At 38.3% G+C, this 72,089-nt stretch overlaps 4 protein-coding genes across 11 annotated transcripts in view; 3 read left to right on the forward strand and 1 right to left on the reverse strand.

Moving 5' to 3' along the window:
• Positions 1-5,874: 5,874 nt before the first annotated feature.
• On the forward strand, positions 5,875-42,036 carry LOC141438894 (uncharacterized). 6 transcript variants are annotated; one of them, XM_074102944.1, is made up of 4 exons: positions 5,875-9,372; positions 12,154-12,298; positions 12,419-12,592; positions 40,184-41,174. In XM_074102944.1, the coding sequence occupies exon 1, from the start codon at positions 6,760-6,762 to the stop codon at positions 7,150-7,152; it is 393 nt and encodes a 130-aa protein (XP_073959045.1). In that variant the 5' UTR covers positions 5,875-6,759; the 3' UTR covers positions 7,153-9,372; positions 12,154-12,298; positions 12,419-12,592; positions 40,184-41,174. The 6 variants fall into 6 exon arrangements, 2 of the variants coding, with proteins under 2 accessions (XP_073959045.1, XP_073959044.1); XM_074102943.1 differs by having other exon boundaries at positions 5,875-7,148; positions 7,286-12,298; XR_012452526.1 differs by having other exon boundaries at positions 5,879-9,372; positions 9,708-12,298.
• On the forward strand, positions 13,218-16,428 carry LOC141439086 (activity-regulated cytoskeleton associated protein 1-like). 2 transcript variants are annotated; one of them, XM_074103220.1, is made up of 3 exons: positions 13,218-14,096; positions 14,409-14,617; positions 15,160-16,428. In XM_074103220.1, exons 2-3 carry the CDS (start codon positions 14,426-14,428, stop codon positions 15,931-15,933), a joined length of 966 nt encoding a protein of 321 aa, XP_073959321.1. In that variant the 5' UTR covers positions 13,218-14,096; positions 14,409-14,425; the 3' UTR covers positions 15,934-16,428. The 2 variants fall into 2 exon arrangements, with proteins under 2 accessions (XP_073959321.1, XP_073959320.1); XM_074103219.1 differs by having other exon boundaries at positions 13,218-14,617.
• Positions 42,037-42,124: 88 nt separating the features above from the next.
• Positions 42,125-46,005, reverse strand: LOC141438892 (MYG1 exonuclease-like). 2 transcript variants are annotated; one of them, XM_074102942.1, is made up of 4 exons: positions 45,799-46,005; positions 45,103-45,353; positions 43,683-44,249; positions 42,125-42,399 (listed from the first exon to the last, which is right to left on the reverse strand). In XM_074102942.1, exons 2-4 carry the CDS (start codon positions 45,300-45,302, stop codon positions 42,237-42,239), a joined length of 930 nt encoding a protein of 309 aa, XP_073959043.1. In that variant the 5' UTR covers positions 45,303-45,353; positions 45,799-46,005; the 3' UTR covers positions 42,125-42,236. The 2 variants fall into 2 exon arrangements, with proteins under 2 accessions (XP_073959043.1, XP_073959042.1); XM_074102941.1 differs by having other exon boundaries at positions 45,636-46,005.
• A 12,244-nt stretch (positions 46,006-58,249) lies between these two features.
• The window catches only part of bnl (fibroblast growth factor branchless), a gene marked incomplete in the record, with an annotated part of 222,663 nt that continues 208,823 nt past the window's right edge, over positions 58,250-72,089 (forward strand). The window contains 2 exon segments of the mRNA XM_074103358.1: positions 58,250-58,325; positions 58,758-58,973.

Consider the following 72,089-nt stretch of genomic DNA (forward strand, 5'->3'; position numbering starts at 1 on the left):
AGCTATTTTATGTGGTTTTTTTCTGTACGGGACAAATGATGTTGGTGATTTCAAAATAAATACTCGCTAATTCTTGTATTTGTTTTGTTGACAAAATCTTGCTTAAATTTGGTATGCCTGCTGTACTTATGTGATATTATTATTATTAGATGCGGAGGACAGGAACAGCACTGGCAGCGCTGGCTGCCAATCATGTGCTGTTTCTGGCCAAAGTAAGTACCTATGGAATACCCAGTAAATTATTTAGTGGTTATTTAGGTATACTTTATTCCCATGTTATTACAATATCTCAAAACTTAAAGGCGTATTTGTTCGCCATTGTCATTAATAATAAACATAAAGAGAGATGGTATTATCAATGTCTGTTAGATATATAATTAATTATGTCTGTTATATTAAAAAATAAATAATTAAATATCATGGTAAGCTTTTAGACGACCAAATGGCCGTTGTCAGAGAACCTGACTACGAAGCTTGAGGTCCCGGGTTCAATTCCCGTGTCGGGGCAGATATTTGTATGACTAAACAATGAATGTTCTCTGGTCTTGGGTGTTTAATATGTATTTAAGTATGTATCTATATCTATATACTTATATTTATCCGTTGCTTAGTACCCTGGTCATTTGGTGTGAATTGTCCCGTGATATTTATTTATTATTTAAGCTTGACACCAATGCGGGTTTTCATGGAGCCAAAATATCGTTAGATGGCATTAGTATCAAGAGGTGCATTTGGCGTTTGCTTGCGATTGACTCATTTAGCTTTATAACCAATCGCAAGCAAACTTCAAATGGACCTTACAATACTAACGACATCTAGCGGTATGTCGCCTCTGTGAAAACCCTCATTGACCTAGCCTAGTTCAAAAGTAAGCAAAGCTTGTGTTATGGGTACACTATCCAGCCGCGTAGTTTCCGCTTTTCCCGTGGGAACAAGTCATTTTAAGTGAGTACCGGTTACTAGCCTTTCTATAATTTATTTATACCTTAATGTATTTATTTTACAGATTGATTCCACAGCAAGTACAAGTCCAGCAGCAGAACATGTAGTCATTTTAGCTCAAGGTATGGACGGTGAAATTTATACAGTGATTGAAAATTCACCGGATACAGCAAATTTCTACTTCGCAAGTATCATATGTCAATGATCAAACTACTATATCAAATGAGTTGCTTCTTGTAGTTTTGCAAAATCAAGATTAAATTATGAAAAAACTTGCAGAAGTTTCAGTCCAATTGGAGGAAATAAAGGAAAATAGGAAAACATTTGTTACCACACTTGGGGAAGCTACAGGATCACAAAAAGAAAAATTTACAATAGAACCTATTAAAAATGTGAACGAACTGGAACGATTTAATAATCAACTATCAAACTTTGACACGTTTGAAAGCTTATTACAAAAATATTATATTTTGTGCTCAGCTTCTAAAGGGAGTGGGGTTTTAATTGTGCATACAGATTATTAGATGCTTTATTTTCAAAAGATTTTTTTATGTAAGTGCTCATGGACAGGAGGAAGTCGTAGATCTGATGTTAAAATAGGATTTAAGGCCTACAAAAATGTTTTTTTTTTTTGAGATGGTTAATTTATGGGATTCTAGTTACACAGTTGAAAATAATGAAGAATTTCTGAAGTCAGTATTGAGAAACGCGTTAAAAAAAAAGGAACAAAAAACATTAGAAAATCAAGCAAGAAAAGCAAGAAGACTATAAAAGCAAAGCAAATTTCTTCAGTTTAAATCGAAAATTATTGATTTAAGTTACCACGATAGGTGTATAAGGTATTATTTTCTACCCCTTGATTTGAGAAGAAAGATAAATGATATTGTTTATCTTACAAAAATCTTATCAGGATCCGTTGATAGTCCAGAGTTATTAAACAATATCAATTTTCGTGTTCCCAGAGCATCAATTAGAAATAACTATCGACCTTTGGCGTTACCACATGCGAAAACAAATTATCGTAAAAATTCATAATTTTATCGAGCTGCGAGGTCGATGAACGAACTGTGTCAGCGTTATGAGGATCTAGATCTGTACCGATTAAAACCTGCTGTAGTAAGAAACCGTATAGCATCAAATTTCTTTGCTCCTCATCCCGGGGCTCAGTCGCCTCTTTGATTTTCTGTTTTTATTCAAAAATTTTCTTTTTTGTTTTCCATTTAGTTCATTTTTTGTGTTTAATTTGTTTTCCATTTCTTTGTGAATGTGTTCATATCTTCGTATTATCTGTGGAAACCTTTAATTGGCTCTATTGTTACATGTTCTGTATTCCACCTGTATTAGTTAATTTAAGCTGTTGGTTTTCCGAATACAATAAAAAAATAAATAATAATAAGAATGTGAATCTTGAAACCGACAAAACTGAGACACAAAATAATAACAAAACTAACGTAGACGAGACACAAAGTAATAACAACGCTTGCAAAGACGAGATACAAAATGATAACGAAATCAAGGAAGTCGAGCCAAAAAGTAATAATAACGAAGCCGACGAAGACGAGATACAAAATAACAACAACGCCAACCCAAGCAATGTAAAGGTAGGCGAATTGAAAACAAATAATCAACACGACAATTATGGGGATCACCCGAATAATGTTTCCGCGAACTTTATACAGAATTTAAGAAGCTTACAACATTATTTTAATTTAAGAACTCTCTTATTCAAAATTTTCTCTCTTATTCTACCATTAGGTAATATAAAAACTGACATTTGTTTTGTTTGGAGTTTAAGAGAACCCTTATACAGGGTGGATTTCGACGAGGGACCTTTGCGGAACTGGCAGATAGTTCAACCTTAGCACTATATTTCCCCCATAGAAACTATGGAAATATATGTTACCGTTTTCAAGTTATAGCCTTTTAAACATTCATACCAAAAACTACTTTGTGCCAACCCTAGTGGCTGGGTCAATGTTCTTACTTGTAAACAATCTTTAGACGTCAGGATATTACGTTAATATGTTGCCATTTGTCCATTTTTAGGTCTTCGTGCAACGCTAAAAAAATCGTTGCAGGATTTGCAGAGGTGATTGTCTCTGGAGTATTTATGTAATTTCTTAGTTAATAATTCTAACCACAACAAATAACTCACATGACATATCTCTTAGTAGTCTGTGCATGACATGACATGACACTGACATTCACTCGAATGTACTCAATCGTCATAAACAATTAAAGAAGATAGTAACCTCTTTCATCATAAATAAAATGTCTCTGTTTACCTATCTAAACTGATAAAAAGGTTTTAGATCGTTAACTCGCTTCATCAAATTATTTTCGAATGAATTGAAATTGTTCCCTGGTTGATCAGCAATTCATACAATTGGCTGTCCTTGTTTTTTTTTTTTTATTTTATTTTGGTTATCGCCAAAAAATTTAATACTTAACAATATTTGACGGATATTGCACTAGTTGTAGTAATAGGTTGTCATAGGACTCTTCATTCGCCGACTAGCTACATATTAGTAATCTGTGTTCGCCGAGCCGAGATAGAACCAACGCATTTTCTACAACTATCGAAACTCTTTGCATGATTGAAAAATCGATCATAAACATATCATAAATATGATGTTTGAAATGAAATTGACATTTAAGTTCATTTCATTTGCTTCCTATACATGAAAATGCCTTTGTTAGATGCACGTGGATATTTAATTTGCTTATGTTATACGCGAGCTACAATCATAATGCGGTTGAAGCTTTACGACGTTACAGTGAAACATATCCACCACCACACCCAACAGGTCGTAGGACAATTTTACGTGCTTGTGATCGTGTCACCAACAATCAGCCCATTGTACCAAGAACAGCTCAGAACGATCAACGTGGAGAACCTGTTATTCGTCTTGCGGCTAGACTTGAAGAAAGAATACTGCGGTATTTTGAGCGGAATCCAAGAAAAAGTTCGAGATCAGCTGGTCGACATTTCGAAATAAGTCATACCGCAGTACTAAAAGTTGTTAAACGTGCCCGCGCCTTCACCCTTACAAAATACATACTCGGGCACGGGCTGCAGCGTGTATTATTAGACACGGAGGAACATTTGAACACCGTATGTAAAAATTGTAATAAAGTAATTGATATTCGTATTTTTGCATTTTATTTGATTTATTTGACTTTTATGTGTCATTTTTACATCAGTACGATGACAACAACTCTCGGAAATAAACGTAATATCCCGAGTTTTTCCGACGGCGATTCCTTAATCTAGCCATCTTGCCGTTATGTGCAGATGCAATATAGGGTTATCACCACAGTTAAAAATGAGTGAATTTTGTATTTTTTTTTTTTACTTTGTTTAAGTTTCTAAACATTATAAATCGACTGTGTATCACTTAAACAATGCAATATTTCAGCAAAGGTCCCTCGTCGAAATCCACCCTGTATAACAGATCAAATGAAAATGAGGAAGAAGAGGCGCATCTGCTGGACGAGCAGCAGCTGCACGATCGGCTGCTGCACGTCCAGCAATTGGACGAGCGCCGACAGCTGCGCGAGTCGCAGCTTCGGCTGTAGCGCGCTGGTGCTGCCGGAAGAGCCGCGCCGCCAGCTTAGCCGCGAAGAGTTGCAGGCGGCGCGAGCGCGGTGGGCGGCAGCAGTCGCGGGGGCGCGGCATATCTCGGTTACTGCGGCTCGCGCAATACCGCGCCGAAACAGGGAGCCTATACGCTATTAATTGGACGAGGAGCGCCGACAGCTGCGCGAGTCGCAGCTTCGGCTGTACCGCGCCCTGGTGCTGCCGGAAGAGCCGCGCCGCCAGCTCAGCCGCGAAGACTTGCAGGCAGCGCGAGCGCGGTGGGCGGCAGCAGTCGCGGGGCCCGGGTGCGCGGCATATCTCGGTTACTGCGGCTCGCGCAATACCGCGCCGAAACAGTGAGCCTATACGCTAATAATTGGACGAGGAGCGCCGACAGCTGCGCGAGTCGCAGCTTCGGCTGTACCGCGTCCTGGTGCTGCCAGAAGAGCCGCGCCGCCAGCTTAGCCGCGAAGAGGTGCAGGCGGCGCGAGCGCGGTGGGCGGCAGCAGTCGCGGGGGCGCGGCTGATGGCTTTCACTGCGGCTCGCGCAATACCGCGCCGCAACAGGGAGCCCATACGCAATTAATTGGACGAGGAGGAGATTGTGTCCAAGAATTCGGCCAGAAGTAAGGTGTACAGTGACCTGGATACGATGTCTTGTGTTGTGGAAGGTTGTAAAGCCCAAAGTTCGAGAAAAGAAAATGTAAACGAATTATTAACATTTAATCGGTAAGTATGAGATTTATTTTTCAATACCTACTGGAAATAAAAAAGTGATAGATAGTCAGAAAAAATAGTGCCGTATGTCTGTCTACTAAAATAATACACGCATTAGCTTTATTTTAAGTCTTTTCTGAAAAATAAAATTGTATGACTTGTAAAAACGGTAGTTGGGAAAAATTGGTTACACTACACACACTATTTTAGTGTTGTCATTTAAATAACAAAAAATACTACTAAAGTTATCCTTAAAATTTGACATCACTTTTAGCCTATTTGATCATATTGCTGTTTGAAATTCTTTGCATCTAATCAAAATTTGGTTTATTCAGCATGTACCTGGTGGAAAATTGTATGTGAAAAATCTAGTACTACTATTTATTTTTCAATAAATTTGTTTTCAATGTGAATGTTATTAAATTGAAAACATTTCTGACCAATGCTGTAAATCAGTCACTCAGAATTGGGATCATTCATGCCTCGGAACAATAACTAGCATGGAAGCCGGGCTAAAATAATAACCGAGTAACATATAGTTTATTCATTATTGTCAATTATCATAACATAAGTGTGAGTGAAACAAAACACCGCTGTTTGTTTGTATTACTTTTGTACGTGTCACTAATAAAAAACAGACAAATGTCAAATGGTTTCCTTTGGTCATCTTACAATACTGACAAACAAAAAGTTACAACTTTACGTCAAAATACTTAAGTCGTCATGTCATCTTAATTTTGTACCATAATGTTTCATTGTTACCGGTCGAGAGTTTCGTGTGGTTTGGAGTGAAAATAGCAAAATTTTATTAACTTGTGTCCAAGAATTCGGCCAGAAGTAAGGTGTACAGTGACCTGGATACGATGTCTTGTGTTGTGGAAGGTTGTAAAGCCCAAAGTTCGAGAAAAGAAAATGTAAACGAATTATTTACATTTAATCGGTAAGTATGAGATTTATTTTTCAATACCTACTGGAAATAAAAAAGTGATAGATAGTCAGAAAAAATAGTGCCGTATGTCTGTCTACTAAAATAATACACGCATTAGCTTTATTTTAAGTCTTTTCTGAAAAATAAAATTGTATGACTTGTAGGTTACTAGTGATGTAAAAATGGTTGTCGATAATTTTTTTAATCCTGTTGCAGGTTTCCTAACGATGATGAAATGAAAATAAAATGGAGCCGTTGCATTAATAGGTCCAATTGGACTCCAAAAAAGCACAGCAGAATTTGTTCTCGCCATTTTACGGAAGACTCATTTGTGCCAAATGACAATAAAAAATGGAGACGTTTGAAATCCGACGCTGTTTCTACCTTAAATATACCAAGTGAAACATCTAGCTTTGTCGTGGTATGTAGTATTTTAACCATCCAACCGACCGACCAACCAACGAACTAGAGGGTAGGTAGATCGCACCAAAAAAATAAAATACCCACTAGATACAAAATATGAAAACGACTTTAAAAAGCCGAGCGCAAGCGATGACAAGCCATTACGCGTTGATAAGACCTACACAGAAAAATGGAACAAAAGCCGACAATAACACATATAGTCACGGGAAGAGCCCGTGACATAATTATAACAGCATCCAGACAGGTTTATCACATAGACGACCAGCTCATGGATGACGTTAAGGACGTCCTCCCGGAACCCGGTGCGGACCTCCAGGAGGCATGGGACGACCTCTTACGAGCTGTATCTCCAAGACCGGACCTCCTGGAACTCGACGTGGAGGAAACGGAGTACGCCGCGTTCATAAAGGATGTCGAGGACACCACACCGTCTGAGGCGACCCCACCACCACCGCGCAGACGTCCGAGGCGTAGACGGACCGGAAGGAAGCGCAACGGCGGTTCCCGTATGGGGATAATACGCCTTCCGCACTATAAGCGGCACCCGAGCAACAACCCGTAAGAAGGAAAAAAAATAATAATAACAAAACGGAACAAAAACCATACAGATAATCAACAAACCCGACCCCGATCCTGCCCCGTGCCTAAAGGTAAAATTATATTATACTATATTTAACATTATGATTTTTACGCAGGTAAAAATCCTCATACCGAGGGGGGGAATGTGACGCCGTGACGTCACAGACCACGTGCGACGACAGCACCGCGCAGCCAGCCGCCGACCGCTGCGCGCCCGCCGCCCCGCGTCGCACCCCGCGCTCGCCGCCGCATCAAATATAACCGCCGCGCGCCCGGACCGCCAGTCACTTGTCGGGGACCGCTCCGAGAGGAAGAACGCCAGGCGGCTCGAGGGTTATTCGTACCGCCCGTTCCTACTCTCTCAAGCCCTCTTCGATAGGTGCCTCCGCCCCCCTCCTCGCCCCTTCCTGATTATCCAGAGCCTGACTGGTCGATGTGGTGGTAGTCTGTCATGTCACGGGGGCTCTGGAGTAATACCTACCGTAGGGCAACTAAACTAACTCTCTTATCCTCCGTTCCTTGCATGTAATTCGGGACCCGTCTGGTCGATGTGGCGGTGGTCCGTCATTCCCACGGGATCCCTGATTAACAACCACCGTAACGTAGCCTAACCGCTATCCCCCCGATATTGTTCAACGTAAGCTTCCTCCTAGGGATTCGCACCCACCGTAGGCCGTAACCGCCGCCGCCACCATAACGTAAAGACCGTCCTTTGACGTTAGAAGGCCCCGCGTGACCTTTCCCGCCGTACGCGTAGAATTAGACGTAGTTAATAAGAATATATGTTTTATGAATAAATTGGTGTTGGATTTTGGGTAAACACTGTTTCCTTCATCTCCCCTCGAGCGAGACCTCCGAGCTAGCTTAAATAAGCGAGTCCTGGTCCTAACCCAACCAGGATTCGCTAATGTGCATGGGCCCCCGCGCCCAACATCACAAGGTATTAGCAAAAGTGTTCCCCCTGTTCCACGCCTTCACAGGGTGTGACAATGTCTCCTTTTTTAACGGGAAAGTCAAAAAAGTGCAATAGAGACATGGAACGCATTTCCTAATGCTACAGAAGGGTTTCTGGCAGCATATGAGGGAAGGACTAGCGAGGCTTTTGCGATTATTGAAAAGTTTGTCGTCATTTTACATGACAGGTAATAATGTGCATTTCAATAAAACTAATAAAACATATTTAGTACTTAGTTGATATTTTTTCGTTATGTTTTAGATCCAGTTCATTTTCTACTGTAAATGAAGCCCGAAAGCATCTGCGTTTTCAAAAAAAAAAAACCCGCCAACTGGAAACTACCATGAACGAAAGCCTCTCTGTATCAGCATTTCCTGCGAGCAGTTCCAAGCTGTCTATGTATGGGGTCAGATTTCACCGACACAAAATCTTCCTGATCCATCTAATTGGGGATGGACCAAAGCCGGTGACCGCTGGCGACCTACTTGGACAGACTTACCAGTAGCTGCCGATGTATGCTTGGAAATGATTCGATGCAGATGCAAAAAGTTTTTTTTATTATTACCGTACCTACCTTGTTGTTAAAGTTGACACTCCAGCATTTAATATTATTATAATAGTGATATTTCTTCTCATTTCCCCTTTTCTTTTGAACTTTAGCTTAACATCTTCTATTTAATCTGGATAAACAAATTTTTAAGCATTTCAAGATCCAATTCCAGATATTTGTATGAAAATACGAATGTTTGTTCTCGGGTCTTGGGTGTTTACTATGTATTTAAGTATGTATCTATCTATATAATTATATTTATCCGTTGCTTAGTACCCATAACACAAGCTTTGCTAAGCTTACTTTGGGACTAGGTCAATTGGTGTGAATTGTCCCGTGATATTTATTTATCTATTTATTTATTTCCAAATTTCCACATAATTATCGCGAACCTGTCATTTTCCCTTCTATTAGCTATTTTATGTGTTACCAACCTATCTCCCGTCTGTAAATCTGTTCGAGACACCTTAAATCACGCCTATTTTGTTAAGATTTCCCTTCAATGAAATCACCTTGTCTTTTCTGTGGTAACCTTTTAAATGTCAAATCGTAAGTTTGGCAGCTTTATTGACGCACCTTTACTGACATTAACGCTAAGCTTCTAAATTTGTGCACTAATTACTAAGGAGCTATCTTGCGTGCTCAGCATCACCATTTCCCTCCATCTCAACTACTGACGCTTACTTCAGGCATTCTTGGTGAGCAACGCGACACTCAACAAACCGTTCCCCTTTCTCTTCCACAATGTCCGTTCCGTCTTTTGATTCCCTAATTGAACAGTTCCCCTGCCTATACAACCCTGACGATTTTAACTTCTCCGATAAAACCGTAAAATCCCGCGTTAAAACCCAACTACTCCAATTACGCAAAAAATCATATTCCATCCCTCTGACATCCGCCGATATCGACCGGAAAATTAAGGCTTACCGACGCAAAGTGAATATCGTAACATTTCCCCTATTACCTCTTATTACCGGACTACTCGTTAGTGTTCAACCTAGTGCCAATATTAATTATTGATATTTCCTAACAGATCCAACGCAGAAAAATGAAAACCCAAAAACCCACAACACCGTCTACTACACATACATCACTACATCTACATCACTTAACGTGTACGTGTACGGATACGTTAAGTGAAAAAATATTTCTCCACAATCTTTTACTGGCGTTTTACTCTTTTTAACCTCCTAGCTCATAGATTTAAATTTCCTTTATTATCACTTCTTACTGCGCACTTAACAATTGATAATTAACCTGGGACCCAAATCTAAGTTAAGTATTCTATTCAATTTTAATAAGGATAGCGAACAACGATCCTTTTCATTCAATGTGGCTGGTGTATACATATATAAATATATGAGTTTCTTATTGCACGATATTAGTAACCAACTATAATTTCCGAACAGTGAAATCTACATTTAAGGGTGGACCTTTTCCTGATTGTAACCCCTCCCTTAACTACCCGTAATCAAGTTTACATACATACAAGATGTATTAGTGGGTATTTATTACTAATCCACATTACTCCTTTCTTTTAACATACTTCTTCCTTTCTTTCCCTATGACCCCTTCTCGTAACTGGAATCTTATTTTACTTTATTAGTGGCATTTTTATTTTCAGAACCCTGAACAACCCTCACTACCAGCTCTACCTAACCCCAATCCTTCTGCTGCCCCAACTGTGCTTCGCGACTCTCCGGCTTCTCTTTCACCCAGCAATCCTCCGATCTCCGCGCACCACCTCCTTGATCCCTGGACCCCAATTCCAGACTCAGAAGTAATATACATCTCCTTTTCCTATCCTTTCTGTTTTGTTTCCTCTCGTGTTTTATTTATTTATTTATGGCCGTTTTTTTCTTTTCAGTTTGACGCCTACCTCGACACCCTGGCTTCGCGATCCCCCTCCCCTTCTTCCATCTTGCCGCTACCATAAACCCCTTTTTTTCTAATATATTTTCCTTTTTTTTTTCAATGTCTGTGTTTCACTTTCCTTTTAGTTAGCCTATTTTGATTTTTTTTCAGATGATCAATTTCCTTCTCTCCGCTATCGACTTCTCCTTCCTTCACGTTTCTGCTACTGCTATTAACTTGACACCGCCGCAACCGCGTTCCAGTCGCCGCAGGATGTTATCGCTATCTTAATTACCCTTCTTAGTTTAATGAAGTTAGCTAATTTCTTTTTAAAGAGCCGCCACCACCCCGACGTTTATAAGCATTACATCTCGGTGACCTATTTTTGACAGTGACAGTTGAAATTAAAGAACTGCAATTTTGCTATCACTTTTGATGAATGGACCTGTGTTCATGCAGTTCCTCCACCTCCACACTGTAAGAACACACACAAATCACACAAACCCATCTATCACCACCACCACACTACACTGACGCGTTTCGAACTCAACCAGAGCTCATCTTCAGAGTGACACAACCGTACACCATGCTACCAGTTGTTAGACTAACAGATGAGCTCTGGTTGAGTTTGAAACGCGTCAGTGTAGTGTGGTGGTGGTGATAGATGGGTTTGTGTGATTTGTGTGTGTTCTTACAGTGCGGAGGTGGAGGAACTGCATGCACACGCATATTTTGCATAAGCTTAGCTATAGTAAGGTCGCAGGTGAGCAAGGAAATTCTTTTAGTTCATTGATATGGACCTCCGCAAAGTAACGCCTGATTCAATAAATTATTTGAAATGTCTATCCTTGAGAACTTGCACTCGTCTCTAGATATTATTAAGGCGACTGTTGAAGTTATATGCCGCAGAGACGCAAACTCTTCTGACAGCTGATACGACCCTCAAGCTTATGATTAAGACTTCCCAGATCCCATCAATAAAAAAGTTTACTGCTGCTTTAAAGAGACGTATTTCAGAACGACGTCTTCACAGCGTGACTGGGGCACTTCAATACTTAAATAATGCTCAGCGTTACCTGAATGAAGATAACGATAGCGATTTTACTTTTAACGTCTTTGAGAAGGCTTCATTCCATGAGATCAAAGACCTAATATACAATATAGCTTTAATTGAAAGGTCTGATTTCTCCAAGAGTTCTACGACAGAGTCGGAAACACGTGTTGATGTTGAAACCGAGCCTCAATCCGTTGAGCAATGTCAACAAGTTCATAAACCACTAACCTACAAGGAGGAATTGAACCGACAGATAGCCTTACTAACAGAACCGGAACAGCACCCCCATGCCACAGCCACACACAGTCAACCAGCTCAACCCGATGTGGCAACATTAATACATGTTGAGATGGCTATGTTTGATAACGGAGCAAGTCGAGGTGCTATATTAACATCAGTTTTCAATAATTTGCTTGCGATTCCACCAACAAGCGTAGAGTCCGAAAGGGCATTTTCCGCAGCCGGTGTTTTGTGCAATCGGCTAAGAACACGGCTTAACGATGACACGCTGGATGCCTTCATGTTTTTGCGAAGCTGATGGTGACCGTAATAATATAGTTATTGTCAGCAGCTCTTGGCTGACACCTAAGAAACAAGAAGCGTTTTGGCCAACATTGAAAAAAACTTCTCAATACAATAAGTCATTGATGAAACACGAAAGACCCGACGATCAAACATGGCAGCTAATAACGTTGAAGAGAAAATTTTATGAACCGGTAAGCAAACTAGTCTATTCTTTTTTTGGGAGGATCCAAATCGTGTCTTTTTATTAATTTTATATCTTTAAGCCAATGTTTCAACCTTTTCACCCTAATAAGTGCTGTTTGTCTTTGCAGAGGATTTAATGACTGCCCGTAAAAAGGCAAAACAAGCAGAGTCAACAAGTGATATCAATGATTACGACGATGACAGTAAAAAACGAAAGACGAAGAAGCCTGCTCGAGTAATGGACTCAGACTCTTCATTATCTTCTGAATCTGAAGAAAGTGCCCTGGACATGTTTATGATTGGTGAGTAATTTTGTTTTCTTTGACAGTTAATATATTATCAGAAACAAAAGACAATCTAAATAAGTTCCTATATGCTACCAAAAACAAAAAAGTAAAAGCATTTCCTCGCTATATAGCAATACTCTAATGCGTTGTGCAAGGCAGCTAGCAAGGTAGCTCTTCGGTCACCAGTCGTTTTGGTTAGTGACCGAGTGTGAGTTATATATATATTAGGTAAGGTGGGGTAAGACCTACATAGTTTATTTGACGGGGTATTTTGTAGTATAAATTAAAGTCATGTGATGTCAATTAGTATGAAGCATTTTGGCTGCCGCCAGCGAGGTCAATTTTTGAATCATATTTTTTCCTCATCAAATTAATTTCCTCATGCATGCTTGCCGGTTTACTACTTATAATACAAAATTTACCTTTTTAGGGTTCCTTCCATACCCTAAGTGTTTGGGGGGGGGGGGGGGGAAGTAAGGCAGGACGGGAGGTTGTGGCCGGTTTTTGGACTTAGAAAATTTCTCAGTTTTTTTAAGGGTGGCTGGTATTTGGACAAAACTTGTTTTTTTTTTAATTTTAATTTTTGTTTAATTTTCTTTTTCCTATTATAAAAAATGCGTAAAGATAAGCATGTTTTATTCTTTTTCTCTTAGATCGGTATTTACCGAGATAAGAAAAATGTTCGAAAGTCAGTCATTTTAAACGGTTCTAGGACTTGGAAAATATCGGTATTGGGAAATTGATGTCAATATAACACCTCATTTTTATTAATGTATTATATAGAACATCTTACAACAAGCATAAAATGTCAAATGAACTATTCTCTGTGACCATCCGTTTTGGAAATAAATCTTGGTAATTATCAAGTTTAGAGAAAAGTTGCCCATACAAAACATGTTTATTTTAGCGCCTTCTATACACTTTGTTTGTTGAAGTTGCAATCGGAAACTACATATTTGTGTCTGCACTTTATAAAATACTTGTGTGTCACTCTCAGTGGTCCCAATTAGTGGGATTATGGCTTTGTTACATTTTATTTTCAGGTAATGAAAGCTGTGAAAAAAAGAAAAATAAGTTAAATGACCAAAACATTGAAGGTATAGATAAAATATTTACCCTTATAAAACATTCCATGTAATAACCCTCCTCTCCTTCGGCAGTCGGGCTAAAAAGAGGCCAAGTATCGAAACTCTTCCACCATAAAAAGTTGTGATATTTCGTAGTACCAAGTCTCAGGCATTCTTGTTCTGGGATGTGTTATTTATTGGACTGGTCCAAAGCTATGTTTTTTATGCATTTTTCTGGGAGTTTGATATTTACTTATCATATTACTTACTTGTTGGTAATTAGAATCTTTCGCTTTTAGCTATACCCTGTTACAATAAACTGCAATCCAATGAAATTCCGGAAAAGGAAGTTTCTAAGCCTGTAGATGGGCAGTCATCATCAACATCCGCAGATCATCGTAGCCGGAAGGATTCTACTGACACAGACATTACATTCACACCAAAGTCTACAGGTATGTTTGTATACTGCCCATTATTGGATCTTTTGTTCGCTGCGTAGGGATCTTAGACGCATAAAGCTGCAAACGCACAGAGAACGGTGGCGGAGCGGCGCGGCGCGGAGGCGGTGCCGGTTGTAATGTTCGAGCTAAATACGAACGGGTCCGCACAGGATACCGCTGTCAGTGCGTTTCGGCCTTAAATGGGTTTACTTTACTACCTATCTAATATATATATGTGTTTGAGACATCCATGTATTTATGCGATATGAATTGAAGTTTGGTTCTTTTTTTTGTATCTCAACTACATTCAATTCATGTTTGTAGGTCATCAGCATAAGGTTATGCAATTGTTGACAACTCTGGTAGAACAGAACAACCAAATATTAACCTGGATTAGAAGCCAAAATGAAACTGATGAAATTAAGAGAAAACAAGAGCCTATAAAGCTTCCCGTACAGCTACCTATTTGTGATGAAAATGAATTATCAACACTGGAAGAATATCTCAATAATGATGTAAATTTCGGAGAAATGGTAAGTGTCCTATCTACTACTTTGTAGTAAGTCATCGTCATAATATAAGGTAACATCCAAAGTGATCAAATTGTTCATTACATCAGAATACAATTAAATTGGTGTACCTAACTATTTGAGCACTTTGGCTGTTACCTTAGATGTAACCGAAACCGACTGTATGTACGGTCAGGGAAATGTATTCACGTACCTTTTTAGCTCTTGTCACTATGACCATAAGGCATAAAACTGTACATGAATACATTTCCCTGACTTACCTTCAAACTCAAAATTACATTTGAATCACCTTTTGAAGTCGGTGCCAAACCTCAATTAAACTTCTTTATTTGACTAAAATAGTCGTTTCTATAACCGACCGCCGCAGGCGGCGGTATGCCGCGGCATGCCCCGGAGAAGTGCTCCCAGGTATCACGGTATCGCGGGGGACGCTCCGCCGGTTTGCGCAGGCCTTTAGCGTATATTTTGTGCGGAACCCTCGGTGCTACTAATAAAACTAATAACTTGCTAGTTTGCTCAGTTTTTGATTTTGTAAGAACTTTCAGATTGACCCTCGTACTATATTAAAGGGTGAAGCTGGAGTTTGGTGGTTGGGAGTCAAGAACGATGTGACTTCGTGGTCTGACTTCGAAATAAGACTGCGAGAAAATTTTGCGCCTGTTCGCGAAGCATACTTGATATTTATCGATATCACGCAAGAGAAGCAACTTCCTGGCATTTCCACTGAAGAATTTATACGACGAAAGCGGCTGTTGTTTTCTCAGCTACCTAAATCGCAGTCGGAGACTAACCAGCTGGACATGGTCTTTGGACTGCTTCGTCTAGAAATTAGAGAAAAGGTTACTCGTGCGGAAGTGAAGAACTTTAAGGATCTTCTAAAAGCGGCTCAAGCAGCGGAGCATGTACTAAAAGAAAAAGATCGTGTTGTGTCAACCGAAACGAACGAGTATAAACCGCTTCCAGGTTCAAGGCCAGCGCCAACGAGGAAAACCCGCTGTAGGTACTGTAAAAACTACGGCCACACCGTTGAGACTTGCAAGAAGCTGTCCTCGCGCATGGATAATTCTCAAAAAGGCGTCAAACCTAATAGAGTTGAAGAAATAACTCAGTTCCCGTCCGCGTCTGTTCCAAAATTTAGATGCTATGGCTGCGGCACACCAGGTGTAGTAAGAAGCAACTGCTCAACGTGCAACGCAAATAAGGCTCAGCGGCCCGCGGTGGACATCGGATGTTGTTCGATTGCGGTCTCGACCGATTCTAGAGACAGGCCCGTCGTCTATATTGATATTGGAGGAGTAGCCACACCGACTACAGAATAGTTGCGCCAAATCAAGTATTGCCTCATACTCACTATATTGTGAGTTATGGAAGAAAGGTTTCACATTTAGGGAATTAGGAGTGAGCATTACTATGGCTGATGGCATTCAGAGGCCACAAGCCGTACTGGTAACCCAGGCTCCAGTAAAGATCAATGACCATACGGTTCATACCACGTTCTTGGTTCTGCCAGAGTCGCGCCACAACCGAACCCTACTCGGGGTCGGCTTCCTTCAAGATACTCACATTGTCCTTAATTTGCCGCAATATACCTGGTTTTTCATTGATGATCTATTTAATGAGTTTGAACTCAATAAGGAGAGCTTCGCCAAGTTTGAAGAAGGAGTAGCCTTCATGGCAACAGAAAGTGCGTACTCCTTATCGCAACTAGCTCTCTTGCTTGAAACGTATTCATACGTACTTACGAAATACACAAGGTCAACAGAGACTCACAGAGCTATCTTTGATTTCCATAGAAAAAGAGCTTTTAACTAACATCAAACGGTCACCAACTTTCTATGACGATGTCTTACAACGCTACTTAAAAAAAGACAGGCGCGTAGATTTAATATATAAATAATTTTAAACTTCTTCGTTTTAAATTTTATGAATGTACTTACTGGACCTAATCTGTCGTCTCTCGCATAAAAAATATTTTCTCGTAACGGCTTTTCTTAAGGCCACTTCGGATATCTTCTGAGTGACCTGTTCAAATAATATCAATCACTCAGTTAGATAGTCGTGGTGGTCAAAACCATTCGTCGAAATATGTAATAAATTCTACAGCTACACCACAGACTCGCTTGGCGGAATAACATTGGTAAGTGCTTAAACTACTGATTTCATTTCTTTTTTCGGCTCCTCGACATGTTTCCAAATATCTCTATAGGCTAGCACCACAATGGCAAACCGTTTGTTTTGCGGGTGTCCATGGGTAGTGGTGCTTACTTCCTATCTACTTGCTTGTTTCCCACCCTATTAAAAAAACCTGCTGAATTTAGTTATGTTCTTCAGCCAGTCTTACGTTCAGGAGCACTGCACGCCACTGTTCAGAACCCTGAACCACCTCTATCAACAGTTTCCTTCAACCCCAATCCTCCTACCGCTCCGCCTGTTTCCTGTGACGTTCCGACTCTCCAACCAACTAACAACTCCGATGTCATCGAGATCCACTCCATAGACCCCTGGATCCCGATTCCAGACTCTGAAGTAATATATATCTCCTTTTCCTTCCCTTTCTATTTTCTCTCCTTTTATTTTCACATGGTTCTATTTTTTTTTCTTTTTGACGCCTACCTCGATATCCTAGCTCCGCGCTCTCCCTCCCGTCCTTTCATTTTGTCCCCTTAATATATATATTGTCATAGCCAGTTTTGAAACGCCTAGTGACAATGACAAGGCAATGTCATGACGTCACTATCTTGGTTGGAAACTCATCGTCGTATTTCGAGCACAGCGTAACTAGCTGGATGGCGCAGGGGCAGCAAAGGGCGCCTAGAGAACACACTGTTCACGGTTCAAATCTCACGTGGTGAGATCAATCTTTTTCTATTTACAAGTGAAATCATTAATAGTAAGGTAAATTGGGTAGCCGAAAATAATTATTAAGATAATAATGAAACTAGTTTAAAAACAGGCATTGCGTTTCTCGTCTGAGGCTAAAGGCGGACGCGGGTCGCACGGTGTACCTTGTATTGGAAATGTACCCGACATATTAAATAAACACATTAATTCCAGTTATTAAGTTAATTTAAATTTAATAAGTTTTATCGTTTTTGGTGTTTGTGACAAAGGGGTAAGTTATACGCTTTTACAATCTTTGGTCTCAATTGCCTTTAATCCAATAGACATTTGTGAGTCACCAACGCTCGTTTGTTTTAGCGTTAAGACATGCCCTTTGGAATTCGGACATAGTTTGCTTGGCTCTGAGTGGATGTAAAACGCTAGCCGTGGTGCTTGGATAGGCAGGGATCCCTGACACGATCAAAACCCCTCCTGGCGCTCAACTGCTTTAGCGATAAGTACCTAGGTTAAGTTAGTGTTAAGATTTAAATAATTGTAACCGTAAATATAGGGTGTCTTTTAACTAAAGTATATTTGTTTTCTTGGATCCGTAGGTCAACCCATAACAAATGACGCCCAACGTCAAAAATTAATTGGGTTGGCAAACGGTTATTGTTTAAATTAATTAGTCTCATTTTGAAGATTTAATTTAATTTACTAGATATTAGTATTACTGATGAGATGCTATAAGGTAAAAGGGTTTAGTAATGTTTTCTTTTTAGTTTGTTTTGTTAAATAAGGAACAGTGAAACATCCCACTGTTGGGCTCATATTAGTCGTTGTTCAAATCAGTGAACAATTATTATTAATATTATTGCTGTGCATAAGAATATATATATATATACACAGGTGTACAGGGTGTCTGAATTTTTCTATATATTTTTTGTGTTATTTCCGCCTCCTAAAAAAAAAATCTGTTCAAAAGTTTAACGCAGGAATGTACCGGGCGGTTACCTTCTAAGGTTTATGTTGTATTAACGCTTCAGCACATTTGATGATACAATTCTCTATCTTATTTAAATATTAAGTTCTTCTAATTATTAAGTATTTGTAGGTAATAGCTTTATTTCCAATTAGTGGGCGCACACTATAATTGCTAAAATTGTTGCTATTCTTTGGAGTCTACCTCTGGTGCGTGGGTTTAGTCACTCTTGAATAAGTGAGTTATCTAAAGCTACCTACCCACAATTTTTTTTTATCTTTAATATTTGTTTAACAACTACTTACAAACACTGATAGTAACCATGGATCCCAATCTTTTGCTTAAAGATGAATTAGAATACGAGCTGGAATGTCGAGGTATTAAGATTAAGAGCACAGCACCGATTATGAAAAAATTGTTAAAGGAGTTAATGTCAAGTGAGCAGTCGGGGGATTCTCATATGACATTAAAATACCGCAGCACAGGGCACAAAAACTTGATTTTGAATTTGAGATTTGTTCGGCAAAGCTAAACACGTTGTCGAATTATGTTTCGGAGATAGTAGGTAAACCAGATAAAGCATTATTTAAAAGATTAATTTCCAGACTGCATCATGTTGAAAATAGGTTGGATTTAATTAAGCATGACACAGAAGACCAGGATATCAGGAAAAATGGTTTAATACAACAATGTCAACTGCTATTAGATAAGCTTGTAGAACAGGATGATTTAGAGGAGGATGAGCATTTAACTGCGGATGACAAGCAATTACTACATGAAACTTTAGGTAATTTAGGAGATAAGATTATTAGTAGATTAGAGTCTAAAGAGGCTACACCGGGACCGTCAAATGAGGGGCAACACACTTTAAAAGGTTCAAAAACACAGAACGTTGAGGGAAATAGAGGTGTCAGCTTTATGACAGGACAGTGGGAAGGCGAAAGGGAAAGCCGGGGTAAGTTACTAAGGACTTCAACTGTCGAAGAGGACCTTATGAGACGGAAGTTAGTTCCAATTTATCAATGGGGTATAAGGTTTTCTGGAAGTAACAATTTGAGTGTAAATGCATTTTTAGAACGTGTGTCTGAACTCAAAGATGCTAGAAACGCTACGGATTATGATCTATGGCGTTATGCCATAGATTTCTTTGAAGGCGAAGCTCTAATCTGGTATAGAGCAAATAAAGAATACGCCAATAATTGGGACGAGTTAGTAATTTTGCTTAGACGAACCTTCCAGAAGCCTTTCTATCAAGAAGAACTATTAGCAGAGATTAACGCAAGGACTCAGGGTAGTGATGAGTCTGTCATAATTTACATAGCAGTCATGCAAAATATGTTCAATAGGCTTCCGGTTAAGGTAACTGAAAGGGAAAAATTAACAATAATTTTAAAAAATTTGCAACCTTATTATCAAAGAGCGGTGTGCAGAGACGAGTTTTGCTCAGTCCCAGATTTGATAAATGTACTCAGGCTTATTGAAAGAACCAAGGTCAATTGTGACAACTTTCAGAAACCAAGAGCATGTAGGAATTCCTTAGAACTCGATTTAGCGTATAATGTTGCCTTCAGTAACGCTGGTAATCAGGACATTGAAAATATTGATGAGGTCCAGGTCCTCACAAACAAAGTAAAGCGATGTTGGAATTGCCGTGAAAGAGGACATTTATTCAGAGAGTGTAATACACCTAAACAACGGCTCTTTTGTTTTAAATGTGGGCGATTTGGGGTCACATCTAGAGACTGCGAGTGTGCGGGAAACCAGCAAGGGAGGAGCGACAACCCTGCCAATTAGACTTCTCCCTAAATAATAATAGTGATGAGTGGCAGGAATGGCTAGGTGTAATCTCAAGATATTTTTCTCACACAGATGCAGAGATCTGTCCAGTATTAATTAATAAGTTTAATGACAATAGGTCTTATATAAGGATTAGTATTTTAGACAACCATGTGGTTGGTCTTCTTGATTCGGGGGCTAATCGTACAGTAATTAATACAGAGTTTGCCAAACTTTTAACCTCCATAGGCTTACGAGGTATGAAAATCAAACGATTTCAAGTGGCAACAGCAGACGGGGCGTCTCATGATATAAACGAAATTTTTGATATGCCAGTGGCGATGGATGGTCAATTTAAGGTTATTCCGGCCATCGTTATGCCAAAGTTGAATCAGCAGTTGATCTTAGGGAAGGATTTTTTTGATGATTTTGGTATATCTTTGCATTTTAAGCGTCAAGCTAGTAATAATTTTCAGTTGAATCAGTTGTCAGTTAGGGAACCGGCTATAGTGTCAAGGGATGATTTAACCGAGGAACAAACTAGTCAACTTACAGACCTAATCGGGAAAATTAGGACCAGCATCGGTAATGGGTTAGGTAGAACAGACATATTAAGGCATAACATAGATACTGGAGAAAATAAACCTGTTCACCAAAAGCAATACAACTTTTCTCCGGTGATTAAATCTGAAATTACTAAGGAGCTTGATAAAATGTTACTGAATGATGTAGTAGAACCTTCACATAGTGCTTGGTGTTCCCCAGTGTTATTGGTTAAAAAGCCGAATGGAGACAATCGACTGTGTTTGGACAGCAGACAACTTAACAGGGTTACCAAGAGGGATACCTATCCTCTACCCAGAGTTTCTACGGTTATTGATAATCTTCGTAATGCCAGATTCTTAACTACAGTCGATCTGAATTCGGCTTTTTGGCAAATCCCACTGGAAGATAGTAGTAAAGAGAAGACAGCATTTGCTGTACCGGGAAGGGGACTTTTCCATTTTAAAGTAATGCCATTCGGATTAGTAAATGCTTCTCAAACTCAGCAGAGATTGATGGACCTTTTGTTCCGTTCAGATGAAGATAAAGTCTGGGCATATTTGGACGACATAGTGATCTGCTCTTCGACTTTTGAGGAACACATCACCTTAATAGAGAAAGTCATGATCATTTTGAAAGAAGCAAAGCTAACTATAAATGTGGATAAGTGCAAATTCGCCAGGGCAAGTTTAAAATATTTGGGTTACATTATTGACAAAAACGGCCTAAGAACAGATTCAGAGAAAGTAGCGGCAATTATTAACTTTCCTAGGCCACGAAATTACACTGAATTGAAAAGATTTATTGGTCTGGCCAGCTGGTACCGAAGATTCGTAAAAAACTTTTCCTTAATTGCAGCTCCACTTCATGACCTCACCAAAGGAAAGAAAAAGAAAAGATTAATCTGGACCAGCGAAGCTGATTTGGCATTTGTGAAGTTAAAGACACTACTAACATCAACCCCAGTGATCGCATGTCCTGATTATTCTAGGCCATTCATTATTCAGTGTGATGCATCGAATAATGGAATAGGTGCAGTTCTGTGTCAGAAAAATGAGGAGGGGGAGCAGCCCATTGCATATTTAAGTAGGAAGTTAAATGATAGAGAACGGAGATATTCAACGTCCGAAAGAGAGTTACTGAGCATCGTTCATGCTATAGAAAAGTTTAGGCCATATATCGACGGTGTACACTTCACAGTAGTGACAGATCATAGTGCGCTGCAGTGGTTGCATAAAACAAAAGACCCACACGGACGATTGGCCAGATGGGCAATGAAACTGCAATCATTCAGTTATGACATTGTTCATAGGCCAGGAAAGTTGCACACGGTACCAGATGCGCTATCCCGAGGCGTGGAAAACGAGGCCAGTCTAGAAATATATATGATAGATGTTTTGGAAAAATACAAGGATGAATGGTATAAAAACAAAGTTAAGGAGGTATTGGAACAGAATAAGGAGTCCGAGTGGAAGGTTGCAAATAATTTACTGTACAAAAAGTCTTTACTCCGCCAATTCCCCAATATTGAAGACAACTGGAAGCTTTATGTGCCAGAAACATTAAGACTCAAGGTTCTAAAAGAATGCCATGATGACATTACAGGAGGCCATTTGGGCGTTCGAAAAACCTTCTTTAAAATTAAACAGAGATACTTTTGGCCCAACTTGCTTCCGGACGTGAAGCAGTACGTACAGAAATGTGAATGTTGTGCCAAGTATAAGGTACCACAACAGGCACGTATTGGATTTATGGGACAACACAGAGAAGTACAGTATCCATGGCAGATAGTATCTTTAGACTTAATGGGACCTTTTCCGAAAAGTAAAAATTGCAACACCATGCTATTAGTTATAACATGTTGGTTCAGCAAATTTGTATTACTGTTTCCGTTAAGAACAGGAAAAGCTGATAAAATATGTGATATTGTCGAAAAACAATTCCTACTGTTTGGTGCTCCTCAGGCAATTATTTGTGATAACGGCAAACAATTTAATTCACAGCTCTTTAAGGACATAGCTTGGAAATACAATTGCAAACTGTGGTTCACTCCCAACTATCATCCTCAAGGAAATCCGACAGAGCGCGTAAATCGTGTTATAGGTACAATGATTGCAACGTACATGAAGCCAGGAAAACACAATACGTGGGATACCCATTTGCCAGAGATAGGGAACGCCATTAGAACAGCTGTACATGAAACGACGGGTTATACGCCGTCTTACTTATTTTTTGGTAGGGAAACCACAGTGCCGAACTTGTCACGACCAGGGGCTGTACAAACAGCACATAGCCCCACCGATAAATACCAAGTAAATGTCACGGAGTATATTAAGCAGGTAGAATCAAGAAAAAATAATTATAGTAAGGTACAGGAACGCTTACGAGCTGCTCATGTACAAAGTAGTAAGTACTACAACAATAAACGTAGGTTAGGTAACAACTTTAGGGTAGGAGATACAGTCTGGAAAAGAACTAAGTTTCTCTCTAGTGCTCCTAACAAGTTCATGGCGAAACTAGCTCCGAAATATGAGAAGGCAATAATTATTGGTAAAGTTTCGAATAATATCTTTCGTTTAAACAACGCTTGTGGCAAATTGTTAGGTAATTGGCATGTCAAAGATCTGAAACCATTCGTGTAAAAAAAAAAAAAAAAAAAAATTTTTTTTTCTTGAGGGAGGAGGTATATGTCATAGCCAGTTTTGAAACGCCTAGTGACAATGACAAGGCAATGTCATGACGTCACTATCTTGGTTGGAAACTCATCGTCGTATTTCGAGCACAGCGTAACTAGCTGGATGGTGCAGGGGCAGCAAAGGGCGCCTAGAGAACACACTGTTCACGGTTCAAATCTCACGTGGTGAGATCAATCTTTTTCTATTTACAAGTGAAATCATTAATAGTAAGGTAAATTGGGTAGCCGAAAATAATTATTAAGATAATAATGAAACTAGTTTAAAAACAGGCATTGCGTTTCTCGTCTGAGGCTAAAGGCGGACGCGGGTCGCACGGTGTACCTTGTATTGGAAATGTACCCGACATATTAAATAAACACATTAATTCCAGTTATTAAGTTAATTTAAATTTAATAAGTTTTATCGTTTTTGGTGTTTGTGACAAAGGGGTAAGTTATACGCTTTTACAATCTTTGGTCTCAATTGCCTTTAATCCAATAGACATTTGTGAGTCACCAACGCTCGTTTGTTTTAGCGTTAAGACATGCCCTTTGGAATTCGGACATAGTTTTGCTTGGCTCTGAGTGGATGTAAAACGCTAGCCGTGGTGCTTGGATAGGCAGGGATCCCTGACACGATCAAAACCCCTCCTGGCGCTCAACTGCTTTAGCGATAAGTACCTAGGTTAAGTTAGTGTTAAGATTTAAATAATTGTAACCGTAAATATAGGGTGTCTTTTAACTAAAGTATATTTGTTTTCTTGGATCCGTAGGTCAACCCATAACAATATATATATTTTTTTTGTAGTTTAATATATTTTCCCTTCTACCCAATGTGTGTTTTATTTTTCCATTAGTTAGCTTAATCTATTTTGATCTTTCCAGACGAACAATTTCCTTCTCTCCGCTATGAAATATATGAAATGTATATAAGGCTATGCCTAAGTCAGTGCATATTATCAAGTTTTCTCTCCAACACTAGCAGTAACCACAGTAACCAAATACTGTTTGAACAAGTTCGATTCTTTTGGCAAACCAACAACCACATTCTTTGACTTTCTCTAACCTGTTCTGCATTCCGGCCACTGCTTTTGCAGATCGACCCCAGTGTTAATAACCACTTTATACTAAAATGGAAATTTCAAATGGAAAAATTAACTTCATCCAGAATCATCCGTGCTTCTTAGTTCGAAATTCAAAAAATTTTTTCACCAACCGAGCGAGTCTCTTAAAAATTGTTTGTGCTATACCCGTACTATTTTTGTAAAAATGCCGTTTGAAGATCACATATTGCATTTTCCCTGCCTCTTCGACCAAACAAGCATTAATTTCCGGGACAGAACCCTGAAGCGTCGTGAATTAGAAATGTTGATGATACGATTAAAAAATCTCGGGGCCGAGCAGCTTAACTTAGTAGATGTGAAGAGAAAGGTGCGGAATTATCAGGCCGTGCTTAGGCGAGCCGGCCGCCGTTTGGATCGCGTAAGTAACTTAATCATTATCGCATTCAGTTATGTTGTTTGTTGTGTAATTTGCCCCGTCCACATATCAGTATTTTTATTGTCCCTTTATTCCTTACCCTTTTAGCTAGCACGCCCTGATAACAATTCCCGCGCCTCTTCCCCGGATCTCATCATCATAGATGATTACGAGGACGATTACGACCTAGTAAGTTCTATCAACGTCTTCCCCTTTCCTTCTCGCCATAGATTCGGAAAATTAAGTTAATTTGTATCTCGGTCATTATTTTAGCTGGAACCTTTTAATTTGCACCGGGCTGAGACCCCCCCCCTTCTTTTAGTTGATTTGTTAAAAAAAAAAATTAATTACACTTCATCATCATCATCTCAGCCGTAGGACGTCCACTGTTGGACATAGGCCTCCCCCACCGACCTCCAGTTGCTTCGGTTGGCAGCGGCCTGCATCCACCGTGAACCTGCGGCTTTAACCAGGTCATCCGTCCATAATCCGTCCGTAATTACACCTATTATATATTTACTTTTAATGATTTATTTAAAAAGAAGGGCAGCGCTAGGAGACAAGCTCAAAAAAGACCGAAGCTGCAAAACATCACGCATAAAGGGTAACCCCTCCCTAAAAGATGGCAGTCAAAGCCACAGAAGCGGTCAACAAAAGATCTCCGACCCACTCTTTTATCGCAGGGCAAAAGATAGGCAGCCCGTAGTCGTAAGTCATGCATGCGTCAGGTCAGGCAACGCACACTAGGCAACCAATTAGAATAAGTTAGATGTATAGAGACGGGCGAGGGTCGGCCAATGAAGTAACCAATAGGGAAAAACAACAAAACGACCGACCCAAGCACCCCACGGTGTCTAACAGGAGAATGCATGTTTCTCTCCCTGGCCACAGACAATTTAGCAGCAAGAGGAAGTGTCCCAGCAGAATGTCGGCATTTGATTCCTTTTGCTTAGTTAATGGATAAACTTTTCGATAGCTTTAATACGTCTAATACGTTAATGGGAAGAAGTACAGAGCAGCTGTAAAGAGTGGCACCTCGAGTTATGGCAAGAGGAATTAACAATGTTAAAAACTGTTATATTTATGGTTATAAGAAATAATATTCGTAAAATTGAACGATATACATGTACCGTCTATAAATAATTGAAGGTTTTAAATAAATTTGTAAACTTTTGCACCAACAATATTCAATTGATGCACTGCTTACACGTACTTAACATAATCAAGACCAACTTGAATTTTTTTTCGAGAGTATTAGAAGTTTAGGTGCTCGAAATATGGGGTCCCCATTGCATTGGGTTGGAGCCTTGGAGAAAGCATTTAAACACTTGCTAAATAATTTTAGCAGCAATCAATCTATTAATTCGAATTATGAAAAGGATATAAACCATTGCTTACAGTCACTGTCTTCCTTCATAAAAAATAAAGAGAAAGTCGCCACCTCGCAGACCCAAAACACTGTTATTGATCAGCCTCTAGAAATAATGCAAAACGTAGTAAGTATTTCGAAACCAGGATCTGAGCAAAGAATTCATATGTCTGCGGGTAATCATTGTCAAAATGTTTGCAGAAAATGCTCAAAGGGTGCAAAAGTTCCATAAACGTACTAAAAGTCAATTCAGATAGAGATGTGTACAAACATATCAGAGCCAAAGAATATACCAAAAACTAAAAGTGGCTTTGCTATCCGTCTGAAAGCTTAGTAGCTTAGTTTCATAAAATACAAGACAGCAACGTCAGCGTCTTCGAACTACATAGTTAGCAGCAGCATAGTTAGTTACTGATTCCCGGCCTTCCAGCAAATGGCTGAGGCGAGGCCCCGTGGGTAGTTTCTAAGCTCACAACCATGTAAAATATCCAAATCGCAAAATTTTTTGGGTTGCCATCTGAATCGCTATGGGTCTGATTCTTGACACCTGGAAGCAGGCTCAGAGTTGTTCGGGTAACAACCACAGAAATGAAAGGGGCGCGAATCGGTTTTAGCCGGCAAAAGTCCGGAACTACTGGGCCCTCCATTCCCAGTGTACATGAGGATTTTTTCGGAACACATCCCACAATGTAAAACAGATCACGGACCTCGCGTCTGTGGACCCTGTAAAAAAGGACGCTGAGACAGGAAAGCAGGGGCCTGACAGTTTAGTTTCATTCATCGACGTTGTAGCGCTGCCATTTGTATGATATTATTACAATCTGTGGACCGCCGCCATTTCTTTGCTGTCATGTCCTTACCCGTCATTGTGTTTTAAACATTGAGTTGAGTGCGGGTATTCTCTTGCGTTCTCCTTCCATTTTGGTCGAGTTGTAGTTCCATGAGTAGCCATCCTCCTCTGTATAACAATACAATACTCTACTTGCGGTAGTGTTTAGTGCGAGTGATATACCAGTGACTTCCAACATGGCAAAATTCAAGTGTTGTGTTGTTGATTGTAATTCAACAAGTGCCACTCACAAACTATTTTGCATGCCCAAAAACGACTATTTACGTTATCTTTGGATGTCGTTGCTAGTACCGACTAGCCCTTATTTGCGGGCTTTAACCAAGAGTCAACTGTTGTTGAAACGCGTATGTAAAAGATATTTTGACCATACTCAGTTCGATCGAATAGGTGCGCGGATTCGATATTCGTATGCTTGCCTGTTCACGGAAAAGGAAATGGTTCATGGTGTACCACTCTTGTCTAAGGGTAAGTTTTTCTAACCTTTGCAATAATAGCTCCATGTTCAAAATTTTATTTAAATATAAATTTAATGGAAAGAGACCCTTTAATAAATAAATGATTAAAAACACTTGGTCGTTTTATTTCATAACTTATAGGAGTATGAATAAAAATTAAATTAGTACAAGACATCCGTAACTCCCATTTATCGTAGAGCGCATCACTAGCATTGATTGGAGACTATCGATAATGATTATATCGACGTGTGGAAAGCCCTACGACTGTCAAACAATAGGCTTGTGTAGTACATGTACTAAGAACGAAAAAGACTTTATTCCCGACACTGTACTAGAACGAACTATTCCGTAACGTTTCTGCTCTTTAGTACGTTTAGTTCAGTTCAAGCAAGCAGTGACACAGACAGCAAAACGATGCGATCCGTATCCGACCGAATGAAAGAAAAATGAATGACCGAGCGACAGCGACAAGGAACAAAACCTCTGAATAGGAATTACGCGGGAGTAAGCGAGATGACACATTTTGAACAGTACTATGTTTTGATAGATAATGCGCGAGCGTGGTTGGTCTTTTTGGATTACGTTCGATAGGTGACTCTTACCGTTATATTATTTTCACTTCGTTTTATGGGCATTGGACTGTCAAATTTGATGCCTTGAAAATAGGGACGAATTTGCTAACTTCGCAAAGTTTAAAAACGATTATTGCAAAGCGGCAGTTTTGTGTGGTTTAATTTAAAATGGGTTCGTTTTTTTTCTGCGTCAAAGAAAGTTTAAATTCGTTGCGTTAAATGTGAATTATTGCTTATGTTTCAGACATTTTACTGTGAGTTTTTGATTTTATCGGTAATGGACGATACTTTATTAATTTTGTAAATAGTGTAAATAATAAACTGTGGAGTGTCTATAATATGTTTGTAGTTTTAAATTTTGTTAGTGTATATATAGTGTAAATATTCGTTTGTACTTTAGGAAAAACTTTAAAATTAATGTAAATACTTAAATAGTGAAAATAATAACAAAAAGTTGAATATTTTAAAATGGCTCCGAGTAAGGGTAAAAGAAGCAATGTTTGGTTTCACTACAACGAAGATGCGGACCAACTTCGAGCCAAGTGTAATTATTGCGGATTGTATTTGAGCATAAAAAGCGGTTCTTTAGGAAATTTAAGTAGACACATGAAGAACAAACACCCGACCATACCTTTATGTGTTCAAAGGCAACCGGCACAAGAATTATCGAACGAAGAGCATTTGCCAACTAGTGCGGCGACTGCGGCGGCTGCACCGTCAACGTCATCAGCTGTGCCTTCATCATCCACTATGAATTTGGCGTCAACTTCTACATCTACTTACGCGAGGCCGGGTCCTGGTACTACTCTACCAATAAGTAACTATTTTCGAAAACCACCATCGACGCGTAAAGTCGAACAAATTGATAGACAGTTGGTCAAAATGGTGGTAAAGGGCCATCACGCTTTGCGTATAGTGGAAGAACCGGAGTTTAAAATATTTATTGAAATGGTATCACATTGCCCGGATACCAGTTGCCTACCAGGAAAACACTATCCAACACTTTGATTCCAAAAATCTACATGGAAGTGTTTCAGGATATCCAAAGGAAAATAGCAGATACACCCGCTGTTTGCCTCGGAACGGATGGTTGGACATCGACCACAACAGAAAGCTATATAGCGGTTACGGCTCATTTTATAGACGAGCGTACCACCACGCTCTCTTCGGTGCTACTCGGGTGTATAAAATACAACGAGCGGCACACAAGTGCAAATTTAATGTCTTTTCTAAAAGACATAATTCGCGATTGGCAAATATCTCATAAAATAGGTAGCATCGTGAGTGATAATGCCGCTAATATCACGACTGCTATTAGGATGGGCGGTTGGCGACCCATAGGGTGCTTCGCGCACTCCTTAAATTTGATGGTTCAGCGGGCACTTACCGACATAAGCGAAGTGGTCGGTAAGGTAAAGGCCATTGTGGAATTTTTTAAAAGAAGTTCCAATGGGCTCCATAAACTATTGGAGGCACAAAATCAGATGGGCCTACCACCACTTAAATTAAAGCAAGAATGCCCCACAAGATGGAATTCCTGCTACGACATGTTGGAGCGGGTGTTACGTCTACAGAATGCAGTCATTACAACACTAGCAGCAATTATGCGACAAGATCTCTTGCTCCAGCCGCATCACTGGGCCATTATTGAGGCAGTTGTACCAATATTAAAACCCTTCTATGAAATAACAACAGAAGTGAGCGCTGACAAAATGGTGACCTTCTCGAAGGTTTTGGTGTTCGTGCAGCTAATGGAAAGAAATTTAGCTGCATTTACAGCGCAGCAGTACGAGGTCGATGAAATCACAGTTTTCGTCGCAACATTAAAGGAACAATTGCGACTAAGATTTCACGATCTAGAGAAAAATGCATTATACGCAGACAGCACCATCCTAGATCCGCGCTTTAAAAAAAAGGGGTTTCGTACTGAAGACTCCTTTTTAAAAGCGAGTGAATTACTGAAACGGCGGATTTGTGAAGTCAAATTGCCACAGGTACAACAGGAAGAAAATATATCCGCCACAGCTGCACCAAGCCTTGGCTCTGCCACATTCACAACATCATCCACGGAACCGCAGAATGCCCAAGTCGCCAGCATCTGGGATGAATTCGATAAAGAAATGGCCATGATTATCAGACCTGAAAACAATACTGCTGCGGCAATCCGCGAATATGACCATTATATGAGGGAGCCGTATTTACCCAGGAAGGACGATCCATTAAAATGGTGGCATAAAAAAAAGGAGATATATCCCAGGGTATATCAGTATATGCTAAAGCGGCTGGAAATGCAAGCTACTTCAGTATCTTGCGAAAGGGTTTTTTCCAGTGCGGGTCAGGTTTTAAACCAAAGACGGACTCTTCTAAAACCCGAAAAAGTTACACAAATGCTATTTTTACACAGCAACATGTAAATAATATAAAAAACTAAAAAAAAAAAACAAAAAAAAAAAAAAAAAAAACAATAAAAAAATAGGAAATCAGCTAATCAATGTAAATATTTGATTTTGAAATACGCCATTCTAATACTCCTTGATGAATAATAGAATGACAGTCCTAAGCCTGTAAGTAAAGTATGAAGGGAAATCAAATAACATGTAATTTTATACAGAAATAATTTAGTGACAAATCTATTTGCATGCATGATTATTTTGTTTTGTAATATTATTTTACCTGTCCACACGAACCTCGACTCTCCAATCTCGGAGCAGAGGCGCTACTACGAAACTCGTAAATCGAAGTTCGTATCGCACCGTCTCTTTCACTCGCGTATTAAATGACATAAGCGTCAGCGGGACGGAAACATACGAAGTTCAAGTTTTGCGCTTCGTGGTAGGTATAGGACCAAGCTCTCGGATTCATTCATTCGGTCAAAGGAGCATCGTTTCTTTCAGTGTACTAGTGAACTAAAAGAGCCAAAAGACCGAACTAGTACATTTGAGCGATTGTACTAGTTTGGAGCGATCCGCTCAGTGACCGAGCGCGCACAAGCCTATCAAACAAGTACCACAGACTGTAAAATTTAACAGCGCTACAACGTCAATAATAGGAAACAACAATAATTGACTGTCTTATCTGTAGCTAGCTACATATTAGTAATCTGTGCAGGAAAGGCAAGTCATAAAGACTAAGCCCCGACAGTCACAGTCTTCCATTCCCACAAAAAAAATACACTTGCCAGAAGATGTCAACAAAATTGGTTCTTTAGGTAATTTTTCTGCATTCACATTTGAAAATAATTTGACTGAAAAAAAAAAAATAACGACATTTACACCATTAGAACAATTTATAAGTAGATTTAATGAAAAAAGATTATATGAACAGCATGTCAATGAAGAAAATGTACCTGTGTCAACCCTTAATTGGACAGAGTTCGCTGTGGCGAACATACATTTAAAAAAAATCTACTAGACACATTTTTGTATTTATTTAATTAATTTTTGGCTTGAATAGTGGCTTTATACTGTTTATCTTGGTAGAAAATTATATCATTACTGTGGCAACACTGATTTGTCAGTAGTGCATGCAAAATGGCGGCGAGACGGCAACCGCGAAATATTATCAAGGTATCTGGCATTACATTGATAAAAATGACAATATATATTACCAATGAGGTATTGAATCGATGTAAATAGTTTTTAGTTTATATTTTGTTTTAATTGAGTGACAGTGATACTTCAAATATGATGTTCGAGGTACCGAACACCGCCATATTCACAATGAAGTAGTAAGTATTGGGCATGTTCGGTGTGGCGAACACCGCCAGCTACGCAGTGAATAAGTGTCATGCTTGCATGTTCGGTGTGGTGAACATAGCCAACTTACCAATGGATTGGTTTTCTTTTTGTAAACACTCTAAGAATTGGAATTTGCGGTTGCATATAATAGATTGCATTGTATTTATTACTAGTGATGGGCAAGTTACCGAAAGTTTCCTCGTTTTGTATGGGGAATATTACCAAATGGAAACATTCCCCATACAAAAGGCGGAAACTTTCGAAAACGTGCCCATCATCATTTCTCACTCACACCGCTAAATTTGCCTGTTTTATACTGTTGATTGCTTTTTTTCCTTTTTATTATGCTTGGTTTTTTTGCACCCTCACCCTCATACCTGGACGCAATGACAAAATTTTGGCACTTGTGCCACTAAGGAGTGCTTCTTCAGACGGAGGCGAGAACTCTGAAAGTGACAAAGATGAACTGCAGTCATCTGACTCCGGTAGTTCATCTCCAGCACCATCAATTAGTTCATCCCTTATGAATTTAAGCATAGACAGCTTACATGACGACGCAGGAGTTAATCTTTGTGATAATGACAAAATAACTAACAAATTTTGCAATCACCCTCTTGATAATATTACATCAGCAGGTGGGATTGAGAGTGAAAAAAATGCTGTCAATGAAAATGTTAGTCTGATACAAGAAAAACCTCCAAATATAATGGACGAAACTATGGAAAGTTCGGAACAAGCGCAAAGGTTTGACTACACAAATCATGACAATACATTTCCGTTATCTCCTATTATTGCAGAGGTGTATCCAAATAATGCTAAAGATCCAGATTATTTGATGATCCCATCTATATCTTCGCTGCCTTCTTTGCCTTCAGTTGGGCCTTCAACACCGGAAACAGCTTTTGTCCCAAAACCAAGAAGACTTAATCGTCAACTATCTTCCTCTAAACAGTCTGAACATACTGATACTGAAAATTTGAATTCTCCGAATCAAATGAACGCTCGCCGTAAAATACCCGCAAAAAAATCATTGCCATCTTCAAATTCATCACCATCTTTACGTTCTGGTTCATCAAGGCTTATTCTTCAAGCAAAGCGTAAGACAAGATCAAAGAGCCAAAAACCTGTTACTGCCAAAAAAGTAAAGAAAAGTAAAAAAATGGCGTTGGACTATTCGTGGAAAAAGACTGTTTTCAATCATAAAGCAGAATTAGAAAAATGTGACGAAGACTACGAAAATATTGCTGAAATTGATACGGCACTGGATCTGTTCTCACTTTTCTTTTCAGCGGATATTTTATCGGATGTAGTAGAACAAACGAACGTGTACTCCCTGTATAAACTCGGAAGATCCATCAATTTAACAGAAGACGAACTACGTGTAGTGTGAGCTGCGCCTCACACACACTCTCCCATTATGTGTCATATAAATAGTCTTAAGGTTTTACAATAAAGGCAGTATTTACTCAGAACTCCGACTTATCACTTGTCTCCCATCGCCCCACATTATATACGAGACTTTCTGGCTATTCTCATAATTATGGGAATAGTTCAAATGCCATCATACACCGATTACTGGAGCAAAAAGTTACGATTTAGTATGGTTGCAGACGTCATGACATTAAAGCGATTCCAAAAAATTAGACGACACATTCACTTTGCCGACAATACCGTGGATACTTCCGACAGGTACGTACTCGTATTTATTTCTAGATACACAAACCTTTATTTCAGTACTTATATTTTATTTACTCCAATTTCATTTTCCATATTTATTGGATTTCATTTCAGGTACCACAAAATGCGGCCTTTTTGGAAAAAATACGCAAAAACTGTTTAGCGTAAGAACGTGAAACTAAGTTCAGCATTGACGAGATAAGAGAGAGACCCTATAAGGGAAAAAAAGCAGGAAACCGTCGACAATACATGAAGGATAAACCTACCAAGTGGGGTTTTAAAAATTATGTTCGAGCTGGAGTTTCAGGCATGATTTATGATTTCATTCTTTACGGAGCTGAAGACACGTTTCGAGGTTATACATTTACAGAAAAGGAAGCTTCTGTTGGATATGGAGCACAAATCGTGCTTGCTTTATGTAAAAGTATAAAGAAAAAACCAGCCACCGTGTACTGCGATAATTTTTTTCATCGCCGGAATTAATGTTTATCCTGCGACATGATTATGGAATCTTTGGATTAGGGACAATCAGAAGTAATAGGCTAAGGGGTGCTGAAAAACTGTTACCAGGCGATAAAGATATGAAAAAGAAACCTCGAGGAAATTATGCACAGGTAGTATCAGATCAAAAGCTTGCTATTGTCAAATGGTACGATAATAAGGCAGTGACATTTATTAGTTCTTACGTGGGCACTGAACCAGTTGAAAAGACTGAACGTTATTGCAAAAATGCAAGGGCAAAAGTTGCTGTCGTTGTCCCAAAGTGGTCAAAGAGTATAACAAGCACATGGGCGGAGTGGATTTAGCCGACATGCTAATAGCATTATATAAAACTCTGTTCAAGTGTCGCAGATGGTACATGGCTATATTTGTGCAAATGATTGACATCTGTATAAATAACGCGTGGCTGCTAGGACGTCATAAAAAGGCTTCTGCAGGAGCAGTCGCTCTGAAAAATTTCCGTCTCGACGTTTATCATGGGTTGTTGCAAGCTAACAGATCGGCAAAAAGAGACAAAATTCAATGCAACGAAGTCAAAAATCCATCTAAACCAAGACCTGTGGACTCTGTGCGCTATGACGAATTTGGCCACTTTCCTTCAACAAAAACTTGAGGGACGATGCTGCCTGTGCAAAAAAACACTACGGTTTATTGCATTAAATGTGATTTCCGTATGTGTTTTGTACCCGGAAAGAATCCCAGAAACTGTTTCTTGGCGTTCCATACCCATAAAATATAAATAATGTTATTTTGTTAATTTCCCAGAATAAATTTTACATACTTCTCTAACTTTGTGTAGTAAATAATTTCACCCTTCTTATTTCTGATTCGCTGGCAGTGTCCGGTACACCGAACATGAGTTTCCTGAAAAACTGAAAGCTCAAGATTTTTTTCATTATTTTTTCGGGGCTCCTTATGACCCACAAAAACAGTATTCAACAATTAAAAACAGTTTTTTTATGTATCTATCCCTGACAAATCAAGGGCTAAAACCCTTACTTTTATACCCGGAGCCTCTATAAGATGATTTGATAGGTCTCCAAATATTTGATTTTGCACTGTAAAAGTAGCATTGGTGTCGACTCGAAAAATGAATCATTGTGTGCTTAAAAGTTCCCCAGCAATGAAAGTAGATAATGTAATACAGTGCACATTTTTAAACGATATTTAACTTTTGAAAATTATAATGACGACCGGATGGCCAAGAGTAGAAGCTTTGCTTAGTTTGGGACTAGGTCAATTGGTGTCAAGTGGTGTCAAGTGAACTCAAGTGTCCCATGCTATTTATTTATATTTATAATATTAAGTAGTATTTATTTTTAACCGCCTTCAAATATATTCAGGTGTGTATGCACTAGTTATTTTATGAAACTGCTAGTTTATTATCACGTTGGTTTGCCATGAGCATCACCGGTGGAATCAGTAAATTTGTATGGGGCATGGGAGCAATACTGTAGGTTTAGTATGGTGAGCAGTCATTGTATTCTTATGTCAATAAAAAAGTATGAAGTGATTATAGCTTTTAATTAGTTAGTTGTCCAGGTGGAATCTTGAAAGCTTAATTTGACCCACTTCCAGTGGTCGGATAGACTTGAAATTTAACATGCGTATCTAAATCTGGTGACAATATATTATCAATCAAATTCTGGCAGTGACGTAACGTGGCGTGAAAAGAGATTGCCAGCCTCGTATCCCTGTATCCACTTGGCCGGTAATTCCTAATTTCCCGGCCTCTGCAATAATATAGTATTTTTTGTTGTTAGCTAACTTAAAGGAAGCATTGACTGAGGGAAAATTTAGGCTGGCGCAAGTAGATGACGCATCTTACTCAGAAGCGGAAACAGACAAAAGAAGGATTACCAAAAACAAAAAGTATCGAGATGATTCATTATATCCACCTCTATCGCTCCCTATGTAACCAATTAATGAGGAATATTTGGTACCGAAGGGGTTGATATTAATAAACTAGAACTTATGACGTTACATTACAGCACTAAAAAAATGATTTTTTTTCAGTTTTTTTTTATTATTTAGATAGAATTAAGTCTGAAAGCAGTGCGGAAGACCAGACACTAAATGACATCAGTAAAGATGAAGACAGTGACATGGAAAATAAGATACGATCTGTAAATAGCACAAACGATGGCGTCATTCAGGGTAAAAAAAGTTAGTCAGTTAAAATAACATAAGTACAGGTAAGACTTGTATATTTTAGGGTACCGTTATTTTATTGGAATTGTTCACCATTATTATATTGAAATTTTGATTTTAGTTATTTTAAACGTGAATTTCAACATTGTAATGTTATTTTCAGCCGCAGTAAAGGATAATTTCCTAAACTGATGAAAATTTCCCGGCCTCTGTAATAACGTACTACTTTTGGTTGTTAGCTAACTTGAAGGAAGAATTGGCTGTGGAAAAATCTAGGCAGGTGACGTCATCTTACTCAGAAGCGGAAAGAGACAAAAGGAAGATTATTAAGTATGTATTTATCTATATAAGTATGTTTATCCGTTGCCTAGTACACATATTACAAGCTTTCCTTAGTTTGGGACTAGGTCAATTGGTGTCAAGTGTCCCATGATATTTATTTATTTATTACGAGAACGGGCTACTTACTTCTGAGACATACCTGATAAAAGACACCGAAAACTATCTACCCATATACGGGGATTCTGGCATATATGATAAAACGCGGCGAGCGTATGCGACGAGAATGGCGCAGTGTTTGTGAAGTTCCCGCGTTCCTTTTCCATCGCGGAACGTATTATATTCCCCTCTGGTCACGCGATACGCATGGTCATGGAAGCAGCCGAAGGTTGCTATGTTTACTTTGAAGATCATAGATAATTTCCGGAAGATACAATCTGGCCACAGACAATTTAGCAGCAAGAGGAAGTGTCCCAGCAGAATGTCGGAATTTGATTCCATTTGTTTAGTTAATGGATAAACTTTTGGGTAGCTTTAATACGTCTAGTTTTACGGTGCTTAATGGGAAGAAGTACAGAGCAGCTGTAAAGAGTGGCACCACGAGTTATGGCAAAAGAGGAATTAAAAATGTTAAAAACTGTTATATTTATGGTTATAAGAAATAATAGTCGTAAAATTTAACGATATACATGTACCGTCTATAAATAATTTGATTAAAACAATTGAAGGTTTTAAATAAATTTGTAAACTTTTGCACCAACAATATTCAATTGATGCACTGCTTGCTTACACGTACATAATCAAGACCAACTTGTTTTTTTTCGAGAGTATTAGAAGTTTAGGTGCATTGGGTTGGAGCCTTGGATGGGAGCATTTAAACACTTGCTAAATAATTTTAGCAGCAATCAATCTATTAATTCGAATTATGAAAAGGATATAAACGATTGCTTACAGTCACTGTCTTTCTTCATAAAAAATAAAGAGAAAGTCGCCTCCTCGCAGACTCAAAACTGTTATTGATCAGCCTTTAGAAATAATGCAAAACGTAGTAAGTATTTCGAAACCAGGATCTGAGCAAAGAATTCATATGTCTGCGGGTAATCATTGTCAAAATGTCTGCAGAAAGTGCTCAAAGGTTGCAAAAGTTCCATAAATGTACTAAAAGTCAATTCAGATAGAGATGTGTACAAACATATCAGAGCCAAAGAATATACCAAAAACATAAAGTAGCTTTGCTATCCGTCTGAAAGCTTAGTAGCTTAGTTTCATAAAATACAAGACAGCAACGTCAGCGTCTTCGAACTACATAGTTAGCAGCAGCATAGTTACAACAAGGCAATATCTAGAAGAACGCATTAATCCTTGGCAGAGATCCCTGGAGGGATAAGTCCGCCTTTGTACTTAACACAACTTTTATTTATGTAACCTTTTTGTACAATAAAGAGTATAAACAAACAAACAAACAAACAATCCTGGAAATGAGTGTCCTGCCCTTTGAAATGGTGGCAGGCGCGGGCAATTCTATACTCGGAACTCTCAAACTTTCAGTGACCTCTACCTCGGTACCATCTGAAAGGACTTTTTCAAAATCGGGCCAAATATTGAGTGAGAGGCGCAGTTCTATACAACCAGAACGAATGGAGATTTTATTTTTAAATATGAACCAGAGATTACTGCCATAATTTTCATGTTTCATGTTTCGGTGAAACGAAATTCGATAATTAGTTTGTCGAAATTTCAGGGGCACGCCTGTCCAAGACCGTCGCACGTGTAAATAGATCGTCTAATTAATATAGAGGTACTTTAAGATAATCCCTTGTATTACGAGTATTATTTAATATTATTAAATCAAAATCTGTTAAAACATCGAAAACTGTGCATTTGTTGGTCCGACTGACGAATCATGTGTTATATGTTGCGAAATAAAAATGTTGAAATTTCTAAATTTTGTGGCTCGTCCGGAATTACCCTTCGCTAGATTTTTCAGCATAATTAGCAAATTTCTCTGAAATTGTTGTCAGAACTGACTGGATTGCTATCAAATTACTTATCTATTTTAATTCCCCCTGAACGGTTACAGAACGTGAGACAATATGAGTTGGCCACATTCGCATTCAGAGACTACATTATGAATACTAGTTGCATTCACTTTGGATATGTATAAACGGAATAACTAATTGTTTTCGAGAAACTTAGATTTCCTTTGCTTTCGTTTTGATTTAAAATTTAGCTACAGTCCACTTTATTTCATATTTTTATCGCCCCAAAACAAAAGGTGTACTCAGTGCCTTATTGGGCTCTGTGAGGAAATTCAAAACGATTACCAAACAATACTAAACGGTTAGAAAAAAAAACCGTTTTCTCGCCACAAATCGCGACAAGCCAAGTAAGACCTAATATCAAAGAAATCGTTGTTACTTTCAAAGATGTAGTCGGAGGAGCGGAAAAAGTTGATGTGACGCTACAAGAGTGGAGAATTTTACCTTTTCAACCATGGCAAAAAAAAAACAAAACAGCTGACGAGTTTTGGGGAGAAGTATTAACTTATAAAAATGCTTGTGGAGAGCCGGCTTTTTTTAATTTAACCAAACTTGCCACGGCCATTTTGAGTTTGCCATTTGCTAATGCTGCTGTAGAACGGGCGTTTTCGGTGATGAATATTGTCAAAAATAAACTGCGTAATACCAACCGAAAAAAATTATAAATTTCGAAAATTTGTATCAACACTGTCAACTAACAGAAGATGTAGGTACTTAATATTTTTAGTAAAATTTAAATAAAGGAATAAAAATAACGGTCATTTTAATTATATACTAGATGAAAACCCGGCTTCGCTCGGGTAAAATGTAGACTCATAATAATATGTTTGAAAAAAATTTTTTGCCAGTGTAAAGACTGTCGTCCAGACCAGAAGAAGGCCAGATGCGCGGGAAGGGCGGATGGGGCCAGATGCGCGGGAAGGGCGGATGGGGCCAGAAGGTTCTCGAATGGCGTCCGCGGACCGGGAGACGAGCTGTCGGTAGGCCTCCAACAAGATGGAGCGACGACTTGGTTAAGATCGCGGGATCGCGGTGGATGCGGAAAGCACAAGACCGGTCTGAGTGGAGAGCCTTGGGGGAGGCCTATGTCCAGCAGTGGACGTCTTTCGGCTGACATGATGAAAGACTGTCGTACTTATCGAAAAATCTGACGTATATTCCCAGCCTTAATATTATCACAAACGTACTTTCACAGCTAACCTACGTATCGGTATTTCACTAGTAGATATTTCTCCTAAATCTTATTTGCCCAAATAGACCTAAGAGGTCATAATGTCTGTGACACCCGTGTCGCGAGATGACGTGACACCAACGCCACATTGACATGTTTACTTCGCAACGCCATTATATATACTTAGTAATTTATTACATTTTTGATTGAAAATACTCGATAATCCGAATTTTCCACCTACAAGTTGTCGACTCGGATTGACTACTTAATTTTTTACGCTCTTTAATTTGATGTGCATTTCGTTCGAGTCTACCGTAGACCGGTACGAAATTATTAATATAGATTATCGCCTTCACAGCCAACACTATGTTGAGCAGACACTGCTTCACACTTTCTTAAAAAAAAAAAAAAACTATTGTCTATGTCCATATGTTCTGTAATCCTATTGCAAGTTGTGAATAAATTTCTATTTTCATTTATAATATTTTTTCCAGAAATTCCTGATGAAACCAAGTGCCGAGCCAAAAGGAAGACAAAGGCATCTGTCGTCAATGGAACACCTTCGAGTAATTGTCAAACATGACAAACAAACTTCTTCGCGTCCCAGCAAAAATGTTCAACAGTCAGATCATCCTATTACCCAAAGCGACAAATTTCAAAATACTAAGCTAAGTTTATTTTGCCTTAGCACAATTTAGTTGAGAATAATAATATTTTCGAGTCAAAACTTTCGACGTAGAACGGACAAAAAAATGACCCATAACCAAAACCTTTGCACATCTCAGGTCGAAAAGCAGCCTAAAGGGAGAAGCAACAGGATAAGTGAGTTCTTTAGTAATATCTGAAGAAAATTACAGGATAACATTAGACATTCTTTCCAAAAGTTACGAAAATAAAACTATAGTTATCAATCACCATCTGAAAATTTCATATAATATTCCACAATAACTTTTTATTTTTATTAATTTAAAAGAATAATTTGTTGTATTACAACAGTTTAGATTCACTCAAAGCGTTAGAACGCCAGTGGACTCATGGTAATATTCTCTTATATTAATCAACCGCTAGTTGCAAACTGCAGACCGCAAGCGACACAATATCTACCTATGGTTCTGTATGATACACATACACTCAGAATTCGAACAAGACTTAGTAGACTAGTGGTTTGTGAGAGCCTATCAGAGACTGTAGGTTCAAATCCGGGCTCGCATATGACTTTTCGGAATCCCTATGCGAAATTACATTCATACCACAATTTTTACGGTGAAGAGAAACATCTTGAGGAACCCTGCACATATATGCGAAGCAATTAAATGGTGTGTTTAATTTCAAAATGCACACTGGGCCTGCATCTCAGATATCCTTCCAATATAGCCACCTTTTATTTGTGTTTTAGCTAACAATTTCTACTAACATACCTTTATAACTAACACCTAATATGGATCACATGGTCTGAAATAAACAGTTTTTATTTATTTTTATTTTATTTTATTGCAGGCCTCGAGCCCTCTTGTTAGGAGGGCCTGTGCTGAGCAATGGGACCGATGGGATGTATGTAGGCCGGAATTTAGGACATTCCAAATTCACAACTGTTACTTGAAGTAGCATTACAGAATATATAATAGTACTAACGTACAGAATAGCCACGCTCTGCCCCGCACCGGTTCGAGTTACCCCACCCCTCAAGCGCAGATTGCAGGAAAACCGCAGGAAAGCAGTCGGGTGCGCAACGCGATGTATGTCGGCCGCACGGGACCAAGTTCGGGAGCAATAATTTTGCGAAATGGTAACGGTACCCTACCTACTTCCTTTTTCTAAATAAATAATGATTTCTGAAATTATCGCGATTAATACATGAAATAACTACTAATTCGTTTAAGTTTGTAGTCGTATATATATTGTAATTGAAAATAATAATGCTTAAAGGCACAGACAGACACATTTGAATTAGGTTTAAATTAATAGATAATAGGCCATACCTACATAATATAAGTACCTTTAAATGTCATTGGTAGCACTTATTAGGGTTTTATGATAGTCAGCCCTGTGTATCTTACGCACACATTGACGCGTGTACAGACGTCGTCGTGCCTATGTAGATTCAAGAATGCGTATTTTGTACGGCGTGGCCGCTGTGTGGTAGCATAATAAATAAATAAAGACAGAAACCACCACTTAGAGTCCCTTGTTTTCGGTTTTCTATCTGCGTAATTTTTCTACCAATATAAAGTTAAAGAATAAAGGAATAAAATGTATAAAGCAAAACCACCCAAGCGATTTTTTACAATGACTAATACTAACACTAGGTAGTTAGGTTTTTCGCAACTATGACTTACTGCGTCTATTTTGCCTGACGTTGTATAAGTATTGCTATCTTAAGCATGTGTATATTATCATTGAAAAAAAAATCCCTCGAGCTTGCTAAGCTATCCAAATAGTTAAAAATTGTTTAATAAACAATACTTCATTTACATCAGCGTCACCTAAAGGACTTCATATGATTTACCTTGAAAAATCTGTCCAAAATACATTACAACATGTAAACACTTAATCGGCTTTTAAACTGGCCACTGCCATTTCTAAGGCGCCTTGGCGGGATGTGTTGCCTCCTATAAAGCCTGTGCTGTGGCAGAATATGCAGTTTTTGATTCCAGCGACCTCGCTCAACATCTCATCTCGAACTCCCCACCAGTCCTTGTGGAGGGGCTTCCTGAAATATAAACATACAGTTGATTCAGCAAATGGCTAGCATATTATTGCGATCATTTGCCCAAATAAGTAACCATGCTAGACACAGGTCTCCTTTTAAAACGAGAGTTATACGCTGCAGTATTTTTCTCCATCACAAAGTAATGCAATGAGGGCTATCGTTTTTTGTCTTTCTAGATGGCGCCACTATGCGTGAGGTTTTTAAGTGTGGCTTTCAAAGTCTGTTATTACGAGCGTGAAAACAAAGTTTAGATTAAAATCATATGTAATACACCTTAAAACCGTACTATAAAAATATCGAGCAACCACAGTGTTGCGTAGTTCCGTTTTGTTCGGAAAAAAAGGGAGGAAAAAAGTTTCCGAAAGACAAAACTGTCACAAAACACAGACATGCATTGCCCCGTAACGCAGAATTGCCATAATTAATTTCAGGTAATGCAAAATATTCATAAAATTATTCTAATTTTAAATAAAGCCGCGTAGCTCGCCCAAAAACTATGTGATTTGACATTTCGGAGACCTCACGCTACACTAGGGCCCTAGCGGCGAATTCATACGCGATAGCCCTCATTAATTAACAAAATCCTACTTATCTTACTTTATCCCACTAATATTATAAATGCGAAAGTTTGTAAGTCTATTTGTTTGTTTGTTACTTCATCACGTCTAAACCATTAACCCAATTTAGATGAAATTCGGTATACAGATAAATAAACTAATATTCCCCACGGGATAGGGATTAAATCTCGATATAACAACAGCTGGGCTTAGAGTCACGAAATTTGGTACCTTTGGTAGCTGGATGTCTGGAATAACATATGGCTACTTTTTATTCTGATATTCCCACAGGACAGGGATAAAATCTTGAAATTTCCACTGCTGCACGCTGGGTTTAGTTTTGAAATTTTGTAGTTGTTCTTAACACAACCTCAATGAAGAACACAATATACATTTTGGGATTTCCCAGGGGAATTTTGTAAAATCTCGGAATTTCAATTGTAACTACCAGATCAAAAAGTTTAACTGTGCAAAGCCACAGGTAAACTCTAGTTTACGTATATACAGGAACTGCAGACTAGTGCTTGAACTAGGGGAACCTATCTCATGGGAATTGACCAATTGACCTGTAGTGCCTTATTTTCAGTCTATATCTTAACTGTCAATCATATTTACTCTCTACACTTTAGGTATAAGTTTTGAATAATATATTGTAACTTATAACAATGGCGACTAACAGAAACCGGCCATCACTCAAATATTCATTACAATAACAAAAATAATCACCTGGTAACAAAGCTGTAGGGGCTAACGGGAACAGCTTGCACTCTCCAAGAGTTCGGCTTATCGTTGAACAACACAAATTTGATCTCATGCCCAATCCCCATTTCAGTCTCCAAGTCAAACAGATGCTCTTTCCACGGAAACCTTTCCTTGAACTCCAGTATCTGCCCAGAGTCATGCACTTCAAATCTATTTTCTAAAGAAGACTTGACATAATCCCTTGCAGGAAGCCAGACCGAGATAAAATTGTTAGTTACATAAAGAAACTCTTCGCTAACAAGTTTCATAGCTTTCTTGAATATCTCATCAAGATTGATTGATAAGTTAGAGTTCCATTCTGGATTTAAGCGTGCTACTCTGTTACTAATATGCGTTCTGATCTTATATTTAGGTTCTTGATCAGTCATGGGTACTCCATTGTCTATTGCATCAATTTCTTCAATAAAGTTTTCGTAAACTTTTTTGTAGATAATTCTAAGATCGTCAGGTAGGAGTGGGCACTCCTTTGGAGCAATTGTTTGAATAACTTGTTCACCATAGTAAGTATATATGAGGCCAGCAGAACTCAACCTAGAAAAATATGAAACTATATTTTAATCTCTAACTCTCTCCTTCAGCCCACGGTAATTACCCAAAGGAAGTGTAAGTGGGCTATACACATATGCTGCAGTAGTGATGGAAGATGGGGGAAGGCTGTGATCGAGTAGAGACCCAGAACTGGGGGAAGAAATGTTGGTAGGCAGGTGATGAGGTGGACTGACAACCTGGTAAAAGTGGTGGGAAGTGGCAAGCAATGCAGGATGCCTATATTCGAATTCAATGGAATTAAGCAATCTGGTAAACAAATGTGGTGACTGACATTGACACTTGGCTGACTGACTGACTGACTGATGTTGGCTCTAGTGATACTTATCAATCAGCAGTAAATAATTATTTTGAATTTATTCATATTTCATTATTTAATGTTTTCCCTAAGTTTCACATTCCTAACTTAAAACATAACGTTTTTCTTGTACGAATTTCCACCAACCTAGCAATAATTTTGTCAAGTTTTCGAAAAACTAATAAAACCCTCATTTTAAAACATATAAAAGGAAACAAATTATCAACCCACGGCAATTTGGATTTCAGTAAAAAATAGGGACTAAAGAAGCTATTGTTTGATCTTAGCTCTGCTTTTGACACGGTAGACCATGAAATTCTTATGCGGAAGTTAGATTTTTAATTCCGCCGTGGGTGGAGACACAGGTCAAAAGTTTTAAAACAACCAACATTAATGGGACAGTAAAATTAGAATAAAAAAAGTTATTTCAGTTATAAGATTGTGTTGTGACCTCTTTCTTGGTCATTACATCTGATGTGTTGATTTAACTGGTTGCTAAAATGGTTTTGACTGTAGTATGTTATTGTCTGTTAAACTTACTTGATTTTGTATTTATCACCAAGCTCGGGTCTTAAGGAGCTCAAGGTCTCAGCAAACTCCCTCTGGTGATGGTCATAGCGCTTTGTCTCATGGTTGAACTCAGCACCAACATCCACTACTATGTCACAAGTCTTGAGCTTCTGCATATCTCGAGTCCGAATGATTTCAGCATCCTTATACTCAGGCAGCTGCTTGAGCATGAAGCAGGCCAAAACTTCATCACAATGGAAAACACCATCATGGGTCCCGATCTAGAAAAAATATATGGATTAAAAAGAAGGAATTCAGAGTTTTATTCCGAAATCGATTGCGGTTGAACGAATTCACGCCGCGCCGAGTTTAATAAACACCTTACTAACGAAACAAACATACCTACCTACTGTCGTTATTATAATAATTATGTAGTTATTTTGATGACGATTCACAATATGGGTCTTTGAAGTGTGAATGCCTTTATACAAACAACTAAACTGTCTTTATTTATACATACAACTACATCTAAATTAACACAAAAGCCACGTGATTTTACTAACCTTCATGTTTTGAAAATATGTACTTTTCGAGAACGGACGAGCGGCACCAAGTTTAGAATGTTTCACGGAAACACGGAATAAAAAAGGGAATAATCGTAAAGAATTCCTAAACATTACACAGTTAACGACAATAACAGGACGTGGCAAGTAATCAGTTACTTACAGCACAAAACGCAAAACGAACGACGCTCCGACGACGGACAACACAACAGACTCAATCAAAGCAAAGTAAATACGTCACCCAAAACGAAAAAAGCTATCGCAATTAGTCACAGAGTACTTTGTATATTATACTACTCTTTGCTTTATAATATATGGGAACAATTAGTCGCAAACGCAAAGCGGCAAAGCCTGTAATTCGCCATCTTGAATTGAATGAACGAAAACGATTGAATGGGTAACGTAGGGCTGACCTATGCGAGGAAAACCGTAAATCGCTAACAGAATCGATTTAGTATAATCGATTTTTATGTCTTTACACGTACATTTTAATAACAACAATTCATTTTTTATTGAAGGATTTGTATGAAATTATCTTATATCTTTACATCATAAATTCTATCAAATTTATTAATTACCTCAACAAAATTTTGATAATGTGCTGTTAGCTTTATACTGTAATTATCAAAATCAAAACGTCAATCAGTGCCAAATTGTCCAAATTAAGGTGTGGACACCACCATTACCTCTCATATTTCGTTTTCTAGTTTTTTTTTACCGTACAACGGCAAAACCTACTAGATACTGGCAAAATTGTTCTCCAATGGACAGAGCCATATTTTTCTAAAAATCTAATCTAATCTAAGGTGCGGACATACTATTTAAAACCCGACGCCACGCCACACTTGTACACGCTACCCAACGCATGTCAGTACTAATCAGGCCCTTATTTTATTTTAATATCATCATCATCATCCCAGCCTATATACGTCCCACTGCTGGGCACAGGCCTCCTCTTGGAATGAGAGGGCTTGGGCCGTAGTTCCCACGCGGGCCCAGTGCGGATTGGGAACTTCACACACACCATTGAATTCCTTCGCAGGTTTGTGCAGGTTTCCTCACAATGCTTTCCTTCACCGTAAAGCTCGTGGTAAATTTCAAATGTAATTTCGCACATGAATTCCGAAAAACTTAGAGGTGCGAGCCGGGATTTCAACCCACGATCCTCTGCTTGAGAGGCCATAGGTCAAACCACTCGGCCACCACAGCATCATTATTATATTATATTTTAATATGGCCGGGCCCTTTACTAAGAAGTGCAAAATTCGAACTTCGTATTTTGGCGTCCCGCTGACGCTTATATTATTTAATACGAGAGTGAGAGGGACGGAACGACACGAATTTCGATTTTAGAATTTTGTAGTAGCCCCGTAGTTACAGTAGAAATATGCGTCAGACGACATGGCGTGGCGTCGCGTTAAAGTAGTATTATTCCGCCTTTACCTTTGAGTATTTATCTATATAAATACATAAATAAATAAATACTCAAAGGCCTTTACTGATTCGCAGCGCTACTGCCAACGTTTGTCTAACTAGCTTCCATGATTATTCTTTATTACATTAATATAGATATAGAATAGATAAATAAATGGTGTTGCAGGTGTCTATGGGCGGTGGTGATCTCTTACCATCAGGAGACCGACTTGCTCAATGAGGGCTATCGCGAATGAATTCGCCGCTAGAGGCGCTAGTGTAGCGTGAGGTCTCCGAAATGTCAAATCTCATAGTTTTTGGGTGAGCTACGCGGGTTTATTTATAATTAGAATAATTTTGTGAATATTTTGCAATATCTGAAATTAATTATGGCAAATATGCGTTCCGGGGCAATGAATGTCTGTGTTTTGAGACAGTTTTGTTTTTCGGAAACCTTTGTCCTCCCTTTTTTCCGAACAAAACAGGGACTATGCAACACTGTGGCATGCTCGTTATTTATATGGTACGGTTTTAAGGTGTATTAAATATGATTTTAATCTAAACTTTGTTTTCACGCCCGTAATAACAGACTTTCAAAACCATACTTAAAAACCTCATGCAACAGTGCGCCATCTAGTGAGACAAAAAACGATAGCCCTCATTGCCATCCAGTCGAATAAAAAAATATAAAAATATATATATATATATATATTTAAAAAAATACAATGTTATAACTTACCTACACATTACATAACATTAAACTAAAGATAAATTCAAATTAGAATAGATTAGTTCGTATTAGTACATTGTGTCTTAAGGGCGGTAAACAAGGAATTACGAACGAGTCTATTAGAAGCCCGAAGTCGAAGACTGAGGGCTTTAATGAGTCGATGTTCGTAATTCTAGTACCGCCCGTGCAACATACAATGTTTTTCATCACATTTGCGAGTAAAACTGTATATTTGTAAAAGAAAAACTAAATTTTTTATCAAAAATTGCCGATACCGCGGATTACGCTCTTGGCAGCGCCAGCCTCCGCGCCACCCCACCCCACGCAGCATGTGCCCGACGTGCGCGCGCCGCGCTCCTGCACGCCATGCAGTATCACACTCATTTACGGATATACAATTTTATTCGCAAATGCGATGAAAAACATTGTATGTCGCACGGGCGGTACTAGAATTACGAACATCGACTCATTAAAGCCCTCAGTCTTCGACTTCGGGCTTCTAATAGACTCTCGTTCGTAATTCCTTGCTTACCGCCCTTAAAACACAATGTACTATTTTTTTAACGGCTAAATCCACAAGACGATTTTTTTAAACTAACAAATATTGGCTAAATAAAATTTATTAACCCCCGACGCAAAAAGAGGGGTGTTATAAGTTTGACCGCTATGTGTGTCTGTGTGTCTGTATGTCTGTGTGTCTGTGTGTCTGTCTGTGGCACCGTAGGTCTTAAACGGGTGGACCGATTTGAATGCGGTTTTTTTTATTTGAAGCTGGGTTTCTAGCGATGGATCTTAGACATGTTTTATCAAAATCGGTTCAGCCGTTTCAAGATCATTAGCTCTTTTTAACCCCCGACGCAAAAAGAGGGGTGATATAAGTTTGACCGCTATGTGTGTCTGTGTGTCTGTATGTCTGTGTGTCTGTGTGTCTGTCTGTGGCACCGTAGCTCTTAAACGGGTGGACCGATTTGAATGCGGTTTTTTTTATTTGAAGCTGGGTTTCTAGCGATGGATCTTAGACATGTTTTATGTTCGCTGCGGTAGGAATCTTAGACGCATATGTAATGGGTATTTACTTTACTATCAAACATATTTGGGACCTAAAATTTGAAACACCCATGTATGCTATATAACTATGCAAGATTATGGAATTCTCGGCCTGATGCTACAGCCAGGATATCCAGAACACTAGTAAGTACACTCTTGATAAAACTATAGCAGATATATCGTGTTTGGATTTGTTTTGATCAGTATTTGATTCTATATACAATGCAATGGTGGCAACAGGATGAGCTGATGCTGCAGCCAGGATATCCAGCACACTAGTACACTCTATAAAAAATAATAGCACATATGTCGTGTTTGATTCCTTTTGATCAGTATTTGATTCTACATACAATGCAATGGTGGCAACAGGATGAGCTGATGCTGCAGCCAGGATATCCAGCACACTAGTACACTCTATAAAAAATAATAGCACATATGTCGTGTTTGATTCCTTTTGATCAGTATTTGATTCTACATACAATGCAATGGTGGCATCACGATGAGCTGATGCTGCAGCCAGGATATCCAGCACACTAGTACACTTTATAAAAAATAATAGCACATATGTTTTTTTGGATTCGTTTGGATCAGTAACTGATTCTACATACAATACAGTGGTGGCAACTCAACGAGCTGATGCTGCATCCAGGATATCCAGCACACCAGTATACTCTTGAAAAAATAATAGCAGATATGTCGTGTTTGATTCCTTTTGATCAGTATTTGATTCTACATACAATGCAGTGGTGGCAACACGATGACCTGATGCTGCAGCCAGGATATCCGACACACTAGTACACTTTTAAAAAAATAATATACCAGTTGAAAAAACATGAAATAAAAAACTTAAATTAAAAAGTTAAAAAACCCCTGACACCAAAAAACGCCAGCAAAAATAAAAAAACGCCCTAAAAAAAGGCCGACAAAAAACGCCGCCAAAAAAGACAACTAAAAAGTAAAAAATAATTATGCACTACCTAGCTGTTGCCCGCGACTTCATCTGCAAAGAATTCGTTTATCACTATCCCGCGGGGACTGTGCTGATTAACCCGCAAAATTAGCCTAATAAGTTTAGTTTTAAGTTTTTGTCTGGTTGTTTCAAATACTATTAAAATTAGTAAATGAATTAAAAAAATATTATTATATTTCAATGTGATTCGGGAGACGTCAGTACCAACCCTACTGGATTCAGATACTGCTATTTTTAACCGACTTCAAAAAAGGAGCAGGTTCTATGTTCCAATGCTTGTATTTTTTTTAATGTATGTTCGCCGATTACTCGGTCAATGAGGGCTATCGTTCTTTTTCTCACTAGATGGCGCACTGTTGCGTGAGGTTTTTAAGTATGGCTTTCAAAGTCTGTTATTACGGGCGTGAAAACAAAGTTTAGATTAAAATCATATTTAATACACTTTAAAACCGTACCTACCATAAAAATATCGAGCATGCCACCTAGAAAAATATTTTCAAGAGTTTTGTAGTTGGTTCCATTTTTTGTTATTTTTTTATTTTTTTGGAGTCGGTTTTACTTTTTTGTTAAAAAATTTCTTTATTGTAAGTATATCGTACCAGTATTAGTGAGATTTCAGATTACCATATTTTTAAATGTTGAAAACAACAGTCGTGTCATTTGTATTTTTTATTTTGATATTAAATTAATTATTTTTACTTAAATAATATGAAATGATCCACTATCGATTACTGGTTTGAGGGTGTAGGGTTGGTTCCGCTCATGTCCCCCAAAGTGTAGTACCCTCGCGGGGGGAGAGGATTACTTATGTCATCTTCATCATCATCATGAACAAAGGCCTCCCACTTAGAACGCCACAACGCATCTTATCTCAGTTTTATTATTTCCATCGTCCTAATATACGTCCACGTGCACAGAGCTCCTCTCAGAATAAGAGGGATTGGGCCGTAGTGGACTTAAAAAATCTGTAAAAGGAAAGAAAGTAAAAGGAAATATGTACAATAAGCTACTAGCCTTGAGAGCCTCGCAAACTTGCGCGGGTGCATGGCTTGGCGCCCGTGCGGCGTGCTGTGGTCTCTGCTCCTTACTGTCCCTCTTACTCTCGTATTAAATAGCATAACAGTCAGAGGGAAGGAACGACACGAACTTCGATTTTCAAATTTCGTAGTCGCTCTGCTGCTCTATTAGATAGACGCCATGAAACAAGCACGCCGCGCAAACCAAGCTGTGCACCCGTGTCAGTTCGTAGAGGATCTCATTTGCGGCTTCACTGTCGGTCATCATCATGTCAGCCGAAAGACGTCCACTGCTGGACATAGGCCTCCCCCAGGGCTCTCCACTCAGACCGGTCTTGTGATTTCCGCAACCAACGCGATCCCGCGATCTTAACCAGGTCGTCGTTCCATCTTGTTGGAGGCCTACTGACAGCTCGTGTCCCGGTCCGCGGACGCCACTCGAGAACTGCCACTTCAGTTTTGCAATTCTTCGGACTATGTCGGTAACCTGAGTTCTACTGCGGATATCCATTTCTGATTCTATCCCGCAGAGAAACCCCGAGCATACTCGTAGACCGGCAGTCATGCATCCGTATAAATATTACAAATGCCACAACAACTCTGTTTGTCTGACTGTTTGTTATCTTTTCGCTTAGTTTCGTTTTTTATTAATTCAATATAATATTACATTATAATTGAAAAATTTATTAGGTTCTAATAAGAATCTGTGTAATAACACACAAAGCAATATTACATTTTTAGCAATAGGTAAGTATACAGTGGACCCCAAACTAGGCTGTATCTGGCGGCCCGAAATGTCAGTTATAAGAATTTATATTAATATCGTCAAAGGTATAAAGGTATAAAAAAAAAAAAATAATATAAAAATAAAATTCTAAACATGATGTGAATAAAAATAACAATTAAAATAAGATTGGTTCTCTCTAGGATCGTCATAATGATAACGCATTAAAGTTAACACCATAATAAAAGTAGCAAAAAATTTTGAATTGAAATAAAAAATACAATATGATTCAAAAAAACAATAACGACATCTCTTCTCCGGGTGAGCGGTTAGTTCCAATGGGGTGCTGAAAATTTCTCGATGAGGGCTACAGCATAGATGTCGCTAGTGTCGCTGCTTAAGTGACTAAATAAGAAAACAAACAAGCTGAGATATGTGGTGCATTGGAGAAATTCGTGCCTGTATCACTGTCCAGTGGTGGTGTAGTCTTATTTTGTCCAGTGGTAGTATAGTGGTATTAGCACGTGGCACTGAATGCCGAGGACCTGGGTTCGATTCCCAGCGCTGGTCTTATTTTTCTAGTTTTTCTATGCATCTATATTTCAGTTTGTATTTTCGATATGGGTTAAAAATAAAAAATCAATAAAACAACAAAATAAATAATTTAAAATTCGCAATTAAATTAAAATTTCGAATTTATAAATTCATTTATTGAATACTTTAAATGCGTTTACTAACAAAAGGTCTAGCCGCTGAACTGATGTAGTGCTGAAATTTGATATGGAGATCGGACTGGGAACACAGGACGGTTTTTATAGTAATAATAATTATAGGAAATGAGCATATGCCTCGCGGTTTAGCGATAAACAAATTGTTGGTAGGCGAAGTCGCGGGCCAAAGCTAGTATGTATGTTATATGTAAATGTATGTATGTAAATACTTTATTGTACATAAAACACAAAAATAATACAAAAAGAAAACAACAAAACAAAATAGTACAAAGGCGAACTAGCCACTAAACTAAATATAGCAGTTTTTTTAAATACTCGTGGAAAGCTCTAAAATTAAACCATGTCTTTTTAAGTCTATACTTAACGCTTGAGATTTTGGGATAATTATATAAAACTAGCTTTTGCCCGCAGCTTCGCTCGCGTTAAATTTGGAGTAACATACATTTACTTTCTGCGATCCTTTTTTCGTGTTTTGATTAATTTTCGGAGGATTACATGGAAATACAAATACGGAAAGATTATGCATGCCATGCCGATGAGGGCTACCGTTTTAGGGCTCACCAGGTGGCGCCACTGTAGACAAAGGTCCTGCCTGCAGTATAGTGGTTAGTTTGTTACTACGGGCGTGAAAACCAAAATTTACATTTAAATCATATTTAATACCTAAACACCGTACTATAAAAATATCGAGCATGCCACAGTGTTGCGTAGTCCCGTTTTGTTCGGAAAAAAGGGAGAACAAAGGTTTTCGAAAGACAAAACTGTCTCAAAACATAGACTTTCATTGCCCCCTAACGCATATAGGTATTGAAAAATATTCACAAAATTATTCTAATTCTAATTTTACCTAAAATACAGGTAATTCAAATATCTACATATGTGGCCTCGTCAAATCTTGGACATCTTGGATCCTATTATTTGCAAATTCCATATTCTTTACTTCATTCCATTGTAAAGATTGACTGGAAGAGATCGCTCCAAAGCGATAAGGTCGCCTATTGTTTACCTCTGTTTTCTGTGCTGCTTACTTTTTAGGGTTCCGGATCCAAAATGGCAAAACTGGAACCCTTATAGTTTCGTCAAGTCCGTTTGTCTGTTTGTCTGTCCGTCCCTCCGTATGTCACAGGCATTTTACTCGAAAACTACAAGATGTATATCAAAGAAATTTGGAGTACAGATGTCTTGTCAAATTCGCTATTTAGTTTTGTAGTTAAATTACAAAAATAAATATTTATAGGGGGGCACTCCATACACGTAACAGAAATTGAAAAAAAAAAATGATTTTAACTCGCATCACGTTTGGCACATAGTTCGATAACTCTTTTGAAAAGATAGTAAGGGATAGTAAGGGGGGGGTAGGATAGGATAGTAAGGTTGTGTTAAACTTTTTGATTAAGTGAAGATTTCCGGAAATAATCGCTCCCAAAGTAGCAAAAATTGTGCCCCCCCCCCTCTATCTTGTAAACCGTTTGTCCAAAAATATGCAAAAATATGGAAAGGTAACGCTTAATAAATACTTTCAACGAAAATTGTTTTCAACATGATCGGATATACCGTTTTTGAGTTATTGCCGGAAAACTGCGCTTCTCAACAAAAGGACGTAAGTGCCGTGAAGATACGCTCTTTTTCTGGTAATAGATTTTAAGACTGTAGTAAGTGTTTTAATTGTGTTATAACGCACATAATATTATATTAAATATAATGACCCGGATAACTCACACGTTAGCTCGACATGTTTCGGGCTAATCCGTAGCCCTTCGTGCCCTTAGTGCGCGTGTTGCAGCAGCCGCTGAGTCGCGTTGCTCCGAAGACGAAGGGCTACGGATTAGCCCGAAACATGTCGAGCTAAACTCGATTTAAGACGTGAGTTATCCGGGTCATTATATTTAATATGAGTGAGTCTCACGGTAGTTTCATGCACATAATATTACTTGATTTTTTTCGTAATGGCTACGGAACCCTATCTTGGGCGTGTCCGACGCGCTCTTAGCCGGTTTAATGTTACAGTGTTATTTATATAAGAGTCATTGCATTGTATTGTCACTCTTCACTCGTCACTTATAGGGTAGACTCTACCCGGTAGAGTCATTTTTGTTTGGTCTACAAAAAAAATTGACGCTCTGCCACTTCGAAATACCGATCAAATCTAAATCTGTTCTGCAGTTTTTACGTGAAAGACATACTGATGAAAGTGATGAACTTTCGCGTTAATTATATTAATAGGACTAGCTTCTTCCCGTAGCTTATTTGCCCCGAGAAAACAAACAAACCGGACAAGTGCGAGGCGAACTCGCGCACGAAGGGTTCCGTACCATTATCTATACAACACCATCCCAGCCTATATACGTCCCACTGCTGGGCACAGGCCTCCTCTCAGAACAAGAGGGCTTGGGCCATAGTTCCCACGCGGGCCCAGTTGGGAACTTCGCACGCACCATTGAATCGCTTCGCAGGTTTGTGCAGGTTCCCTCACGATGTTTTCCTTCACCGCAAAGCCCGTGGTAAATTTCAAATGTAATTCCGCACATGAATTTTGAAAAACTCAGAGGTGCGACCCGGGGTTCGAATCAACGACCCTCTGCTTGAGAGGCGATAGGTCAAACCACTAGGCCACCAAGGCATTAGACCTTAAATATATATTTTATTTTAATATAATTATTTATTTTTAAAAAGATTACAATTATATATTCTGTGAATATTTCAAGCGTCTACTTGTTGCCGTAATTAATAACGATAACGAGCAAAAAATGGCAAAAAAATCACGTTTGTTGTATGGGAGCCCCCTTAAATATTTATTTTATTATATTTTTAGTATTTTTTGTTATAGCGGCTATTACGGCTCAAGAGATAGAGCCCTGTGACAGAAGGACGGACAGACAGACAGCGGAGTCTCAGTAATAGGGTTCCGTTGACACCCTTTGGGCACCGAACCCTAAAAAGAGCTTGTTTCTTGTATTTTATTGTTAACTCTTTAATGGATAAATGTGATGCCGTTTCTGTTTCTTTTGTTCGAATAGACGGAGACGGCACCACATTTATCCGTCAAATAAAATTAATCAAGGATGTGAAACAACCCCTTAATATTATAAATGCGAAAGTTTGTCTTTTTGTTTGTTTGTTACTTCATCACGCCTAAAACGCTGAACCGATTTAGATGAAATTCGGATTACATATAGTTTGAGTCCCGGGGAAGGACATGGTTCCATACATAGTTCCCGCGGGATAGCGATCGGTTATAACGGAGTCGCGGGTAACGTCGTTGTACGTAAAACACTTGAATTGCACTTAACAAGAGAAAGAGGTGTAGGTAGGTACAGGTACATTTAGTCAGTAGTAGAAGTAGAGAGCGGTTACGGTAATCATCATCATCATCATCAGCTGGAAGACGTCCACTGCTGAACAAAGGCCTCCCCTTAGAACGCCACAATGAACGACAACTCGCCACCTGCATCCACCGGTTTCCCGCAACTCACGATGTCGTGCGGTTACGGTGCTCAATATAATCTACCCCACGGTAAAAAAAGGAATTCTTTGAATAATATTCATAGTCTCAGAAATATTGTTTAAATCCAAGTAATAATTTTCTTTAAGTAAGATAATAGTTTTAAGTTCCCAATCCGCACTGGGCCCGCGTGGGAACTACGGCCCAAGCCCTCTTGTTCTGAGAGGAGGCCTGTGCCCAGCAGTGGGACGTATATAGGCTGGGATGATGATGAAGATAATAGTTTTAATGCTAGAAAATATTTGTCTTCATCCAATACAATATGGCGCCAGCTATGTACGAAATATTATTGTCTTCAACAAGGGTATAATGTCTAAATCAAAGACATCCTTTTTTTCCGTGTACACACGACTTTATTGCCAAGGTTATATATGTACTCTGTGGCCAAGGTAATAAGAAAGTGTTAGATTAAAAGCACTACAACTGATCATCTATTTCTGCTGCTGACTGTACATCACCACAAACAACAACAAATAAAGGTGAATTAAAAATTTCGGTCGTTTTCTCTTTCCATTAGACACTACTGTCTCTCTTGTTTCTGATGTCCTTTCAATCGTTAAAAGGTTGACTGGAAGGGATCCCTTTAAGGGATATGTTCGCCTTTGTGCATCTTTTTCTCTTGTTAGCAGTTATTTTAATATATTTTATGTACAATAAAGAGATATACAATAAAGGTACAAAATAAAGGCGAATGTACCACTTACAAGGATCTCTTCCAGTTACCATTTGAACGATTGATCGGACATCAGAAAAGAGTAAGCACTACTTGTCCTGTGAGTATTAAAAAAAAAATTTTTAGTGCTCCCCTGTGAAACTCATGTGCAAAACAAAAATTACATTCGAAATGAGCTTTACGGTGAAGGAATATTGTGAGGAAACCTGCACAAATTTGTGAAGCAATCCAAAGGTGTTTGAGAAGTTTCCGATTCGCACTGGGCTCGCATGAGAACTTCGGAGCAAGACCTCTGATTCGGACAAGCCCTCTCATTCCGGGTGGAGGCTTGTGCCTGGCGGTGGGACGTATACAGGCTGGGATAAACCTGTAGGAATATGCCCTGCTATTTTTTTACTGATTGAGAATTAGGAAAGCAATATTACTTCTTTACTGACTGCATGACTCTTAAAATAAATTTGAAACCATTTTTAGGGTTCCGTAGCAAATGGCAAAAAACGGAACCCTTATGGATTCGTCGTGTCAGTCTGTCTGTCCGTCCGTATGTCACAGCTACTTTTTTCCGAAACTATAAGAACTATACTGTTGAAACTTGGTAAGTAGATGTATTCTGTGAACCGCATTAAGATTTTCACACAAAAATGGAAAAAATACAATACATTTTGGGGGTTTCCCATACTTAGAACTGAAAGCCAAAAAATTATTTTTCATCATACCCCTACGTGTGGGTTATCTATGGATAGGTCTTCAAAAATAATATTGAGGTTTCTAATATATTTTTTTTCTAAAATAGTTTGCGCGAGAGACACTACCAAAGTGGTAAAATGTGTGTCCCCCCCACCTGTAACTTCTAAAATAAAAGAATGATAAAACTAAAAATATATATGATATACATTAATTACCATGCAAACTTCCACCGAAAATTGGTTTGAACGAGATCTAGTTAGTAGTTTTTTTTTAATACGTCATAAATCGTAAAGTAAAGGAAACTTTTATATTATGTTACTTGCTGCTACGGAACCCTTAATAGGCGTGTCCGACTCGCACTTGGCCGCTTTCTTTTAATAGTCATACCAGTGTTTACTTGCGTAAAAATTGAGGGAGATATTTTGCTTACTTATGGTGACAGGGGACGGGTTATTTATTGATTAGCTTCTATAAAAAGTACCTGCACGAACTTTAACTCTGTTTATTGATAAACTAGCTTTTGCCCGCGGCTTCGCCCGCATGGAGTTCGGTTATCGCGCGCTGTTACCTCGGGAACTGTCCATTATTTCCGGGATGAAAAGTAGCCTATGTCACTCTCTGGGCCATAAACTATCTTTGTGCCATAAATCACGTCGATCCGTCGCTCCGTTGCGACGGAAAAGACGGACAAACATACAAACACACACTTTCGCATTTATAATATTAGTAAGTATAAGAGAGTGACCTATCTCGAAATCCTTATCATTTTGTAACAGTACGTTTTTTTTTGCGTATAAAATTTTTTTAAAGAACAAGTAAGAAAGTTAAGTTATCGTTTATACCTAATTTGAAAAGTTCTAACATAATAACTAGGTATCCTAGGGTCTCATTCAGCTAACTAAGTATATCTGTAAAATCTCTGTCTAGCGTCTCTTAAAAACGACTCTACCTCACTATCAAAAAGCGAAGAGTTAAATGGAAAAATTGACCTCTGAATTTCTTCCAGTTAATGAAGAGTTTAAAAAGTCTCTATCTAGCATCCCTTGTAAAGTCTACACCTTGCCTTGAAGCATTCTGTATATCGCTCGCTCTAGATAGCGCGCGGCGTGTCAGTATCGCGAGAGACCCCGCTAGGAACGGTCGCGGCCGCGTCACACCGCGCTCGAGCCGCGCACAACACGCAACCGATAAAAAAAGGTAGCAGGCAACACGTGACAACCAAAAAAAAGTATCATAGTGCAATCGTCAAAACTTCCCGCCATTTTTTAGGTTAGAATTTTGACGTGCTAACGTTTAGAGGCAATTGCTTCTCTGTTGCATAACGCTGCAGTTAGAGAAAAGTTGACGCGGTGAAAATTTTTTTTTCGTAAAGTTGGCACACGGTGGCACATTTGGGCCGATTTCAGTGCAATGACTTGTGCGCAGCCTGTTACGACACGCTCCAGACAAAAAGTTTGCCGGAAAAAAGTTTGACGGCCGGCTAATTATCGGCCAGTATTAAATTTTGCGACTAAGTCCTGTGGGAATGTTACAATCGATTCGCAATCGATTGTTGCACTATGATATTTTTGTGTAGCGGAAAGTGTTAAGTGTAGCCACGAGTGTCATTAATATTGTGAATATTTTCAGCTGGGTGGTCGCTGAGAAATGTTACTAGTATCCATTACGTTTCCTGTGAGATTTCGTTTTGCGCCAATACAGTGTTAGAGTTACTAACCACAAGTGAACCCGATCCCGGTGACAGTACGAAAGTATACCGTGTTGGGAAACAAGCGGTTTCGGAAAAACCAATGTGTGTGGACGGTTTCTAGTGTTCGGTTACTGATTACTGGACTATTGATACAGGTGAGTTCATTTTAAATTGATTATTATTTAAAAAAGTAACAAATTCCTCTCCAAAATTGTTTAATAAATATTATTAAACTAATAAATCGATTCTATCAGAACTGTAAGGTGACAGCCCTAATTTATATCCCCTGATATTTTAATCGAAATAATTTTCTGATCTTTATTTTTTTTAAGATACCTATGGCATGGCGCATGTCTAGGTGCTCATACATGATGAGTGAAACTCTTACGCACTAGATATTTTATACAGCTAAAAAGACGCGTAGGTTCATATGTAATTTCTTTTCTCGATTTCAATTAGAAATATAAGATGATTTTTTTTTTGGATAACTGGTAAAAAAAAAACTTGACAAGAACCTACTGATTTAATAATGAACTGTTTAAACTTAACATTTTAAGTAAATTATGATTGATTTTCACAAAAAAACCTGTAGGAATTCCTAACATCGTGAATCGTATTAATGTTGCATAAAAAACTCGTGCCAAATTTCACGTCTCTATTAACAGGTTAAATTAGATTTTTTTCACTTCTCATGCTCTTATCTTACTTTAGTATCAAAATAATATCAAAGTCAAAGTATCGGAACTAAAGCTCCTCACTAACCTCTTGGGATTAAAGTATTTTTTTTTAATGGAGGATTATCGCCATTTTCAGTGATTGTGTACCTATACATAATTTTTAGAGCGTGGAAATAACCTCAAAATTACAACTGTACAAAAATATTTAAAAACACGATTTAATTTCGTGTAACACAATTAATGATTATGAATATGAATCTATATTCAATTATAATCAGGATGAATTCATTTTATTATCCATACTAAAAATAGTTTTCAAGTTTGAATCTGTTGGCTAAATAGGTATGCAATGGATCTAAATAAAATTAAAGAAAAAAAAACGCGGTACATTTTTTTTGCTATTTTAATTTTGGACAGATTTCTATTAGTCGTATTGAGCGTCTTTAAAAAAAAGTATATTATAATTTTGAACAGAACGTCGTTTTTTTTCCCCTCTCATTCAAAGTGAAAAGAAAAGTTTAACGCGAGACTAAACCCTACTAAATATTTTATTTGCTACTAATAGACATTCGAATTCTCGTGTCATTATGGATTGTTTTAGCCCCTTGTTGAAAAATCTACTATTTTATGCAACTTTACATTTTTTTCCGTAATAAAAACCTTTTACAAAGTATTAGAAAACTTATAAAAAGAAGATGAATAAAATCGGTAGAGTCGTTTTCACACACACAAACATCACGCCTGTATTCCCAAATGGGGTAGGCAGTTTATATATAGCGTGATCAAGGGAAATAGCGATTTTATAGGGATATTTTGAGAGGTGTCCTGTGCCCACCAGTGGGAACTATATAAGCTGGGAAGAAGTAAACTAAACCTTGTGCAATTTCTAAGGCAAAGTACACACGAGGTTGGTTGTAAAATCAACAAGTCGATGTATTTATTTTACAAAAAAACTACCGCGTGCTCAAATTGGTTTTTCAATAATGAACTCTTAAACGCGAGCAGGTTTTTATCAAATCAACGGTTATGGCCATTTACTTTATGGCGGTCACGTACTTACATTTCTACTTTTCCTTAACATGAAGTTAAGATTTCGAAACATGTGCACACTTGGTGTTAATATCAAAACATTACTCTCGTTTTGCCAATGCTGCGGACGGATAAATAAATATATGTCTTAACTACAAATTCTATCATCTCGGATTGTATACGTCCCTCTGCAGAGCACAAACCTTATAGAATGAGAGGCCTTATACCGTAGTTCCCACGCAGGCCCAGTGCGGATTGGGAACTTCACACAGCCTATTAAATTTCTTCGCCAGTGCGTTCAAGTTTCCTCACGATGTTGTCCTTCGCTCTCATAATTTCGCAAATAAATTCCGAAAAACTGATGTTCGTGTTCGGGCTCGAACCCATGACCCTCTGCTTAGGATAGGAGGTTAAACCACTATGCTACCAAGACTTTGACATTTGTTCAAAGCTAATTCCACAATAAAAGTAATATTATCCATTGAATTCTGGGACTATGATAGAGTCTTATTTTTCAAGCGTTTCTCATGGCTTTTCTTTGCATTTTTTCATACATTTATTGATATTTGGGGCTAATTTCCCACAAACTGGTGACCTTTTGCACATTTTCTAGCGATTTCCGAAAAAATAAGGTAGCAACACTGATGTCGATATTTTTTTATCAGTTGATTACTTCTATCCATAGTACAAGCTTGCTTAGTTTGGGACTAGGTCAATTGGTGTCAAGTGTCCCATGATATTTATTTATTTTATTTATTTATTTATCATAACTTACCACCATTATAAATTACACAAAAGTTGCGTGTTTACGTGATACAAATAAAAACCAAAGATGAGGTTTCACTACAGACACAGTTGATTAAATAAGTTTGGAGGTGTTGAGTTGTCAAGGCTAAATGCAGGACGCAAAACATGCGTCGGATCAAGTCTTTTGATTACCAAATCAACGTGGTTTTTAAATTGAATTAAAGAAACAATCCCATGCTGATTCGAGACCTCTTTTGTGACCGACAAGGGCATATTTATTTACTCTAAACGAAAAGAGAGAGGTGTTAGTCTGACACCGATGCTGTCTCTGTTTGCCTGAGGCAACGTAGCTCTCAAAGGGATGCAATTTCGATGCACTTTTTTATGAGAAAGCGAGTTTCATTGCGGTGGTTCTTAGCAATGTTTCATATAAATCGGGTCAGCCATTTTTGAGATATTTTATGGATCCGGTTGTTGAATTGGGATTCCGGGATTTTACAAAATTCCCATGGGAATTCCCTAAGCATCGTGGATTTCATTTAGTTCTGCATATAAAGCAGAGTTTAGACTTGCACGATTTTTCTTGCAAGTCTAAACTCCGCTTAAACACCTGTGCAATCCTAGCGAATTAAAAGAAAGAAAATACATTTATTCACGACACAAGACACAACAATATTATTAAGTACGATATTATAGATAGTATGTGTCATTGCGGTTGTGATTACAGACATTAAATTTGGAACAGTTTGAGATTTCGTATTTTATTTTGTAAAAAGTACTCATACCTACGGCAGCTTTGCTCCCGTTAAAGAATATAAAATTGGCTAGTTTTTTTGAACTGGCCACACAACCCCTGGTTACGCCTGCACAGTTCATTTGTGCATGCATAACTGAACTTGTGTATGACATAACTCCTTGCCTGCGCAAGTAAAATTTGAAATTATACAAATTGATATTTTTTGGTTCTGCCTGCACAAATGCAGGCATAACCATCGGTTATCATAACCTAGAATGTGTGGCCGGCCTTAGATTCTACCACTGATTATTTCATTTTACACACGCATTTGAAGTAAAACGATTTAACATTCCTAACTATACATACTTAAGTTAAGTCAAAGATTAATTTATCGAAAGGCGTTCCACTTTCATTTTCATTACTGCTTTCATTTTCATTGTCCTTCACTTCCCCTTACGGATTACCGCTTGTAACTTGTGATACTAAAATTTGTCATAGACGTAGGTACGAGTATACATATGTAAAATTAGTTATCCAAAGCACTATTAGTAGAGCAGGCTAATTTCGCCTTCACAATTTTACCCTTCTACTCAAGCACCTAAATATGCCAATCTTGGCCATTAGAATCATCAGTCATCATGTTTTGCATTTGTGGTAGTTTTGTTCTAAAATGCGTCTGTACGAACGAAACAAATTTTTTATTGGTGTGCGTATTTATTTATTTATTGAATTAAACACATGCAAGCTTACAGTACGAAACCAAAACACTCACACATTAATTACAAAAACAACAAAAAAAAATGTACATTAGAAAAAATACATTAATTGAGGAAACAATGTCAATATAAATTACAAATACATAGACATATACATACATACATACATATATGTATACCTTACCTACTGCACATATGTACTTTATGTACCTACCTCGTTCCCCTTGAAAAATGCCTAAAAAAGAGAGGAGTGTGAGGGAACAGCTATTTGGGTCGTCAGATTCTGGCATTGGGACCGGAAGACGGGAATCCATTGGCTGTGGGTAGCACAGCATACAATCAGCCAGCGTAAAGAACCTTGATGGTGGCCTATGTCCAGCAGTGGACTTTTTCAGGATGTTGACGTCTAGACATGTCAAAGACAAATCTCAACGCAATGACCGGGTTAAAACCTTGTCACTTACAAATCAGTCATAGCTAACCTGAAAAAAATCAAATCCATCATTTTCTCCGACTTAAAACTAGATAAGGTTCGCAAAACCATACTTAAAGGTTATTGACCCCTTTGACGACAATGTATAGTGAGTGACGTCTGTGCTAGCATGATGCGTAATATCGTTTCGTTTTTCGACGTAGTTTTGGAGTTGTTAGTCACGTGGTGACGGAGTGAGGCGTGCTAGACATGTCGTGTCACGACCTATTGTGGTCCACGCCTACCGTTTTACGACGGTTGTCATTTTCCTCGAGTTTTATGTTTGAGATATTTATTAGCATTGGGTACTGTTAGAAATTTCGGCAGTATTCTACACACTGAAGATTTGTGTTCCTTCGTATGTCACCACGGAAGCCGGTCTCATATTTTTGTCGTACGATGTAAAAAGTTCCGCTTAAAACGGACGGTACTAGCCTGCCAAGTGGCAACCATCAAGGTGGTTGTATGAAATAATAATATTTTTTATTTTCCACCAACTTGGATCATTGAGTTAGTAATACAGTTGAAAAAACTTATGCTAGTGTTAGTTAAAACAAACAGAAGGACAACTACAAAACAAAACATCACTAACACAACATTTAGGTGTTGCGTCGCACGTGAAGTTGGCAACAGTGGTTCACGAACGAGCAATCTAGTCTGTCCGCTATTGATGGTTACTCGAAGTTCGGCAGTGGAACCTAGCTGCAGGCAACAATCCGAACAATTCATCTGAGCACCCCCAAACATATGCGATTCAACATGCAGAGAGATATACTTATCCCTCCACACTGCCAGTAGATTAAGCCGATCAGAGCACCCGGTTATCAACAATTCTAGCAGTTCAATGTTGGATGCGGTCAAATGGAAGAAGCTGATACTGAGGTGCTCCCAGAGATGAGAATTGTGGTAACAAAAGCGGCCTAACCTGAGCTTTAATAGACTGTAGGTCACGGGCTGGCTTGAAGTTAAATTTGAATGAAATTAAGTAGGTATGTAAGTAGATAATTGGATATATAGGCTATTTTTTGACCCCGGTATTCCCACGGGATTTGGATAAAATCCCAAAATTTCAACCGCTTGGTTTATTAAACTGAAATTTTCAATGCAAGTCATTTATTTCAGGCATAAATACCCGTAATTTGTTAGTTTTACGGTAAGTACATGGCACTTTCTTAAATTGGTTTACATGAATGAAATGTAATAAGATTAAGAATAAAATTAACTAATAATTATTAACAAAGTTAAATTAATAAACGAATATGTGAATATTCACATTAATAAATTACGAATAAAAACATTAAATGACAAACAATTAACAAACTACCTATCTAAAACTAAAACTAATCTAACTCACACACACAACTAGAGTGGAGCTGCATCCAACGTTCGAACATGGGTTGTTTAGTTTAGTGACATGAAATTTGACAGTTGACACTGATGTTTTTTATTCAACGTTACTGATGATAGTTGTGAATTCTAATTTTTCTATACCCACAATATGTCAATTCAAAACCCAGATTTAATGGGTAAGGTAAACGTGTGCTCGACACTGTCTCAGTCTTATGTCATTAGCATTAGCAATAGAGATGTCGACTATTGGGCATTAGAGTGTCGAACATTCGGACGTTTACCAAATCGCGAGCGACACCGCAGGTAAGCGCTATAATAATATATATATTTAGTTGAATGTATGTGAGTTGCACGAACTGTAGTGTTGCCGTGAGGTTTGCAGCAACAGCTGTTTGCTCAAGAGATTATCGTTCGAGAGATCATACGTGCGCTTTTGAGGTTATGTTGCCTTCTACATGAAAACTATGATGAGTGTAATAAATGTAACAATATTGAAAAATATATACAGGGTGATCAATCCAAATGGGTCAGTATGGAGAAGTCAGAAACTATAATAAGTATTGTAACTTTCAGCTTCGTGAAAAAGGGCACCGGTCGTCTACCTATATATTGTCGGGTATAGACGTTCGTCGATATATTGTGTTGTAATACCTACTCTTTATTTTACATAAACCATGTGAAACAGTTAACAAAAATAGAGGTGTGCGGTAAATTTATCGCTTAAAGGAATCTCTTCCAATTAACCTTTGAACGATTTCAAGGACATCAAAGACAAGAGTAGGTAGGCACTACACTTTTATAGATATGGAACGTGTAGACAAACTAGAATACGGGTTAATTAGTATAATTACCGAGATCTCTTGAAAATTCGTAATTTTGCTGCAGCCGCCAGGGTCAACTATGTGTATTTTTAGTTGCAGTGGATTCCGCACGAGGTCGCGAGATCATGCTCTATACTGATTGTCAAACGTTTGGTAAATAACTTCAAATGTTTACCGTGATTTTACAAGAAAAAGATAAAATATAAGTAATTGTCACAACCAGACATAGGAATTAAGATTGGTTTTTGGAATCTTTTTGTATTTTTTATTTCAATTCCAAATTTTTACTTTTACGGTCATCCCGTAAAACCGAAATTGAAAATACAAACTGAAATATAGATGCACAGAAAAAACAGAAAAATAAGACCATCACTGGGAATCGAACCCAGGTCCTCGGTAATCCGTACCGCGTGCTATACCGCTACACCACTGATGGTCAACAACCATCAGTCAACCATCAACCATCATTGTTGACCATCAGTGGTGTAGCGGTATAGCACGCGGTACGGATTACCGAGGACCTGGGTTCGATTCCCAGTGATGGTCTTATTTTTCTGTTTTTTCTGTGCATCTATATTTCAGTTTGTATTTTCAATTTCAGACATAGGAATCCAGGGGGCAATTTTTAGGACAGGTAGAGAGTACCTTTATCGACGAACTCAATTATAGATGCTTTTCTATATACTTGTTTTGTTTACAAAATATGTTTTTATATAAAGTGTAAAAATTAAACAAAACAATAACGCAATTCTATTCTTTTTTTACACAGTGCGGGGCGGGGGGCGATCACTAGTATAAGGAAAAAACATCGATAGTTCAGTTTATCGATATAGGAACTCTCTATCTGTCATAAAAATTTGCCCCCTGGATTCCTATGTATGGACGATCCACCCCTGAGTTAGGGACATACTTGTTGATACAAATTCTAGATTTATAGAAGTTAGGTTTCTGCTATGTTAAAGACTATTTTTACTATTTTAATTCTTGAAATTGGTAAGGTAAACTGTCCCAATAGTTGGCATCTTTAATATTATGTCATTAGCAATAGACATGACAGCAGGGTGTCGGCTATTGGGCATTAGCGTGTCGTGCAGTGGGACGTACTGAATTCTTATTTATTTTTATTAAAATTCTCTTGACATTAATTAATACTGGATTATTAACATAAATAGTTAACTTCGAAATATGTTTGTGATTGATTGGTTTATAAATATCTTACCTAGCTTTTGCCCGCGGCTTCGCCCGCGTGGAATTCGGTTATCGCGCGCTGTTCCCTCGGGAACTGTGCATTTTTCCGGGATAAAAAGTAGCCTATGTCACTCTCTGGCCCATAAACTATCTCTATGCCAAAAAACACGTCGATCCGTCGCTCCGTTTCGACGTGAAAGTTGGACAAACATACAAATACACACACTTTCGCATTTATAATATTAGTATGGATTTTATATTCTTATGTTCATTTTGCCTGCCAGTTAGTGAAATGTGTATTCTTCTTTTAACCAAGACCATATTTGTACAGTCAGCGTCATAAATAAGTGATCACTTTTGTACCTTGTCGAGTCGGTACACAATTTCGAATGGCTTTTCAAACAAGACGTTAAAATGTCAAGTTACAAAAGTGATCACTTATTTATGACGTTGGCTGTATCCCTTTTGAAGCAGAATAAGTTACTTTTCTGACTTTTGACATCTACACACTTCTGACCACCCCATTAACACATCCAACCGTGATGATACGGGTAATCTCTCAGCACGACTACCACGATATCGCACTGATTTGATTCACTGATAACAGTAGAAAGTATACAATGTACGATAGCGTATGATAAGTTATCTACGAGTTATCTACCGAAATGTAGCGGAAGTCTTGGATTCATTTAAGTATAAAAACTATGCGGTTACGAAATTCTTAGACAAAACTACGACTTCCGTTGTAATTAAGATTGGGTTTTGGAGTCTTTCGTATTTTTTATTTCAACTCGAAATTTGATATTTTTACGGTCATCCCGTAAAATCCAAACCCAGGTCCTCAGCATTCCGTGCTGCGTGCTATACCCCTACACCACCACTGGACAGGAATCTAGACACAAATTTCTCCTATGCACCACATATTTTAGCTTGCTTTTTTCTTATTTAGCCACTTAAGCAGCGAAACCCAGCGCTGGTCTCTTTTCCTGGGTTTTTCTGTGCATCCATGTTGCAGTTTGCATTTTCGATATGGACTTCCGTTGTTTTTACAAGCTATTATTTAACTTGTGATCTTTGTTACTTATGATACTGTAAGATATCTTCTGATCTTGATTGACAATTATGTAAGAGTTTTTCATCGGTTTTCCTTGTTAATTTATTTAACAGACTTAAAAATATATAAGCATGCATTACATTTAGTATTACTCGCCAAACTGTAACGTTTATTGACAAGAAGCGCTCATTCTTTTTTCACTTACTTAGTTTACTTAGTTTACTTACCCAACTAACTTAACCACCTCAGTCTAGATTATCGCAACCACTAAATGTTGACTGGTAGAGATCCCTTAAAGCGGTAAGTTCGCCTTGATCTCATCTCAAAGTTTGTCGGTTGTTTTATTCCTACATGTACACTGACGAGCAAAAGTACATATATAGGGTCGGTTACTAAAATCGCAATAGGTCCTAAACTATTAGAGATATTCTCTTGATTTAAAAAGTACATTTAGGGGCTGTTTCACCATCCATTGATTAGTGTTAACTGACGGCTAAATGTGGTGCCGTCTCCGTCTATTCGAACAAAAGAAACAGAGACAACATCACACCTAACCGCCAGTAAACGCTAATCAATGGATGGTGAAACAGCCCCTTGAGCTAATTTAACTACGCTTTAGTAAACTTTTTTTTTTTGAACTTGACTTAAATAATAAAACTCTCAGCGGGTTTTGTAGTTATCGTCATTTTTGTAACCAACCCTTTATTTTTGCTCGTCAGTGTATTTGTAAAAGGCGTGGTAGCTTAGTAATTTGACCTATAGCCTCTCAAGCAGAGAGTCGTCGGTTCGAACCCTGACCCCACACCACTGAGCTTTACAGAATTTATATGCGAAATTACATTTAGAATTCACCATTAGCTTTACGTGAAGGCAAACACTTCAGGAAACCTGCGAAGTAATTCAATGGTGTGTGTGTGTGTGAAGCTCATAATCCATACTGGCCCTATACTACGAAGTGCAAAACTCGAACTTCGTATGTTGCTATTCCGCTGACGTTTACGTCATTTAATACGCGAAGGAAAGGGACGGTGTGGGATTCGATTTGTTGCATTCGAACATGGCGGATGTAGACGATATCTAATTTTGGTATTTCTGCTTCTTTGGCTAGTTGAAGTATAAGCGGCGATTAACCTTTACCACAGCCTTAACAGTGAACAGTGATTACACAATTCTATATTGCCCTCATGTCTGACATTTTTTAATGAGCAAGTTGTATCCGCGTGGTTTCTCGAATTTTGCTATCAAGTTGCAAAAACTACAATCACCGTACAACGTGAAGTAGAAGAATATTTTATCTTTAATTTAATTGACATTGGCCCAAGCCTTAAGGCCGCCATTGAGGGGAACATATATAAGGGACGGTGTGATACGAACAGCAGTTATGGGTACTAAGCAACGGATAAATATAATTATATAGATGATACATACTTAAATACATATTAAACACCTTTGACTCGAGAACAAAAATTCGTATTTTTCATACAAATATCTGCCCCGAGACGGGAATCGAACCCGGGACCTCAAGCTTCGTAGTCAGGTTCTCGGTCGTCAAATAATATCCTCCAAGTTTTTAAAACATATTATTATGTTCACTTATTATAAAAAAAACACTTGCCTTTTAAGCAATAACAATATGTCAATACAACAAAAATATCGAATTATTTAACAATTGCTAATACCATTCAGCTACAATTGACCTCTGGGTCAATCAACCCCATCCTTCACAACAAATTATTTTTAAATAATGCGACTGAAACAGAAGATAATGCGGGTAGGTAGGTATTATAGTTTATTTACATCCCGAAGTATCGAAATGAATCGTATACAATGTGTGGCCCAGAACCGGGTATAATATTAAAAACAGAGGTTCTATAGGTCACCGGTAATTGGATCATCATGGTCACACTTAATTAAGATTAAAACTTAATTTTTTTTTTTTCTAACAAACTTAATCGTAAATTCAATGTACGTCATCCTAGAACCCAACTGACGTCGCCTGTCACACTACCAATATCAAACATTTTTCATCACACTTGCTCGTAAACAGTGTCAAAACATGAAGGCTACCTTGATTGCAACCCCCCAAATAAAACCCTCGACCTTAATGTGCTTGTCCTGAAACCCGTGGTCGGTAAATGAGTCATGGCCCGTACAAATTTTCTTTTCATGAAGCCCAAGGTCGGTAAATGAGTCCGTCGCCGTACTGATGGTGCTGCGCATGGTGCAGCAGCAGGACCACATGCACACGCGGCTCATGCACATGCTGAGGGAGGGGGAGGGGGAGGGCGGCGCTGCCAAGAGCGCAGCTTAAGTTATCGCTAATATTTGGAACAATTATATTTTTTCTTTTAGAAATATAAAATTATACTCGCAAATGTGATGAAAAACATTGTATGTCGCACGGGCGGTACTAGAATTACGAACATCGACTCATTAAAGCCCTTAGTCTTCGACTTCGGGCTTCTAATAGACTCTCGTTCGTAATTCCTTATTTACCGCCCTTAAGACACAATGTACTATTGCTTCACATTGCTTCTTCGAATAAACTTTAAAGCGTAAAAAAAACGAATAATTTTAAAGGTCGCTGAACTAATGTTGTTCAGTTTGACGAGTACGATCTATGTTTTAATTATTTGCCCGTGTTACAGGCAACACCACGTATAACATAATGTACTCATTAAGTCCTTAACTATATAGGTATTTGATACCTATATAGTTATATTTATTAAGGAAACGGATAGTAACAGCTAATTAATGTCAAATCTTATCTTAATCCCGACATGTATCGAGGCTATTGTGTATTAAGAATTACGATAGTGCAGTCGCTAGGAGATACAGAAGGGACCCAGTTCTGAGACTATCTTTAGTTTATATATTATGTACTCTGTGCTTTAATCAAGATTCCATTTAGGTTCTTTCGATGGGTAGGCTGGCAAAGGGCAAAAAAGCGAGCAGACGGGTCACAATGAGATTTTTGATGACTTTTGCTCTTGTAATCGCTTATTTTATCTCGTTCTCGCGGGAAGGTAGATACTTATTTTTTTTTAAATGGTATTAGCTATTTTTGATATACTTTTTGCGAGAAAAGGGTTAATGAATTTACTAGAATTTAGTTTATGTACAGTTTGTACAGTCACCAACACCAATATATGACATAACTATGCGTGCATAAATATCTGATACGTCTCTATTTCTAGAGCCGGTAGGACGTGTCAGATATTTGTGATCGCTTTGCTGTGGCACATATCAATGCAGGTGACTGTACTGCAACAAAATTTAATATTTACTTTCACTTTCCTCGTAAGAAGTGATCAAACATCATAATCCTTGATTCTCGGAAAGGTCGTCGCATCATACAAACAATTGATAACAGGTTAAGTAGTCCGGCTCGTGACTGTAGTAAGTTAAATTAATTTAATGAATGGTTATCTCTTGTGGTTGCGTTGATTAAATGAATATTTTAACTTTGATTTTATTTAGCCTACTATATTTTTAGTTGCTTCTCCGCTATCAACCGTTTCACCACAGCTCTGCACAGTTTCACACATAAAGTAGACTGCAAGAATATGGACTCATATAACCCTTCAAAATATGTACCACACTCTTATTCCGACGTAATAATATATAGTATATTGAGTGGTTCGAATAGATACATATTTTTGCACTTGACTGTACAACGCGTCTCTACTGACAAACAAACACTAAAATTCCGAGTAAAGTTCCTTCTCAGGAACGTTCTAATATGATAAAGTAATTCGATGAATATGAAAACCGGTCAAGTGCAAGTCGGAGTAGTCGGACTCGCGCACGAAGGGTTCCGTACCATTATCTATACAACATTAAACATTAGCAAAAAAAAAACGTCAAAAAATCGAGTTTGTTGTATGCGAGCCCCCTTAGATATATATATTTTAATAGCTTATAGGGCTGGCTTTTTCTTAGCACAAAGATTAAGCATTGCCATACAGCGTGGTAATGCTGCCAGCCTTCTGGGCACCTTACCACCTGGCAGTGATTTTGGGCAACTTTTTTATTTATAATTTTAGTTTGTACGTAGTTTTAGTTACCTTTATTTTGTTTTATATTATACAGGCATTGTCTGCTTATAAGGTGTCCCACTGCAGGGCAAAAGCCTCCCCTTTCTTATCCCACTCGTCTCTACTCTTGGCCAGCTCTTGCCAATCTGACTGGAAACGGTCCAGGTCGTCCCGCCATCTCCTCATAGGTCTGCCTCTGCTCCGGTGCCCGTCTCATGGAACCCAATCGGTGATTACTTTGGCCCAGCGATCCGGATGCAAGCGGCATATTTATTTTATTTTAATATAATTATTTATTTTTAAAGTGATTATACAACTAAAGTTTCTGTGAATATTTCAAGCGTTAACCTGGTGCCGTTATTAATATCAAGCAAAAAAACTGCAAAACAATCACGCTTGTTGTACGGTAACCCTCCTTAAATATTTATTTTATGCTGTTTTTAG

The sequence above is a fragment of the Choristoneura fumiferana genome, chromosome 20, assembly GCF_025370935.1.
Source record: "Choristoneura fumiferana chromosome 20, NRCan_CFum_1, whole genome shotgun sequence".
In the NCBI taxonomy this organism is placed as follows: domain Eukaryota; kingdom Metazoa; phylum Arthropoda; class Insecta; order Lepidoptera; family Tortricidae; genus Choristoneura; species Choristoneura fumiferana.

Excerpts from the sequence above, each read along its gene's own strand:
- LOC141438894 (XM_074102944.1), top strand. The coding sequence starts at position 6,760 with ATGGAACAAAAGCCGACAATAACACATATAGTCACGGGAAGAGCCCGT.
- LOC141439086 (XM_074103219.1), top strand. The coding sequence starts at position 14,399 with ATGTTTGTAGGTCATCAGCATAAGGTTATGCAATTGTTGACAACTCTG. Across the intron at positions 14,618-15,159 it reads ATGTAAATTTCGGAGAAATG|ATTGACCCTCGTACTATATT; the intron begins GTAAGTGTCCTA and ends AAGAACTTTCAG.
- LOC141438892 (XM_074102941.1), bottom strand. The coding sequence starts at position 45,749 with ATGTTTAGGAATTCTTTACGATTATTCCCTTTTTTATTCCGTGTTTCC. Across the intron at positions 45,354-45,635 it reads CATATTTTCAAAACATGAAG|ATCGGGACCCATGATGGTGT; the intron begins GTTAGTAAAATC and ends TATTTTTTCTAG. Across the intron at positions 42,400-43,682 it reads CCCTACAGCTTTGTTACCAG|GAAGCCCCTCCACAAGGACT; the intron begins GTGATTATTTTT and ends TTTATATTTCAG.